The 72,089-nt window shown below is 44.5% G+C and overlaps 1 protein-coding gene across 3 annotated transcripts; it reads right to left on the reverse strand.

Annotated features, from left to right (window-relative positions):
* Positions 1 to 19,150: 19,150 nt before the first annotated feature.
* Positions 19,151 to 55,364, reverse strand: LYL1 (LYL1 basic helix-loop-helix family member). Of its 3 annotated transcripts, XM_069767183.1 has the most exons (6): positions 55,159 to 55,343; positions 41,987 to 42,339; positions 41,573 to 41,626; positions 32,769 to 32,860; positions 22,445 to 22,509; positions 21,749 to 21,844 (listed from the first exon to the last, which is right to left on the reverse strand). In XM_069767183.1, the coding sequence occupies exons 1-6, from the start codon at positions 55,174 to 55,176 to the stop codon at positions 21,773 to 21,775; spliced, it is 654 nt and encodes a 217-aa protein (XP_069623284.1). In that variant the 5' UTR covers positions 55,177 to 55,343; the 3' UTR covers positions 21,749 to 21,772. The 3 variants fall into 3 exon arrangements, with proteins under 3 accessions (XP_069623282.1, XP_069623283.1, XP_069623284.1); XM_069767181.1 differs by lacking the exon at positions 22,445 to 22,509 and having other exon boundaries at positions 19,151 to 21,844; XM_069767182.1 differs by lacking the exons at positions 22,445 to 22,509; positions 41,573 to 41,626 and having other exon boundaries at positions 19,151 to 21,844; positions 55,159 to 55,364.
* Positions 55,365 to 72,089: the final 16,725 nt, after the last annotated feature.

A 72,089-nucleotide genomic window follows, 5' to 3' on the forward strand; every position in this document is an offset into this window, starting at 1 on the left:
CAAAGTACAAATCCTCTTGTTCCTTCCTTTCTGCACAGCTATCTTGTTTGTTTGTCCACACTTTTTATTTAATTTGTGCATCAGTCCACTCCTTATTGCTGCCTGCCATACCTGGCTGAGATTACTGCAGGGAGATAGTAATTGAAGGACAGTTCCTTTTTTTTTTTTTTTTTGTGGGAGATTAAGATTGGCATTTCTGCTAGAGTGCCATCCCTGTCTGTGTCATCTCTCACTCAGTGGGCCATAGAAAGCCTATTTATTTTTTTGCTTGATTTGGGTTCCAAAATCTACCTGAAAAAATCACAACATCAATCAGTGGGAGAAAAATATTGGCCTCAGGGCTTGTGTGCCACTCCTGACTCCTGTGTGTGCCATCTCTCACTCAGTGGGCCATAGAAAGCCTATTAATTTTTTTGCTTGATTTGGGTTCTAAATTCTACCTGAAAAAATCAATAAATCAATCAGTGGGAGATTAATATTGGCCTTTGGGCTTGTGTGCCAGTCCTAAGCGTGCCATCTCTCTCTCTCAGATAGTGGGCCATAGAAAGCCTATTTATTATTTTTTTTATTGGGTTTATAAATTTTCCCTGGAAAAAAAAAAAAAAGTGGGAGATTAATATTGGCCTCTGGGCTTGTGTGCCAGTCCTGAGCGTGCCATCTCTCTCACAAATAGTGGGCCATAGAAAGCCTATTTATTTTTTTGGTTGATTTGGGTTCTAAATTCTACCTGAAAAAATCACTAAATCAATCAGTGGGAGATAAATATTGGCCTCTGGGCTTGTGTGCCACTCCTGACTCTTGTGTGCGTCATCTCTCACTCAGTGGGCCCTAGAAAGCCTATTTTTTGTTTTATTTGTTTTCTAAATTCTCCCTGAAAAAATCATTTTATTTTATTTGGTTTCTAAATTATTCCTGAAAAAATCATTTTTTTTGTATTTTTTTTTCTAAAGTCTCCCTGAAAAAAAAAAAAAAAATCAGTGGGAGATTAATATTGCCCTTTCTGCTTGTGTGCCAGTCTTGACTCCTGGGTGTGCCATCTCTCTCTCTCTCTCCAATTGTGGGCCATAGAAAGCCTATTTATTTTTTTGCTTGATTTGGGTTCCAAAATCTACCTGAAAAAATCACTAAATCAATCAGGGGGAGATAAATATTGGCCTCTGGGCTTGTGTGCCACTCCTGACTCCTGTGTGCATCCTCTCTCACTCAGTGGGCCATAGAAAGCCTATTTTTTTTTATTTGCTTTCTAAATTCTCACTGAAACAATCATTTCATTTTATTTGGTTTATAAATTCTTCCTTAAAAAATCATTTTTTTTTATTATTTTTTTTTTCTAAAGTCTCCCTTTTAAAAAAAAAAACAAATCAGTGGGAGATTAATATTTACATTTGCGCTTCAGTGACAGTCCTGCGTGTGTGGCATCTCTCTCATTTGTTGCCACCAACAACCAGGGCCGTATTTGCCACTAGGCACTCGAGGGCACGTGCCTAGGGCGGGGAGATGCGGGGGGGGCGGCACCTGAGCAGGTTTTTTTTTTTTTTTTTTTATTATTATAAAGTCCGGTTTGGCCCTAAGACCCCGCCCCCATCAACCCCCCCCCCCCGCCCCCCGGCGCCGCTGATGCATCCTTGCTGGCTGGCCCAGCCCCCCCCCCCCTTCAAGACAAGACAGTATTGACTCACTGTCTGTCATCATACTCACCTCACCTGCTCCAGCGGTGCCGGCGCGGCTGGTCTGCTCTCAGCGACTGCAACTCGCCCTGAGTGAGCCGCTGTCACATGGTACCGCCTCACCTGATTAAGGTGATGAATATGCATGCATATTCATCACCTTAATCAGGCGGTACCACCTGACCGCGGCGCTCACACAGGGCGAGGGACAGTGCTGCGCAGGGAGTGGGACAGAGCACAGAGGTGGAGCGAGGATTCCGTTCCTCTGCGCGGTCCGCGGCGTGTGAGGTAAAACTTACTGCTGAGACAGCCAGGAGGACGGGGGGAGCCGGGGACTCGGGAGGATGAAGGTGGAGGACCGTGGTGGACGAGGCGAGCCACAAGAGATGGGAGCGTCGCGTCGGGGAGCCGATGATGGAGCCTCAGCCACCCACGCATACAGCCAGGCCCAGGGGGGAAGATGACGAGCCAAGCATACGGCGGTGCCCGGGGGGGGGGGATGGGATGGGAAATGAGCCAGTGCACGCATAGGGGGGGGGGGGGGAGATGAGCCACCCATCACATGCATGCATAGGGGGGGGGGGGAGATGACTCATGAGCCACCCATCACATGCATGCATACGGGGGGGGGGGGGGGAGATGAGCCACCCATCACATGCATGCATAGGGGGGGGGGGAGATGACTCATGAGCCACCCATCATCACATGCATGCATACGGGGGGGGGGGGGGAGATGAGCCACCCATCACATGCATGCATACGGGGGGGGGGGGGAGATGAGCCACCCATCACATGCATGCATAGGGGGGGGGGGAGATGAGCCACCCATCACATGCATGCATAGGGGGGGGGGGGAGATGAGCCACCCATCACATGCATGCATACGGGGGGGGGGGGGGAGATGAGCCACCCATCACATGCATGCATAGGGGGGGGGGGGAGATGAGCCACCCATCACATGCATGCATACGGGGGGGGGGGGGAGATGAGCCACCCATCACATGCATGCATACGGGGGGGGGGGGGGAGATGAGCCACCCATCACATGCATGCATACGGAGGGGGGGGGGGGGGGAGATGAGCCAGTGCTGAGCCACCCACCCCATGCATACATACAGGGAGGGGGAGATGAGCCACGCATACGGGGGGGGGGGGGAAGATGAGCCACCTATGCATACAGGGAGGGGGAGATGAGCCATGCATACATGATGGGAGGTGGGGGTTGGCCATTATACAGTATGCATGGAGCATCATATGTGGTCATTATACAGTATGGAGCATCATGTGTCGCCATCATACAGTATGGAGCATCATGTGCGGTCATTATACACTATGGAGCATCATGTGGCCATTATACAGTATGCATGGAGCATCATATGTGGCCATTATACAGTATTGAGCATCATATGTGGTCACTCATTATACAGTATTGAGCATCATGTGTGGCCATTATACAGTAAGGAACATCATGTGTGGTCTTTATACAGTATGGAGCATCATGTGTGCCCATTATACAGTATGCATGGAGCATCATGTGGCCATTATACAGTATTGAGCATCATGTGTGGCCATTATACAGTATTGAGCATCATGTGACTATTATACAGTATTGAGCATCATGTGTGGCCGCCCATTATACAGTATGGAGCGTCATGTAGAGCCATTATACAGTATGGAGCATCATGTGTGGCCATTATACAGTATGGAGCATCATGTGTGGCCATTATACAGTATGGAGCATCATGTGTGGCCATTATACAGTATGGAGCATCATGTGTGGCCATTATACAGTATGGAGCATCATGTGTGGCCATTATACAGTATGGAGCATCATGTGTGGCCATTATACAGTATGGAGCATCATGTGTGGCTATTATACAGTATCAGTAATAGAATGATAAAGTCCATATATTAATCCTACAATGTCTGCTGGACATGGTATGGGGAGAGTTTATAGTTCAGTTAGTACACAGACACCGATACTTGTTAACCAGTTAATGCTCTCTTGTCCACCACACTGCAGTGTCAAAAGAGGAAGACGGCGAGACAGGCAGCAACATCGCATCAGAGAGCTCTTGACCTCGAAACAGAAGATCCTCAGATCCTGGTATTGTGACATAATATTAAGAAGAATATTTATTCACTGATATTATTCTATTAACTCCACAGCATTTTTCATGCATCAACACTGTCCCCATTGGGGCTCACAATCTAAACATCCTATTAGTTGGTCTTTTGAGTGTGGTAGAAAACCCACACTAACACGGGGAGAACATCGAAACTCTGCAGATGTCATCCTTGTTGGGATTTGAACCCCAGACCCCAGTGCTACAAAGCTGGGGATGGGAGATGAGCAAGAGCCACCCCTGCATACAGGGAGGCCTGGGAGGGGGACATCACATGAGCCATGCATGGGGGATGATGGGAGATGAGCCAGAGCCACTCCTGTATACAGGGAGGGGGACATCATGAGCCAGAGCCACCCCTGCATACAGGGAGGGGGACATCATGAGCCACGCATATGGAGGGGGAGATGAGCCATGCATACAGGAGAGGGGGAGAGATGAGCCATGCATGATGGGGGTGGGTAGCCGATGAGCCATGCATGGGGGGGAGATGAGCCATGCATACAGGATGGGAGGGGGGTGGGCCATTAAACATTATGCGTGAAGCATCATATGTTGCCATTATACAGTATGGATTCGGAGCATCATGTAGAGCCATTATACAGTATGGAGCATCATGTGTGGCCATTATACAATATGGAGCATCATGTGGGGCCATTATACAGTATGGAGCATCATGTGTGGCCATTATACAGTATGGAGCATCATGTGTGGCCATTATACAATATGGAGCATCATGTGTGGCCATTATACAGTATGGAGCATTGTGTGGCCATATTTTTTTTTTTGTTATAATTATTGTATATGAAACAGTGTGATCAGCAGTGCTAAATGGGTGTGGTTGGGACTTGAATATGGGTGTGACTAGTTGTGAAATGGGTGTGGTCAGAGGCGTGGCCTAAAATTTGCCCCGGCGCACTACGTGTGCCGCAATCTTTATACCTCTTTCCCTTCAAGAGTTGGGAGGTATGGTACCGCATTTACCAGATCACGGCAAGTGCCGCAAATCCCATAGGGAATGAATGAGGCCAAACGCAGTGTTGCCGTAAATGATACATTACGCTGCAGATGCAAAAAAACTGCCCGATCTGCTGCAAACAACAGCGATTCTTGCCAAAGTCACTGCCGATAGTGTCATAGTCACCAAGGGGGGAGGCAGCACTAAAAGTGCCTAGGGCAGCAGAAACTCTAAATACGGCCCTGCCAACAACAGAGTGTGTAACATTGTGCCTGATTTTCGTTGTGGTCTCACCCACCTGTAAAGGGGTAGCTAAATCATACTGAAGTTATAGCTTACCGTGTAAGTTGTGTGACAGCAACAAATACCGTTAGTTTGGTAAAGTTTTTAAAACAATGAGGAAGTCTGGTGGAAGAGGTCGTGGCCGAGGGCGTTCATTGTCAGCTGGTAATGAGGGTAGTGGTAGTGGTGGAGCATCAGGTGGTCGTGGGAAAAAAAATATTGCACCTAAGTCTGGAGCTGTGGAGCCAGGTTCGTCGTCTGGCTACACAAGGCCTCGAACGCTCCCTTTTCTGGGAGTAGGAAAACCGCTTTTAAAGCCGGAGCAGCAAGAGCAAGTTTTGGCTTATCTTGCTGACTCAGCCTCTAGCTCTTTTGCCTCCTCTCGTGAAACTGGTAAAAGTAAAAGCAGCGCGTCGTTAGTGGATGTTCACGGTCAGGGACAAGTCGCTTCCTTGTCCTCTTCAGCAAAAACAACAAGAGAGAAGAATGCAGCAGGCGACACAACGGGTTACTCCATGGAGCTCTTTACACATACCGTCCCTGGCTTAGAAAGTGAAGCAGTTAACAGTCCATGCCCATTACAAGTTGAATCTGACATGGAGTGCACTGATGCACAGCCACAGCCAGACTACTATGCTGGTCCTTTGACTCAGACCACAACATTGCCCTCGCAGGGTGCTGATCAAGAATCAGACCCTGATGAGACTATGTTGCCCCATCACGAACGCTATACCACCGACCGACACGGTGACACAGACGAAGTTGCACACGAGCTACAAGAAGAGGTAATAGATGACCCAGTTCTTGACCCCGATTGGCAGCCATTGGGGGAACAGGGTGCAGGCGGCAGCAGTTCTGAAGCGGAGGAGGAGGGGCCGCAGCAGGCATCAACATCGCAACAGGTTCCATCTGCCGGGCCCGTATCTTGCCCAAAACGCGTGGCAAAGTCAAAATCTGTTGGAGGACAGCGTGGCCATCCGGTTAAAGCTCAGTCTGCAATGCCTGAAAAGGTATCCGATGCTAGAAAGAGTGCAGTCTGGCATTTTTTTAAACAACATCCAATTGATCAGCGCAAAGTCATCTGTCAAAAATGTTCAACTACCTTAAGCAGAGGGCAGAATCTGAAAAGTCTCAATACAAGTTGCATGCATAGACATTTAACCACCATGCATTTGCAAGCTTGGACTAACTACCAAGCGTCCCTTAAGGTTGTAGCACCCTCGGCCAATGAAGCTAGTCATCAACACAACATCCCTTCCGGCAGTGTAGGGCCACCATTTTCTGCACCACCTGCAGTATCTGTGCAGGTTTCTTTGCCAGGCCAAAGCAGTCAGGGTCAGGGAATCACCAGTTTCGTAGTAGGAAACACTGCATCTAGGGCACCGGCGGCAACAATACCATCTCCCACCGTCTCTCAGTCTGCCATGTCCACCGGCACCCCCGCTAGTTCCACGATCTCCAGCTCTTCAGTCCAGCTCACCCTACATGAGACTATGGTTAGAAAAAGGAAGTACTTAGCCTCGCATCCGCGTACACAGGGTTTGAACGCCCACATAGCTAGACTAATCTCGTTAGAGATGATGCCCTACCGGTTAGTTGAAAGCGAAGCTTTCAAAGCCCTGATGGACTACGCTGTACCACGCTACGAGCTACCCAGTCGACACTTTTTTTCCAGAAAAGCCATCCCAGCCCTCCACCAGCATGTTAAAGAGCGCATCGTCCATGCACTCAGGCAATCTGTGAGCACAAAGGTGCACCTGACAACAGATGCATGGACCAGTAGGCATGGCCAGGGACATTACGTGTCCATCACGGCACACTGGGTAAATGTGGTGGATGCAGGGTCCACAGGGGACAGCAAGTTTGGGACAGTTCTGCCTAGCCCACGGTCTAGGAAACAGTTGGCTGTAGCCGTTCGCACCCCATCCTCCTCCTCCTCGTCCTCCTGCAGAAGCGAGACCTCGTCCACAGACCGCAGTCGCACAACCACTCCATCCGCAGCTGCCACTGTTGCACACCAGGTTCTCCCATTATGGGGCAGCTACTGGCAAACGTCAGCAGGCTGTATTGGCTATGAAGTGTTTGGGCGACAACAGACACACCGCTGAAGTTCTGTCCGAGTTCTTGCAGAAAGAAACGCAGTCGTGGCTGGGCACTGTAGATCTTGAGGCAGGCAAGGTAGTGAGTGATAACGGAAGGAATTTCATGGCTGCCATCTCCCTTTCCCAACTGAAACACATTCCTTGCCTGGCTCACACCTTAAACCTGGTGGTGCAGTGCTTCCTGAAAAGTTATCCGGGGTTATCCGACCTGCTCCTCAAAGTGCGTGGACTTTGCTCACATATCCGCCGTTCGCCCGTACACTCCAGCCGTATGCAGACCTATCAGCGTTCTTTGAACCTTCCCCAGCATTGCCTAATCATAGACGTTGCAACAAGGTGGAACTCAACACTGCACATGCTTCAGAGACTGTGTGAACAGAGGCGGGCTGTTATGTTTTTGTTGTTGGATACACATACACGGGCAGGCAGTAGGATGGCAGACATGGAGTTGTCAGGTGTGCAGTGGTCGAAGATTCAAGACATGTGTCAAGTCCTTCAGTGTTTTGAGGAATGCACACGGCTGGTTAGTGCAGACAACGCCATAATAAGCATGAGCATCCCCCTAATGCGTCTGCTGATGCAAAGTTTGACGCACATAAAGGATCAGGCGTCTGCAGCTGAGGAAGAGGAAAGCCTTGATGACAGTCAGCCATTGTCTGGCCAGGGCAGTGTACAGGACGAGGTAGCGGGCGAACAGGAGGAGGAGGACGAGGAGGATGATGGGGATGATTATATTTTTAATGAGGAAGCTTTTCCGGGGCCAGTGGAAATTGTTGGCGCGGCAAGGCCGGGTTCTGGTTTTTGGAGGGACACAAGTGACGTGGATTTGCCTGAAACTGCCCCTCAACCAAGCACAACCGCAGATTTGAGAACTGGAACTTTGGCCCACATGGCGGATTATGCCTTACGTATCCTCAAAAGGGACACACGCATAACAAAAATGATGAACGATGACGATTACTGGTTGGCCTGCCTCCTTGATCCTCGCTATAAAGGCAAATTGCAAAATATAATGCCACATGAGAACTTGGAACTAATATTAGCAACCAAACAATCAACTCTTGTTGACCGTTTGCTTCTGGCATTCCCTGCACACAGCGCCCGTGATCGTTCTAACACGAGCTGCAGGGGCCAGCAGACCAGAGGTGTTAGAGGGGCAGAAATCAGAAGTGGCGTTGGCCAGAGGGGTTTTCTGACCAGGTTGTGGAGTGATTTTGCTATGACCGCAGACAGGACAGGTACTGCAGCATCAATTCAAAGTGACAGGAGACAACATTTGTCCAGTATGGTTACTAACTATTTTTCATCCCTTATTGACGTTCTCCCTCAACCGTCATTCCCATTTGATTACTGGGCATCAAAATTAGACACCTGGCCAGAATTGGCAGAATATGCATTGCAGGAGCTTGCTTGCCCGGCAGCTAGTGTCCTATCAGAAAGAGTATTCAGTGCTGCAGGTTCAATACTAACAGAAAAAAGGACTTGTCTGGCTACCCAAAATGTAGATGATCTAACCTTCATTAAAATGAACCACAACTGGATTTCGAAATCTTTTGCCCCACCTTGCCCGGCTGACACATAGCTTTCTTATGTAAAGGTCTTGCCTGTGGACTATTCTGAACGACTTTTCCAATCTCGTAATTTGCAGCACCTGATTGTCCAGCATCCGACATGTTAACACCTCCCTAAATGGCCAAAGTCCCCACACGGGGCCGTGGTATCGCCACTTGGCGCCAGCACCCGTGAGAGTACTGTTTGTCTGAGGAGGTGGGTGTGCCCGCTTTTGGTCGACGGCACTGCCACTAGGTCCCTCATAGTACAATAAAGTGTCTGGCGGTGGTGGTGCGCACCCAACATCAGACACACCGTTGTAATATGAGGGGCCCTGGGCCTGTACCGCCGGCCACAAGACAGTCCCCCCCCCCCAGCTCAAACAGTGCTCTACCACTTGCAAAATTTTGTCTCACAGCTCCACCAATGTTTAGTTTATGCGCTGACATCCTTCAATGCCTGGCACTGTCAATACCATTGTATTGACATTTTTCTTATGTTAGGCCTTCGAAGCCTGTCTGCGGTCACTCCTTCCACTAGGCCTCCACTGACCTGTCTACTGCTGCCCGTGTTCCCCTGGAACCAATTTTAAATTGCCTACAGCCCAATTTTTGTTATGTTAGGCCTTCGAAGCCTGTCTGCGGCCCGTTCTTTCCACTACTACTACACTGACCAGGCCACTGCTGCCCGTGTTCCCCTGGAACCAATTTTAAATTGCCTACAGCCAGCCCAATTTATTATGTTAGGCCTTCGAAGCCTGTCTGCGGTCCCTCCTTCCACTAGGCCTCCACTGACCTGTCTACTGCTGCCCGTGTTCCCCTGGAACCAATTTTAAATTGCCTACAGCCAGCCCAATTTATTATGTTAGGGCTTCGAAGCCTGTCTGCGGTCCCTCCTTCCACTAGGCCTCCACTGACCTGTCTACTGCTGCCCGTGTTCCCTTGGAACCAATTTTAAATTGCCTACAGCCCAATGTTTGTTATGTTAGGCCTTCGAAGCCTGTCTGCGGCCCGTTCTTTCCACTACTACTACACAGACCAGGCCACTGCTGCCCGTGTTCCCCTGGAACAAATTTTAAATTGCCTACAGCCAGCCCAATTTATTATGTTAGGCCTTCGAAGCCTGTCTGCGGTCCCTCCTTCCACTAGGCCTCCACTGACCTGTCTACTGCTGCCCGTGTACCCCTTGATCCAACATCAGAAAATATAAAAATAAGTATTTTGCTTATAAAAAAGAAAATACTGGAGAGATATCAAATGCAGACATTTTAACATTAAAAACAAACACATACAACAAAAATCTGGTACAGTACTAAAAATGGCCACCAGCTACAATAACTTTCTCCTGCAAGTAGTTAACTGACAGTTTTTTTCAATTTAAAACACAGATATGGCATCCACCGAGTGTTGTCCTGTCGCGTCTTCTTTATATTATTGCCAAGAAGATGCAAAACAATGAAAATAATAAAATCATTATTTACCAAAAAAATAGAGTAAGTCAAAACCACATTGCAAACAAACATTCATTACAAATAAAGAAGCAGGGCGCGTCCGAGGGTGAGTATATACCTAATAAGAATATAATCACCCTCGGACGCGCCCTGCTTCTTTCCGACAGCCTTCCTTCCTAAGAATCAGCCCTTCCGTGGTGTAGAGAGAGGGTGTGTTACACTCCAAGGTGTTCCCCAGGTTGCCTTTCCTGAGCTTCGATCTTCATGCTCTCGTTTAGTAGTTGTCGGAAAGTAGGCTGCATTAGGCCTACAAATTGGGTATGGGGTGGAGAGAGATGGTGTGTTACACTCCAAGGTGTTCCCCAGGTTTCCTTGCCATTGCTTTGGTCTTCCGACTCTTGTTTAGTAGTTGTAGAAAACTACACTGCATTAGGCCTACAAAATGGGTATCGGGTGGAGAGAGATGGTGTGTTACACTCCAAGGTGTTCCCCAGGTTTCCTTGCCATTGCTTCGGTCTTCCGACTCTCGTTTAGTAGTTGTACAAAACTACACTGCATTAGGCCTACAAAATGGGTATCGGGTGGAGAGAGATGGTGTGTTCCACTCCAAGGTGTTCCCCAGGTTTCCTTGCCATTGCTTCGGTCTTCCGACTCTCGTTTAGTAGTTGTAGAAAACTACACTGCATTAGGCCTACAAAATGGGTATCGGGTGGAGAGAGATGGTGTGTTACACTCCAAGGTGTTCCCCAGGTTTCCTTGCCATTGCTTCGGTCTTCAGACTCTTGTTTAGTAGTTGTAGAAAACTACACTGCATTAGGCCTACAAAATGGGTATCGGGTGGAGAGAGATGGTGTGTTACACTCCAAGGTGTTCCCCAGGTTTCCTTGCCATTGCTTCGGTCTTCAGACTCTCGTTTAGTAGTTGTAGAAAACTACACTGCATTAGGCCTACAAAATGGGTATCGGGTGGAGAGAGATGGTGTGTTACACTCCAAGGTGTTCCCCAGGTTTCCTTGCCATTGCTTCGGTCTTCCGACTCTCATTTAGTAGTTGTAGAAAACTACACTGCATTAGGCCTACAAAATGGGTATCGGGTGGAGAGAGATGGTGTGTTACACTCCAAGGTGTTCTCCAGGTTGCCTTTCCAGAGCTTCGATCTTAATGCTCTCGTTTAGTAGTTCTTGGAAACTACACTGCATTAGGCCTCCAAATTGGCTATGGGGTGGAGAGAGATGGTGTGTTACACTCCAAGGTGTTCCCCAGGTTTCCTTGCCATTGCTTCGGTCTTCAGACTCTCGTTTAGTAGTTGTAGAAAACTACACTGCATTAGGCCTACAAAATGGATATCGGGTGGAGAGAGATGGTGTGTTACACTCCAAGGTGTTCCCCAGGTTTCCTTGTCATTGCTTCGGTCTTCCGACTCTCGTTCAGTAGTTGTAGAAAACTACACTGCATTAGGCCTACAAAATGGGTATCGGGTGGAGAGAGATGGTGTGTTACACTCCAAGGTGTTCTCCAGGTTGCCTTTCCAGAGCTTCGATCTTAATGCTCTCGTTTAGTAGTTGTTGGAAACTACACTGCATTAGGCCTCCAAATTGGCTATGGGGTGGAGAGAGATGGTGTGTTACACTCCAAGGTGTTCTCCAGGTTTCCTCGCCATTGCTTCGATCTTTCGACTCTCGTTTAGTAGTTGTAGAAAACTACACTGCATTAGGCCTACAAAATGGGTATCGGGTGGAGAGAGATGGTGTGTTACACTCCAAGGTGTTCCCCAGGTTTCCTTGCCATTGCTTCGGTCTTCCGACTCTCGTTTAGTAGTTGTAGAAAACTACACTGCATTAGGCCTACAAAATGGGTATGGGGTGGAGAGAGATGGTGTGTTCCACTCCAAGGTGTTCTCCAGGTTGCCTTTCCTGAGCTTCTATCTTCAGGCTCTCGTTAAATTGTGGTTAAATGGAACAACTGCATTTGGCGTACTAGTTGGTTTGGGGCCTACTAACAGTGTCTGCCGCTCCTTGCTGTTCTCCTGGTTTCCTGTCCTGAAATTCCGTTTTCAGGCGCTCGTTAAGTAGTTGTTAATGTTAGACTGCATTTGGCCTACTAGTTGGGTTGGGGCCTACTATCGGTGTCTGCCACTCCTTGCTGTTCTCCTCCACTGAACAAAGCTGTGCCGCCTGTTTACTACGGTTGCCAATTTTGAACTGCATTTCGACTACTTACTGATTTGGGCCTACTCTCTGTGTCAGCCTCTCATTCCAGTTGTCCTCCACTGCAATGCCCCCTGGTTATTCCTGTGTTACCAATTTTGAACTGCATTTAGCCAACTTTATTCTTTGGGCCTATATCTGTGTTTCCTCCTCATCCTGCCCATTGCCCAGCCAGTGATAGATGAGTCTGCTGGTACATTGACCCATAACGCAACATTCCCCGTGCACGCTACACAACAACATTGTGACCCTGCTGAAAGTCAGGTTGCTCTTCCCGCATACCATACCACCTTACACGGGGACAAAGAGGAAGGTGCAGATGAAAGTGCAGGTTCCTTCATCAGGTGGGGGGAGGAATACTAGTTGGCGACGTCACTGGCACAGGGCCTCTCATAGTACGCAAAAGTGTTGCTGCCGGTGGGAGGCGCCCCCGCCGTGCAAACACACCGCTGTACTTTGAGGGGCCCTGTGCCAGTGCCAATGCCAACGAGTGGGCCCCCCTGCTTGCACAGGTTCACAGCACTTGCAAAGTTGAAATACTTACCTCTCCCTGCTCCACTGCCGTGACGTGGTCCAGATTTCCTGGGCCCACTAATTACTTGAACCAGCCCTACCCACCACAACTTTAGCCAAATGACCCCCAATTTCAAATGCCTTCCAATTATTATAAGGTAAATTACGCTTGACAAGCTTCATTAAGAAGAATGGATGGTTTTGACATTAAAATGGGCACTCTAGGTGTTTTCCTGGCCCCCACTCACTGCCGACTATGCTGCCCCATTGACTTGCATTGGGTTTCGTGTTTCGGTCGATCCCGACTTTACGTCATAATCGGCCGATTTCACTCGACCCGACTTTTGAGATAGTCGGGTTTCGCGAAACCCGGCTCAACTCTAAAAAGGTCAAGGTCGCTCAACTCTACTCATTACTACAGGTCCTTCTCAAAAAATTAGCGTATAGTGTTAAATTTCATTATTTACCATAATGTAATGATTACAATTAAACTTTCATATATTATAGATTCATGATCCACCAACTGAAATTTGTCAGGTCTTTTATTGTTTTAATACTGATGATTTTGGCATACAACTCCTGATAACCCAAAAAACCTGTCTCAATAAATTAGCATATTTCACCCATCCAATCAAATAAAAGTGTTTTTTAATAACAAACAAAAAAACCATCAAATAATAATGTTCAGTTATGCACTCAATACTTGGTCGGGAATCCTTTGGCAGAAATGACTGCTTCAATGCGGCGTGGCATGGAGGCAATCAGCCTGTGACACTGCTGAGATGTTATGGAGGCCCAGGATGCTTCAATATCGGCCTTAAGCTCATCCAGAGTGTTGGGTCTTGCGTCTCTCAACTTTCTCTTCACAATATCCCACAGATTCTCTATGGGGTTCAGGTCAGGAGAGTTGGCAGGCCAATTGAGCACAGTAATACCATGGTCAGTAAACCATTTACCAGTGGTTTTGGCACTGTGAGCAGGTGCCAGGTCGTGCTGAAAAATGAAATCTTCATCTCCATAAAGCATTTCAGCCGATGGAAGCATGAAGTGCTCCAAAATCTCCTGATAGCTAGCTGCATTGACCCTGCCCTTGATGAAACACAGTGGACCAACACCAGCAGCTGACATGGCACCCCACACCATCACTGACTGTGGGTACTTGACACTGGACTTCAGGCATTTTGGCATTTCCTTCTCCCCAGTCTTCCTCCAGACTCTGGCACCTTGATTTCCGAATGACATGCAAAATTTGCTTTCATCAGAAAAAAGTACTTGGGACCACTTAGCAACAGTCCAGTGCTGCTTCTCTGTAGCCCAGGTCAGGCGCCTCTGCCGCTGTTTATGGTTCAAAAGTGGCTTTACCTGGGGAATGCGGCACCTGTAGCCCATTTCCTGCACACGCCTGTGCACGGTGGCTCTGGATGTTTCCACACCAGACTCAGTCCACTGCTTCCTCAGGTTCCCCAAGGTCTGGAATCGGTTCTTCTCCATAATCTTCCTCAGGGTCCGGTCTCCTCTTCTCGTTGTACAGCGTTTTCTGCCACATTGTTTCCTTCCAACAGACTTACCATTGAGGTGCCTTGATACAGCACTCTGGGAACAGCCTATTTGTTGAGAAATTTCTTTCTGGGTCTTACCCTCTTGCTTGAGGGTGTCAATGATGGCCTTCTTGACATCTGTCAGGTCGCTAGTCTTAAGGTACCTTCACACATAACGATATTGTTAACGATATCATTGCTATTTGTGAGGTAGCAACGATATCGTTAATGAAATCGTTCTGTGTGACAGCGACCAACGATCAGGCCCCTGCTGGGAGATCGTTGGTCGCTGAATAAAGTCCAGAACTTTATTTCGTCGCTGGACTCCCTGGAGGCATCGCTGGATCGGCGTGTGTGACACCGATCCAGCGATATCTTCACTGGTAACCAGGGTAAACATCGGGTAACTAAGCGCAGGGCCGCGCTTAGTAACCCGATGTTTACCCTGGTTACCATGCTAAAAGTAAAAAAAAACAAACAGTACATACTTACCTAACGCTGTCTGTCCTCCAGCGCTGTGCTCTGCACTCCTCCTGTACTGGCTGTGAGCCGGAAAGCAGAGCGGTGACGTCACCGCTCTGCTTTCCGGCTCCCAGACACTACAGGAGGAGAGCAGAGAAGCAGAGCGCAGCGCTGGAGGACAGACGGCTGTAGGTAAGTATGTACTGTTTGTTTTTTTTTTACTTTTAGCATGGTAACCAGGTAGCGGCCCTGCGCTTAGTTACCCGATGTTTACCCTGGTTACCGGCATCGTTGGTCGCTGGAGAGCGGTCTGTGTGACAGCTCTCCAGCGACCAAACAGCGACGCTGCAGCGATTCGGATCGTTGTCGGTATCGCTGCAGCGTCGCTAAATGTGAAGGGGCCTTAACCCATGATGGGGGTTTTGAGTAATGAACCAGGCAGGGAGTTTATAAAAGCCTCAGGTATCTTTTGCATGTGTTTAGAGTTAATTAGTTGATTCAGAAGATTAGGGTAATAGGTCGTTTAGAGAACCTTTTCTTGATCTGCTAATTTATTGAGACAGGTTTTTTGGGTTATCAGGAGCTGTATGCCAAAATCATCAGTATTAAAACAATAAAAGACCTGACAAATTTCAGTTGGTGGATAATGAATCTATAATATATGAAAGTTTAATTGTAATCATTACATTATGGTAAATAATGAAATTTAACACTATATGCTAATTTTTTGAGAAGGACCTGTATATACTCTGCATGCGCTGGAACCAGATGTCTGTAGGGACCAGAAGTGGGAACTTTCATGTCAAATGTGAATTTCTTTCCAATAAATGTATTGAAGATTGGTCCAAATTGCTTGATCTCCCAATCTTGAATTCCTCTAGAATTAAGATATCCTTACTCTCCAAACCTCTTGTTACACAAGTGTCCATGCACTTCAAGGGGGAGACGCCAAAAAGACATTACACTATATCTGACACTGCTTATTTTCCTGAGATTTATAGAAGGAGGTAATTACATCTGCTGGATCCAGTAAACATCATCTATAGAGTGAAATGTGTTAGAGGGACTTTATACCTTATGGATGCCACAAAGAGCAGAATTAGAATGTATGGGGGACATTAAACTGTATGGCGTAAAAATGAGGAACGTTATACTGCATAGGTGCCACAGTGTGGACAGTAGACTGTGTGTAAGCCATTGAGTAGGACATTATACATTGTTGAGGCCACAGAAGTCAAAATTATAATGCATAGGGGTCACAGAGGGAAGACATTATACTGTATAGGGGACAAAATGAGGGGCAGTATACTGTAAGGGAGCCACAGAGGAAGATATACTGTATGGGGACCACAGAGAGGGCCAATATACTGTATGTGGTCAAAATGAGGAACATTAGACTGTATTGGTGCCACAATGGGGGCATTAGACTGTGTGTAAACCATTGAGCAGGACATTATACATTTTGGAGGCCACAGAAGTAAAAATTATAATGAACAGGAGTCAGAGACGGGGACATTATAATGTATAGGGTGCAAAATGAGGGGCAATATACTGTAAGGGAGCCACAGTGGAGGATATACTGTATACGGACCACAGAGAGGAAAATTATAATATATGGGGGCCACAGAGGGGGACATTATACTATATGGGTCAAAATGAGGAGCATTATACTGTCTAGCCACAATGGATGACATTATATTGTATGGGGGACAATTATACTGCCTGTTGGTCACAATTATTACAATATGGGGGTCAGGATGGAGGACATAATTTCATAGGGCCGAATGGGGACAAGATTACTGTATTTGGGTCAGAATACGGGACATTATTACCATATTGTGGCCAGAATTGGAGACATTATAGTGTATGGGGGACATGATACTGAATGGGGAACCTTATGACTATATCTGAGCCAGAATGGGGGACAATATTACTATATGGTGGACAATATATTTTATGTGGGATATTATTACTATATTGAGGATATTATAACTATTTTAGAATGTGAGATATTATTACTGTATGGGGCAGAATGGGGGATATTACTATATGGTGGATAAGCATAGTAGACAGTATTACTGTATTTAGGTCAGGTCTCATGTTGATTGTACTACTGTGAGCAGCCTGTTTGGTCACTTTCAACCCAACTAGGACATTGTGGGTCTGCAATTGCTCGGGGAGCTGCCAGCAGCGGATTTTGATGTTTTCCCCAAGTGCATAGCATTCCTCAATTATTAATAATCTCATTGATAGCAGCTAAGTGTGTGTATTTCTGCGTGCAGAGCTCATACCAGATACTTTGTACATGCTGTTTCCATTTTGACATTATTTCCATATAAGTAACACATCTCCATGACTTTTCCTCCTCGATGTTGCAGTTTCAGTGTTGAGCGGTGTATACAGTTGTGCTCAAAAGTTTACATACCACAGCAGAATTTTTACTTTCTTGGCCTTTCTTCAGAGAATATGAATGATAACACCAAAACTTTTCCTCTCCTCATGGTTAGTGGTTGGGTGAAGCCATTTATTGTCAGACTACTGTGTTTTCTCTTTTTAAATCATAATGCCAACCTAAAACATCCAAGTGATCCTAATAAAAAGTTCACATACCCTGGTGATTTTGGCCTGATAACATGCACAGACATTGACACAAATGGGTGTGAATGGCTACTAACGGTAACATCCTCACCTGTGACCTGTTTGCTTGTAATCACTGTGTGTGCATAAAAGCTGAGTGAGTTTCTAGGATCCAGACAGACTTTTGCATCTTTCATCCAGCCACTGACGTTTCTGGATTGTGAGTCATGGGGAAAGCAAAAGAATTGTCAACGGATCTAAGGGAAAAGGTAGTTGAACTGTATAAAACAGGAAAGGGATACAAAAAGATATCCAAGGAATTCATAATGCCAGTCAGCAGCGTTCAAACTGGAAAAAAAATTAACAAATGGAAACTCAGGGGCTCTGTAAAAAAAAAACCACGGTCAGGTAGACCAACAAAAATGTTGTCCACAATTGCCAGGAAAATTGTTCGGGATGCAAAGAAAAACCCACAAATAACATCAGCTGAAATACAGGACTGTCTGAAAACTAGCGGTGTGGCTGTTTCAAGATACACAATAAGGAGGCACTTGAAGAAAAATGGGCTGCATGGTCAAGTTTCTAGAAGAAAGCTATTACTGTGCGAATGCCACAAAGTATCTCTCCTACAATACGCAAAACAGCACAGAGACAAGCCTCAAAACTTCTGGAACAAGGTAATTTGGAGTGATGAGACCAAAATTGAACTTTTTGGCCACAACCATAAACGTTACATTTGGAGAGAGGTCAACAAGGCCTATGATAAAAGGAACACCATTCCTACTGTCAAACATGGAGGTGGATCGCTGATGTTTTGGGGATGTGTGAGCTACAAAGACACAGGAAACTTGGTCAAAGTTGAAGGAAAGATGAATGCAGCACGTTATCAGCAAATACTGGAGGCAAGTTTGCAGTCATCAGTCCGGAAGCTGCACATGGGACGCACTTGGACATTCCAACATGACAACGATCCAAAACACAAGGCCAAGTCAACCTGTCATTAGCTACAGCAGAACAAAGTGAAGGTTCAGGAGTGGCCATCTCAGTCTCCTGACCTCAATATCATTGAGCCACTCTGGGGAGATCTCAAGCACACAGTTCATACTAGACAGGAATTTACAGGAACTGGAAGCTTTTTGTCAAGAAGAGTGGGCAGCTTTACCGTCTGAGAAAATAAAGAACCTCATCCACAACTACCACAAAAGACTTCAAGCTGTCATTGATAATAGAGGGGGCAATACACGGTATTAAGAAATGGGGTATGTGAACTTTTGATCAGGGTCATTTGGATATTTTGGGTTGTCATAATGATTTAAAAAGAGAAAACACAGCAGTCTGACAATAAATGGCTTCACCCAGCCACTAACCATGAGTGGAGAAAAAGTTTTGATGTCATCATTCATATTCTCTGAAAAAAAGGCCAAGAAAGCAAAAATTCTGCTGCCGGGGTATGTAAACTTTTGAGCCTATCTGTATTTGTGTGTATGGTTTATTCATTGCTGGGTTCGGGTACATACTTATGTATTCTATTTTTCCATTACTGACATATATTTATGTGCTCAGTTTATTCATTGCTGAATTTTTTTGGATCCCTGCGACGGTAGAAAGGTTAAAATCGACCCTTGGGACACCACCATACACATCAGCTGATCATCCTCCGCAATCTGATTGTTTGGCTGACTGCAGTCTAATGTGTGTAAGGAAAATAAGATGGTAAATTTGATGAAGAATAATTTGAACTTTCTATTTCTTGTTTTGTCACACAGCATCATGGGAAACAGTGATTGTTGGCTGCACTATATACAGTATATACATAACATCATTGCATGAAAGCGTCCACATTGTCCTCTCTGGAGCGCAGCATTCCAGTCATTGTTTTGCACAAGGTCGCTCGGTGGAACAGAGTCCATTCTTTTGTTCCGGTCATTAAATAGCTCAGGTCCCAGGCTGCTCCGTCAGCTGCTGAATTGGTGTTTCTAGAAAAAAACAAAACTGCAGAACTATTGAGAGCAGCACGGCAAGAGCTGTAATCCTGTGATTTGTAGTGCGGCCGCGACTCCATGAAGATGTTATACAGGGCAGCTATTTGTAGGCTAAGAAGGCAGAGCTGCTTCCTTCTCACACATTGTCCCTCTGTTTCTCATATGCTGCTGCAATGATTTGTTTCGCCCCTAAGGGTACTTGTATATTCTGTTCAGATTTTGCATCAGTATTCGACTGCGTTCACACCGAACGGTCATCCTGCTGCTCTTAACCTCAGCAGCCCGATGCAACACCTGCCTTTTTACTGTTTCCCTGCGGAATCATTTTGGGTCCCGTGATTCTTTTTTTTTTAAAGATAATCAATCACCAGGTTTTTACCAGCTAAAATCTGAGAGCAGAATAATGTAGAAACAGAGACCCTGATTCCAGCGATCTGTCGCTTACTGAGCTTCTTGCGGTAATATTTTTATAAAATCACAGTTTTATCAGCAGGAGATTATCATTAGAGGGCCAGTAAACCTGTTGCTAAGCAGAGCTTCACATTCAAGATGTCTGTAAAACTACATGTCCACCACTGACTAGCAGCTTTCTGCCTCTGCATAGTGTACACAAAAGCTGCCAATCAGTGGTGTGGGCGGGGTTATACAGGGCTCAGCATTTAGAGAACTGCTAGATCTACAGCAGGAAAACTGTGATTTTATCAAAACTGTATGAAGCCGCGCAGGAAGTGAAACATAGCTGGAATCAGGGTATCTGCCTTCATATCATGCCCCTCGCAGATGGGGTAGAAAAAAACCTGGTGACAGATTCCCCTTAATCTTGCAGGGAAACAGCTGTTACCATCAATGGTCTCCTGAGTGAAGCAGCTGTTTCTCTGTAATATTAAAGGGATTTTCCCATGAGCAAAATTGATTTTAATCAATAGATCTTGGAATAATAATAATTTCCATAATTGGATGTGTTTAAAAAAAATGTTCCTGTGCTGAGATAATCTTATAAATGTGCCCCTGCTGTGTACTGTGTAATGGCTGTGTCTGCCCATACAGGAACGTGGTCTGATCTACTGAGCAGGGGGGAAACAAAAAAGTGTGCAGATATTACAGCACGGGATCACAAATAATTCTTTCTTTGAGGTAAAACATTTTTAGAAAAAGCAAGCAGAGAAATGCTCACAGCTGATCCCATACTGTCCTCACTGTATATTCTCTTTTGCTCCCCCCCACTGCCCAGGAGAAGTGGTACGATCAGACCATGTTCCTGTACGGGCAGACACAGCCATTACACAGTACACAGCAGAGGCACATTTATAAGATTATCTCAGCACAGGAGCATTTTATTTAAACACATCCAATTGTGAAACTTATTATTATTCCCAGATATATTGATTAAAATGTATTTTAAAATAAATTTTGTTCTTTGGAAAAACCCTTTAAGTCATTGTACAGTGAGGCACAGAACTGTTGCAGTTAAGAGCTGCAGCTTGATCGCTCCTTATAAGCCAGAAAAAAAAAGAAGAAGTGTGGAACGAGAAAAGAAAAAGTATAATGGAAAAATTTCACTCTGTGATATTTGATATTGGGGCTGCTGGAGAAGGTCAATAACATTGCCCCCAGCTCCATAGGGAATGGATGGGTGCCCTGTTGTGACCCCCACCGATCAGCAACGTATCATCTATCGTGTCTAAACCAAAGAAACATAGATATTTTCTTCCTTTACTTGGACAGTGAGTGAAATACTCTTGTCGGTGATGCTCAATGACCAGTCAGGTTCTGGAGGTAACGTCATCTGGAGACATTGGGCTAAGTTTGGCATAAATGAAAGTAAACCAACCTATGAGCACTAAATATAAAAATGAAAGGCAGCCTTGTAACGTGACATCCAGTGAGTCCATTCAAAGAAAGAGAAGTTCTGAAGGAAGATCAGGCCTCCTTCCCTCCACGATCCTCACCGGCTTTCCCTCACTTCTGATGGGATCATAGTCATTTTTGTGCTCGTTGAGGAGGAGACACTTTCTCTGTCGCCCTCCTCCTCCTCATCAGACTCTATGCTATCCCCGCAGCTCCCACACATTGGAGACACTGATCCCTCAAATTGTCTGTTTTTCTCCCCGTCTTCCCGAACAGGCAGGTTAGCAGTAGGGCTGTGACTCTCTTTGATCTTTGGGACCAAAGCATGGACAGTCTGTGTGTATCTTCTCTTTGGAGGAGACGTTTTAGGAGGCGAGGTGTGTTGGTCACCAAGCAGACCAACCAGAAAGGTAATGTATCGCATAGCCAGGCGGAGAATTTCATTTTTGCTCAGCTTTTTGTCGGGTGGATGGGTGGGAATCAGTTTCCGTAGTTCAGCAAAGGCGCCATTTACATTCTGCTGTCTCCAACGTTCCCGGCTGTTAGTGAAGACCCGACGGGCGACTTTTTGTGGTTGTCGAACTATGGGATGGAAACATAGGGTTAACAAAAGGAAATCAAATTCTCAATTATACAGACTGAGACGCTCAGACTGATAATAGTGTACTTAGACAAGTCTATAGATGCGCCAAATAGATTAAACGGCATTAGCCACTTTTGACTTATCAGTATGTAAATGCCCCAATATTATCAAACTCTAATTCTCAAACTTGGCAAGAGCCGTCACACCAAATATTGATTAACTATTAACATTTCTATTTTCTAAAAAAAATAACTACTTTGCAGCATTTTTTTTCCACACCTGCCTAAAAGCGTTAAAATTTCAAAGCATTACGAGACACGTTATTTCGTTTGAATCAATAGATCTCGGAATAATAATAAGTTTCACAATTGGATGTGTTTAAAAAAAATGTTCCCGTGCTGAGATAATCTTATAAATGTGCCTCTGCTGTGTCCTGTGTAATGGCTGTGTCTGACCGTACAGGAACATGGTCTGATCATACCACTTCTCCTGGGCAGGGGAGGAAGGAAAAAATGTATACAGACATTACAGCATGAGATCTCAAATAATTATTTCTTTCAGGTAAAACATTTTTTTAAACAGGCAGGGAAATGTTTTACCTCACAAAAAGAATCAGCTGCGATCACGTTCTGTCCTGTCTGTTTACTCTCTTTTGTGTCCTCCCCTGCTGAGAAGATGTGGTATGATTAGACCAGGTTCCTGCATGGTCAGACACAGCCATTACACAGGACACAGCAGAGGCACATTTATAAGATTATCTCAGCACAGGAACATTTTTGTTAAACACATCCAATTGTGCAAATTATTATTATTCCAAGATCTATTGATTAACATCAACTTTAAAATTAACTTTGTTTGTGGGAAAATCCCTTTAACCCCTTTACCCCCAAGGGTGGTTTGCACGTTATGGACCGGGCCAATTTTTACAATTCTGACCACTGTCCCTTTATGAGGTTATAACTCTGGAACGCTTCAACGGATCCCGGTGATTCTGACATTGTTTTCTCGTGACATAATGTACTTCATGATAGTGGTAAAATTTCTTTGATATTACTTGCGATTATTTGTGAAAAAAACGGAAATATGGCGCAAATTTTGAAAATTTTGCAATTTTCCAACTTTGAATTTTTATGCAATTAAATCACAGAGATATGTCACACAAAATACTTAATAAGTAACATTTCCCACATGTCTACTTTACATCAGCACAATTTTGGAACCAAAATTTTTTTTTGTTAGGGAGTTATAAGGGTTAAAAGTTGACCAGCAATTTCTCATTTTTACAACACCATTTTATTTTAGGGGCCACATCTCATTTGAAGTCATTTTGAGGGGTCTATATGATAGAAAATACCCAAGTGTGACACCATTCTAAAAACTGCACCCCTCAAGGTTCTCAAAACCACATTCAAGAAGTTTATTAACCCTTCAGGTGTTTCACAGGAATTTTTGGAATGTTTAAATAAAAATTAACATTTTACTTTTTTTCACAAAAAATTTACTTCAGCTCCAATTTGTTTTATTTTGCCAAGAGTTACAGGAGAAAATGGACCCCAAACCTTGTTGTACAATTTGTCCTGAGTACGGTGATACCACATAAGTGGAGGTAAACCACTGTTTGGGCGCATGACAGAGCTTGGAAGCGAAGGAGCGCCATTTGACTTTTTAATGCAAAATTGACTGGAATTGAGATGGGACGCCATGTTGCGTTTGGAGAGCCACTGATGTGCCTAAACATTGAAACCCCCCACAAGTGACACCATTTTGGAAACTAGACCCCTAAGGAACTTATCTAGAGGTGTGGTGAGCACTTTGACCCACCAAGTGCTTCACAGAAGTTTATAATGCAGAACCGTAAAAATAAAAAATATTTTTTGTAAAAAAAATGATCTTTTCGCCCCCAATTTTTTATTTTCCCAATGGTAAGAGAAGAATTTGGAACCAAAAAGTTGTTGCACAATTTGTCCTGAGTACTCTGATACCTCATATGTGGGGGTAAACCACTGTTTGGGCGCATGGGAGACCTTGGAAGGGAAGGAGTGCCGTTTGACCTTTCAATGCAAAATTGACAGGAATTGAGATGGGACGCCATGTTGCGTTTGAAGAGCCACTGATGTGCCTAAACATTGAAACCCCCCACAAGTGACACCATTTTGGAAAGTAGACCCCCTAAGGAACTTATCTAGAGGTATGGTGAGCACTTTGACCCACCAAGTGCTTCACAGAAGTTTATAATGCAGAACCGTAAAAATAAAAAATCATTTTTGTGAAAAAAAAATGATCTTTTCGCCCCCAATTTTTTATTTTCCCAATGGTAAGAGAAGAAATTGGAACCAAAAAGTTGTTGTACAATTTGTCCTCAGTACGCTGATACCCCATATTTGGGGGTAAACCACTGTTTGGGCGCATGGGAGAGCTCGGAAGGGAAGGAGCGCCGTTTGACTTTTCAATGCAAAATTCACAGGAATTGAGATGAGACGCCATGTTGCGTTTGGAGAGCCACTGATGTGCCTAAACATTGAAACCCCCCACAAGTGACACCATTTTGGAAAGTAGACCCCCTAAGGAACTTATCTAGATGTCTTGTGAGCACTTTGACCCACCAAGAGCTTCACAGAAGTTTATAATGCAGAGCCGTAAAAATAAAACAAATTTTTTTTCCCACAAATATTATTTTTTAGCCCTCAGTTTTGTATTTTCCCAAGGGGAACAGGAGAAATTGGACCCCAAAATATGTTGTGCAATTTGTCCTGAGTGCGCTGATACCCCATATGTGGGGGGGAACCACCGTTTGGGCGCATGGGAAGGCTCGGAAGGGAAGGAGCGCCATTTGAAATACAGACTTAGATGGAATGGTCTGCAGGCGTCACATTGCGTTTGCAGAGCCCCTAATGTACCTAAACAATAGAAACCCCCCACAAGTGACCCCATATTGGAAACTAGACCCCCCAAGGAACTTATCTAGATGTGTTGTGAGAACTTTGAGCCCCCAAGTGTTTCACTACAGTTTCTAACGCAGAGCCGTGAAAATAAAAAGAAAAATTCCCCCCAAAATTATTTTTTAGCCCCCAGTTTTGTATTTTCTCGAGGGTAACAGGAGAAATTGGACCCCAAAATTTGTTGTCCAATTTGTCCTGAGTGCGCTGATGCCCCATATGTGGAGGGGAACCACCGTTTGGGCGCATGGGAGGGCTCGGAAGGGAAGGAGCGCCATTTGGAATGCAGACTTAGATGGAATGGTCTGCAGGCGTCACATTGCGTTTGCAGAGCCCCTGATGTACCTAAACAGTAGAAACTCCCAACAAGTGACCCCATATTGGAAACTAGACCCCCCCACTAGACCCCCCCATGAACTTATCTAGATGTGTTGTGAGAACTTTGAGCCCACACGTATTTCACTACAGTTTATAACGCAGAGCCGTGAAAATTAAAAAAAATCTTTTTTTTCCCACAAAACTTATCTTTTAGCCCCCAGTTTTGTATTTTCCCAAGGGTAACAGGAGAACTTGGACCCTAAAAGTTGTTGTCCTATTTGTCCTGAGTACGCTGATACCCCATATATTGGGGTAAACTCCTGTTTGGGCACACGGGAGAGCTCGGAAGGGAAGGAGCACTGTTTTACTTTTTCAACGCAGAATTGGCTGGAATTGAGATCGGACGCCATGTTGCGTTTGGAGAGCCCCTGATGTGTCTAAACAGTGGAAACCCCCCAATTATAACTGAAACCCTAATCCAAACACACCCCTAACTCTAATTCCAACGGTAACCCTAACCACACCTCTAACCCTGACACACCCCTAACCCTAATCCCAACCCTATTCCCAACCGCAAATGTAATCCAAACCCTAACCCTAACTTTAGCCCCAACCCTAACTGTAGCCTTAACCCTAACTGTAGCCTTAACCCTAACTGTAGCCTTAACCCTAACTGTAGCCTTAACCCTAGCCCTAACCATAACCCTAGCCCTAGCCCTAACCCTAGCCCTAACCCTAGCCCTAACCCTAACCCTAGCCCTAACCCTAGCCCTAACCCTAACCCTAGCCCTAACCCTAACCCTAGCCCTAACCCTAGCCCTAACCCTAACCCTAGCCCTAACCTCAGCCCTAACCCTAGCCCTAACCCTAGCCCTAACCCTAACCCTAACCCTAGCCCTAGCCCTAACCCTAATGGGAAAATGGAAATAAATAAATTTTTTAAATTTTTTTTTACTTTTCCCTAACTAAGGGGGTAATGAAGGGGGGTTTGATTTACTTTTATAGCAGATTTTTTAGCGGATTTTTATGATTGGCAGCCGTCACTCACTGAAAGACGCTTTCTATTGCAAAAAATATTTTTTGCGTTACCACATTTTGAGAGCTATAATTTTTCCATATTTGAGTCCACAGAGTCATGTGAGGTCTTGTTTTTTGCGGGACGAGTTGACGTTTTTATTGGTAACACTTTCGGGCACGTGACATTTTTTGATCGCCTTTTATTCCGATTTTTGTGAGGCAGAATTACCAAAAACCAGCTATTCATGAATTTCTTTTGGGGGAGGCGTTTATACCGTTCCGCGTTTGGTAAAATTGATAAAGCCATTTTATTCTTCGGGTCAGTACGATTACAGTGACACCTCATTTATATCATTTTTTTATGTTTTGGCGCTTTTATACGATAAAAACTATTTTATAGAAAAAATAATTATTTTTGCATCGCTTTATTCTGAGGACTATAACTTTTTTATTTTTTTGCTGATGTTGCTGTATGGCGGCTCATTTTTTGCGGGACAAGATGACGCTTTCAGCGGTACCCTGGTTATTTATATCTGTCTTTTTGATCGCGTGTTATTCCACTTTTTGTTCGGCGGTATGATAATAAAGCGTTGTTTTTTGCCTCGTTTTTTTTTTTTTTCTTACGGTGTTTACTGAAGGGGTTAACTAGTGATATAGCTTTATAGGTGGGGTCGTTACGGACGCGGCGATACTAAATATGTGTACTTTTATTGTTTTGTTTTTTTTATTTAGATAAAGAAATGTATTTATGGGAATAATATTTTTTTTTTTTTTTTCATTATTTAGGATTTTTTTTTTTTTTTTACACACTTGTAAAAAATTTTTTTTTTTACTTTTTTACTTTGTCCCAGGGGGGGACAATACAGATCGGTGATCTGCCAGTTTGCACAGCACTCTGACAGATCACCGATCTGTCTCAGAGCGCTGCAGCGTTACCAAGTGCCTGCTCTGAGCAGGCACTTGGTAAGCCACCTCCCTCCCTGCAGGACCCGGATCCGCGGCCATATTGGATTGGGGACTTGATGCAGGGAGGGAGGTAGGAGACCACCGGAGCAACGCGATCACATCGCGTTGCTGCGGGGGTCTCAGGGAAGCCCGCAGGGAGCCCCCTCTCTGCGCGATGCTTCCCTGCACCGCCGGCACATCGCGATCATGTTTGTGCCGGGGGTTAATGTGTCGGGGGCGGTCCGTGACCGCTCCAGGCACATAGTGCTGGATGTCAGCTGCGATAAGCAGCTGAAACCCGGTCGCGATCGGCCGCGCTCCCCCCGTGAGCGCGGCCGATCGGCTATGACGTACTATTCCGTCCTTGGGAAGTAAAGCCCACCCCACATGGACGGAATAGTACGTCTAATGGCAGAAAGGGGTTAACCATTGAATTCAGGTTTCCTATTCAGCCCCATTGCCTCCTAGTGTATAACCTCTGGCCCCTCATGCCCCCTGCCTTTACTAACCTATGACATAACAGAAAAACTGGTGGTGCTTACTGATGCAAAGTTCTGTAATAGGAGACTCTGGGGTAACAAGTCCGTCCATGACATTTCTTCCTCCTAAATCTTTCCTCATCACCCGTGAGTGATGTTATCGAGAAGTGGAAGGAACCACAGCAGGTCAGCCAGAGAGTGGAGACCTCGTAATGTTACAGAGTGGGAGGCCGATTACTGAAGAGCAGAGGGTAGAAAAGTCACCAACACTCTGCTGCCTCCATAACTGCAGGGCTTGTTTTTCGGGCCCTTGACCACCTTAGTCCCAGTGATGAGAAATCTTTATCTTAAGCACAAGACATTGTGAACAATTATAGCTCCCAGCTTTGTGGGAACAGTTCGTCCCCATGATTGTGCGGACAAAGTCCGCATAGACATGGTTGGGTGAGTTTGGTGGAAGAACATGACCGACCGCACAGACATGGTTGGGTGAGTTTGGTGGAAGAACATGACCGACCACACAGGGTCTGGACCTCAGCCCGAGCCAACACCTTTAGGATAAACTATAACGGAGATTGTGAGCACATCAACTGCTCTACTGGATGAATGGACAAAAATTCCCGTGGACACCACAAAAACCTTGTAGAAATCCTTCCCAAAAGAGTGGTAGCTGTTATAGCTGCAACTCCATAGTAATGCCTGTGGATGTAGAATGAGAAGTCATGAAAGCTCCTGGATATGTAAGGTGGAGGAGCCACATTTGATCCACATCTATATATATAATTGTCTAAGTGTACTGTACTGTATATTTGTCCATATGGTACACAGTATATTGTGAGAAGGTCACTGGTAAAATGCTGAAGGGGAGATATGTGTCACTCAGGATGTTAGCCTCGGTGATATGAACCTAAAAAATGCTCCAGCATACTAAGTGCTGAGAGGGGTTAATTGGCCATTTTAAGGGCTGGGTTTTAGTGAACAGCTGAAGAGTGGGTGGGAGGCTGTTCACCTTATCTCCACCCCAAGGTGTGTTCCAGAAGCTAAATGTGAAGCCTTTGGACTTATTCAGTGTTCGGTGGTTCTAGAAATGAGATGTGCTCATGTTAAAGTGAGCTGAACCTTGTTTTTTTTATCCCTGAGTGGCTGGATCCCCACAGCCACACAGACTGTACTGTATGCTATTTTGTTTTCCCGTTATGCCAGAACGGCCATGTTTGTTATCTAATTTTGCACTGGTTTATGCAGTACGATTTTTACCAATAAACCAGTTGATTCTTAAACGGAAAGCGTTCCTGTGACTACCTCTGTGAGCAGCTCAGGGAGACAGTCCTCCACAATGTGTACAGCGATGGAGTGGATTTGGGATACATGTGTTCAAAATGCTAAAAATATACTGAAATCTAACATTTTGCCTGTTTTTAATTAGGTCCTATTTGCATATTATTACTTTTAAACAGAAATTGTGGGACAGATCCGCAGATTACTCCGTTTTCCCCAATCTTTCAGTTCTTGTGTTTTAATACGTAATCACCAGTGTCGTTCCCTATCGTTCTTCTCTCATCAACCTCTTCTCTTTCATGTGTTTGACTTTAGAAGGTTTATAGCGGAAGACAAGATTGATAGATAACAGAATCTGCAAACCCACCAGACCACATCTTCCTCGAGCCAACCGCCAGCGCACACATAGTTCCTATACACTGACATCCGTGGCTTTGGAGGGGAGTATGAGCAGCATGTTATAAAATGTTGTGAAATCTTCAATTGTATTGTAGGACATACATGATGCTCCTGTAAAATGTATTATCAGGCTACACAATAAAAAATGTAAAACTGGGAGTCAGACCCCAACACATATCTGTGTTTGCAGACCGCGTACCCCCATAAAGTAACAATTTTACACACTCCTGAGCATCCACCATACATTCGCTCCTGAGAATGCGCTAAACATCCACGGCCCGCTTCATACATCTGCTCCTGAGTTTCCTCCATATATCCACTCTTAAGCATGCTCCATATATCCGCTCCTGAGTATGCTCCATACATTAGCTCATGAGTATGCTCCATATATCCGCTCCTGAGCCTGCTCCATACATCAGCTCATGAGTATGCTCCATACATCCAATCCTGAGCCTGCTCCATACATCCGCTCCTGAGTATGCTCCATACATCCGCTCCTGAGTATGCTCCAAACATCCAATCCTGAGCCTGCTCCATACATCTGCTCCTGAGCCTGCTCATACATCTGCTCCTGAGCCTGCTCCATACATCTTCTCCTGAGTATGCTCCATACATCCAATCCTGAATATGCTCCATACATCCAATCCTGAGCCTGCTCCATACATCCGCTCCTGAGTATGCTCCATATATCCAATCCTGAGCCTGCTCCATACATCCGCTCCTGAATATGCTCCATACATCCAATCCTGAGCCTGCTCCATACATCTGCTCCTGAGCCTGCTCCATACATCCGCTCCTGAGCCTGCTCCATACATCCGCTCCTGAGTATGCTCCATACATCCGCTCCTGAGTATGCTCCATACATCCGCTTCTGAGCCTGCTCCATACAGCCGCTCCTGAGTATCCTCCATACATCTAATCCTGAGCCTGCTCCATACATCCGCTCCTGAGTATGCTCTAAACATCTGCTCCTGAGTATGCTCCATACATCCGCTCCTGAGTATGCTCCATATATCCACTCCTGAGTATGCTCCAAACATCCGCTCCTGAGCCTGCTCCATACATCCGGTCCTGAGTATGCTCCAAACATCCGCTCCTGAGCCTGCTCCATACATCCACTCCTGAGTATGCTCCAAACATCCGCTCCTGAGCCTGTTCCATACATCCACTCCTGAGTATGCTCCAAACATCCGCTCCTGAGCCTGCTCCATACATCCGGTCCTGAGTATGCTCCATACATCTGCTCCTGAGTATGCTCCAAACATCCGGTCCTGAGCCTGCTCCATACATCCGCTCCTGAGTATGCTCCAAACATCCGCTCCTGAGCCCGCTCCATCCACTCCTGAGTATGCTCCATACATTCGCTCCCGAGTATGCTCTATACATCCGCTCCTGAGTATGCTCCAAACATCCGCTTCTGAGCCTGCTCCATACATCCGGTCCTGAGTATGCTCCATACATCTGCTCCTGAGTATGCTCCAAACATCCGGTCCTGAGCCTGCTCCATACATCCGCTCCTGAGTATGCTCCAAACATCCGCTCCGTAGCCCGCTCCATCCACTCCTGAGTATGCTCCATACATTCGCTCCCGAGTATGCTCTATACATCCGCTCCTGAGTATGCTCCAAACATCCGCTTCTGAGCCTGCTCCATACAGCCGCTCCAGAGTATCCTCCATACATCTAATCCTGAGCCTGCTTCATACATCCGCTCCTGAGTATGCTCCATACATCCAATCCTGAGCCTGCTCCATACATCTTCTCCTGAGCCTGCTCCATACATCCGCTCCTGAGCCTGCTCCATACATCCGCTCCTGAGTATGCTCCATACATCCGCTCCTGAGTATGCTCCATACATCCGCTTCTGAGCCTGCTCCATACAGCCGCTCCTGAGTATCCTCCATACATCTAATCCTGAGCCTGCTCCATACATCCGCTCCTGAGTATGCTCCATACATCCGCTCCTGAGCCTGCTCCATACACCCGCTCCTGAGTATGCTCCATACATCCGCTCCTGAGCCTGCTCCATTCATCCGCTCCTGAGTATGCTCCAAACATCCGCTCCTGAGCCTGCTCCATACATCCGCTCCTGAGCCCGCTTCATCTGCTCCTGAGTATGCTCCATACATTTGCTCCCGAGTATGCTCCATTCATCCGCTCCTGAGCCTGCTCCATCTGCTCCTCAGTATGCTCCATACATTTGCTCCTGAGCCTGCTCCATATATCCGCTCCTGAGCCTGCTCCATACATCCGCTCCTGAGTATGCTCCATACATCTGCTCCTGAGTATGCTCCATACATCCGCTCCTGAGCCTGCTCCATACATCCGCTCCTGAGTATGCTCTAAACATCTGCTCCTGAGTATGCTCCATACATCCGCTCCTGAGTATGCTCCATACAACCACTCCTGAGCATGCTCCAAACATCCGCTCCTGAGCCTGCTCCATACATCCGGTCCTGAGTATGCTCCAAACATCCGCTCCCGAGCCTGCTCCATACATCCAATCCTGAGTATGCCCCATACATCCGCTCCTGAGTATGCTCCATACATCCGCTCCTGAGCCTTCTGCATACATCCAATCCTGAGCCTGCTCCATACATCCGCACCTGAGTATGCTCCATACATCCAATCCTGAGCCTGCTCCATACATCCGCTCCTGAGCCTGCTCCATACATCCGCACCTGAGTATGCTCCATACATCCGCTCCTGAGCCTTCTCCATACATCCGCTCCTGAGTATGCTCCATACATCCGCTCCTGAGTATGCTCCAAACATCCGCTCCTGAGTATGCTCCATACATCCGCTCCTGAGTATGCTCCAAACATCCGCTCCTGAGCCTGCTCCATACATCCGCTCCTGAGTATGCTCCATACATCCGCTCCTGAGCCTTCTCCATACATCCGCTCCTGAGTATGCTCCATATATCCGCTCCTGAGTATGCTCCATACATCCGTTCCTGAGTATGCTCCATATATCCGCTCCTGAGTATGCTCCATACATCCGCTCCTGAGTATGCTCCAAACATCCGCTCCTGAGCCTGCTCCATACATCCGCACCTGAGTATGCTCCATACATCCAATCTTGAGCCTGATCCATACATCCGCTCCTGAGTATGCTCCATACATCTGCTCCTGAGTATGCTCCAAACATCCGCTCCTGAGCCTGCTCCATACATCCGCTCCTGAGTATGCTCCATACAGCCGCTCCTAAGTATGCTCCATACATCCGCTCCTGAGTATGCTCCAAACATCCGCTCCTGAGTATGCTCCATACATTCCCTGGGATCCCACCATATATTCATGGTGCAGGGTGGTTCAGTGGTTAGCGTGCCATCTGTTTGACAATACCACAATTTTTGGGGGGTCAGATATATATGCAGAAGTCTATGAAATCAGAGACATGCGATGCTACAGTAGGGCTCCATAGACTGCAATCATTCTGTCAGTCAAGCACCAAGATAATATTGTAGTTGGTTCCACTCTATAACTCTTACAATAGTCTGGCAGGAGAACATTGCTATACACGTAGAAATCACTTGATATCATTCTGTACCTATGAAGGGGGCCTCCAAGATGTCAGAATGGCTTCTCCTCTTATATCTCCCTGCAAAGATTGGGATCAGGTTAGAAGCACGAAGGTAGGGACTGGAAAAGAATCAAAGTAACAAAAATGAGATTATCATTTAATAGAGTCTTTCATCAATTAAGAAATCTTCACACATCACAGACATATTGCTTATGTTTTCAGGTAGCGTGAACAGTATGTTTTTTTTCCTGCTGTTTTTTTGTATACAGAAAATCTTCTATGTTTATCAGTTCAAACCATAAGGATATGATTTCATGAAAACTTGCAATCACTGCCAGCGTTTCTGCATAAAAAAAATTGAAGAAAAGGAAAACACAGCAAAAATCACAGCAGACTGTTATGGCATATTTAGCCGAAAAATTGCATTAAAAAAACCTAGTGTTTTCGCACTTTAGAGGGTGGAGTGCTCAGTTTACATCCCATGGTGATTTACCCTCAATCCTAATATATTTCATAACCTGTTCACCACAAAACAACGTCAAGGGTCATTCCCATTTTCATAGATGAATATTTCCGATTAATACTTTTGCAATTTACTGTTTATTAAAATTTGCAGCCGTTCTTGAGATATTTTTTAAACATATATTTAAAATATGTTTACAAACAAATATTTTTTTACATTTTTTAAACCGAATTCATCATCTTTCCCCCACCTCACATATCCCCCTTACATGATCTATCTATTATGGTAAACGGCATCACGGTCTCTCCGGCACCTGAAATCCGCTGCCTCGGGGTAACTCTCGACTCTGCCGTGTCCTTCAAACCTCACGTCCAAGCTCTCGCCACCTCCTGTCGCCTCCAACTCAAAAATATTGCCAAAATCCGTTCCTTCCTCAGCCCACAATCTACCAAAACTCTTGTGCATGCCCTCATCATCTCCCGCCTCGACTACTGCAACACCCTCCTCTGTGGCCTCCCCGCTACTCTCTTGCACCACTCCAGTCTGTCCTCAACTCTGCTGCTCGGCTAATCCACCTCTCTCCTCGCTACTCCCCTGCTTCTCCCCTCTGCAAATCCCTCCACTAGCTCCCAATTCCCCAGCGAATCCAGTTCAAACTACTAACACAGATCTACAAAGCCATCCACAACCTGTCCCCTCCCTATATCTCTGAACTAAACTCCCAATATCTTCCCTCACATAATCTCCGATCCTCCCAAGACCTTCTACTCTCCTCCATACTTATTCGTTCCTCACACAACCGCCTCCAAGATTTCTCCTGAATATCCCCTATCGTCTGGAATTCCACGCCTCAATACATCCGATTATCCACCACCCTAGGATCCTTCAGACGGAACCTGAAAACCCATCTCTTCAGGAAAGCCTACAGCCTACAATAACCAAGCCGCCGCCTCACCGCCGCCAGAGCCGCCGCCTCACCTTCACCAGAGCCGCCGCCTCACCGCCGCCAGAGCTGCCGCCAGAGCCGCCGCCTCACCCCTACCTTCTGTCTCTTCCCCACTATCCCATAGAATGTAACTCCACAAGGACAGGGTCCTCTCCCCTCTGTACCAGTCTGTCACTGTAAACCTGTTTACTGTAAACGATATCTATAACCCTGTATGTATCCCCTTTCTCATGTACCGCACCATGGAATTAATGGTGCTATATAAATAATTAATAATAATAAACAGTTTTTATTGAATATTTTCATTTATAACATACAAAAAGTATCTATGCAAGGACAAGGAAAAGCAAAAAAATAGCAAAACAGTCAAGTAAAACAGCAAGACAATCAGGTAAAGCATAACTGCCTTACATGAGGCGGACTTACTCCATATCCATTAATTGATTGTCCAGAGCTTTGCCATAATGCTGTCTTGAGTATTATATTCCTTATCATCATAAACATCCGAGAAACAAATTAGAGTGAAAAGAAGAAAAGAGTGTAGAGTAGGTAATAGAAAGTACGGAAAAAAGAGAAAGGAGGAAATAGGGAGGTCTGATTAATAGGATGGAAGAAAATGGGGGGTAGGGGTGGAAGAGAAGGGAACTGAATTGTAAAGTATGAGGAGAGTTGAATCTCTCCCGTTTGTGTTAACTGCCTCTTTGTTATATCCTACTTCGCTAATTTGTCTCCAAGAGTGTTAGGAATTCCGATGATTCGCGAAACATAATCCATTCCGGCCATGTTTTGTAAAAAACATATCCTCATATTGTGTCGTAAAAGTGGATAGCCTCTCCATCCTGCATAGGAAATCCATTTCAACTATCCAATCCCTGATATTGGGGGCTGTCTTAGAACGCCACTTCCTAGGAATGATAATATGAGTGGCCGTTACGCAATGTTTTAGGAGTCCTACCTTGATGCTCCTGAACGAGCCAGCGATCATTGACAGTAGGCCCAGCTGTGGGTTACTTTGAATGATGTCACCAGAACCTTTGAATACATTTCAAAGACCTTATTCCAAAGTCTTTTAATTGGTGAACAATCCCACCAGATGTGGAGCATGGTACCCTCAGATGCCTCGAATCTCCAGCAGAGGTCAGATACCAGTGGATATATCTTATGAAGGTGGGCTGGACATCTGTACCACCTAGTTAAAAGTTTAAAATTTGTTTCCTGAGCCCTACAAGCCAAAGGGAGCCTGTGTGCACAAAAGAAAGCTTTTTTCCATTGCTCAAAAGAAAACTCTAGCCCAATCTCCCGTTCCCAATCCAAGGCAAACCATGACTTATTCTCAGCTCTCTCTGACATAAGAATTGAGAGAATTGTTGAAGCACTTCAGCAGCGCGAAACGGCCGTCGTTTGACCTGTACACTCTGCTGTATATGCTTCCCCGAGCCATGAAGATTTTACTGCAATAAAGTTTTACCTGCACTGAAGATCGGTGAGTGCTGCCGTCTCCTTCCTTACTCGCAGTAAGAATTGAGTATACTTGTGAGACTGAGTGTGCAGGAGTCGTCTCTTGCATCATCAATGATTCCAGTGTCGTCAGATCTGTCTGGTTTAAAGGAAACGGCTGGAGGGACGACTCGAAGGAACGTAGTTGCAAATATGCAAACCATGAGAAGTGGAGATCTGGAAATTCCTCCCTCAGTTCCGCCAGTGATTGCCGTCTCTTTAACGTCCTAGAGATGTGCATCACTCTGAGTTTAGGATTGTTGGACCACACCAAAAACGACCCTACTCCAACACCCGGGAGAAACTCGGGATTGTCAAACACTGGGGTCATGGGACCGGGGCTGTTTGAGAAACTCCATGCCAAAATAGCGGAGTCCCATATTTTAAGTAGATCACGTGTCAGAAAAGGTAGGTAGTTGGTCCAGTTACGATGTATCTTAGGGGTCCAAAGTAGCTAAGTCAATGCCAGTGATAAAAGTGACCTTTCTATCGAGACCCATTGTTTTCCTTCCTGATCATGAAACCAGTCCAAGGCCCGTATCACTATGGCTGCCCGATGGTAGTTTCTCAAGTTTGGCCCGTTCTTGAGATATTAACACTTTTCTTTTGTTTACAGCTCAGTGCCTAGTAGGCCGAGCGCCTCTGCTGTCTAGTTTATAAGTAGTTTGGTCTGGAAGCTGGCCGGGATTAGGAGATAACAGTGCACTCGTGCCATCCTGACCAGCTTCAGAGCACCGCTTACAAGCTCAATAGAAAAGAGGTTGTACTTGTAAGCACTGCACATGTTCTACTGGCTTGCAGAGGTGGTCGGTCTCCAGGGCACTGAGCTGTAAAGAAAACTAAACTGTTAATAACTCAAGAACAACTGAACATTTTAATAAATGGATACAGAACCTGTGATGTCAGATAACGCTATTTGCTACATACAGAATCTTGTTATTCGTCAGGCATGTAATAATATTTCCTGCTCGGTGTATTACACAGTCCAGATTAAGCAGGAAGATGCATCTTCTTCTAAAAGGTTAATCTGACAAATAAGGACATGGTGGTTTCTATAAGACAAATCGTCTAGAAATGGAAATAGCTGATAGTAAAGCATTTATCTACTATGGGCGGTATTGTTGCTTCTAAAGTCTCTTAGTACATACACAGCAGAAACACTGAAGAGAAGCTTTGACAGTTTTTGTTATGAAAATTTTTGTAATAAGTGTATCATTTATCACAGGGTCAAGATGAGTGGTAGGCACCTGCCTAGAGTGACAACACCTGCCTAGCCGAGGGGGGCACACTTTAAAAAAAAAATGCTGAATGTCTACGGTCGCCTGGCATCTTCCTGCAGTTGCAGACGTTGAGCACAGTGATGGCCGGGGTGCAAGCATAGGGAAGCAGTATTAGTCACGGTTAGCCTCGGTTGTCGCTCCCTCACCGCACTTAATTCTATTCTCATTTGTCAGACATAAATACAATTGTTGCATGCACTACCCGAGAGAGGAGCTGTCATCTCCCCTGCTCCACTGGGATCTCCAACAAGATGCAGGCCACTTCCGTCCTACGCCTTGTAGGAGAAGGCACATGCAGGAGATGGGTGGCACTTCACAGAAAAGGAGACGGTGGACTGGATCCTGGATTATGTGAGTATGTAGCTTTTTTTTATAATTCTTATATTACTGTTCAAAGGGATATAAAATGTCGAGCTGTGCAGATGGGAAGATAAAATGAGGGGATGGGCTGTGCTGATGGGGGGAATAAAATGAGCAGTCCGGCTGTGCTGATGGGGAAAGGTGGAATTAAATGAGGGGCTGTGCAGATGGGGGAATAAACTGAGTGGCTGAGCAGATGGGGGAAATAAACAGGGGGGATGCGCAAAGATGGAATAAAATGAGGGCCTGTGCATATAGGGGAATAAAAAGAGGGTCTGTGCACAGGAGGGGGAATAAATTGAGGAACTGTGCAGAGGAGGAATACAATGAGGGGTTCTACATAGGAAGAGGAATAAAATGAGGGGTTGTGCAGATGGGGAAAAAGTGAGGAGTTGTGCAGAGGGAGGGAAAAAATGAGGGGCTGTGTAAATGAGTGAAATAAATGGGCTGTGCAGATGGGGGAATAAATTGAAGCACTTTGCCGATGTAGGGAATAAGCTAAGGGACTGTGCAGGGGGGTAAAGAAGGGGCTGTGCAGATAGGGGTAAATAAACGGGCTATGCAGATGAAGTAAATAAACAGAGGGGCTGTGCAGATGGTAGAATAAATTAACTGGCTTTGCAGAGGGGGAATAAAATGAGGGGCTGTGCAGATGGGGGAATAAGCTGAGGGGCTATGCAAAGGGGGGTAAAATGAGTGGTTTGTTCAGATGGAGGGAATAAAATGAGGGGCTGTGCAGAGTGGTGAATAAAATGAGGGGCTGTGCAGATGGGGAATAAGCTGAGGGGCTGTGCAGAGGGGGTAAAATGAGGGGTCTGTTCATATGGAGGGAATAAAATGAGGGGCTGTGCAGGTGGGAGAAAAAACTGAGGGGCTGTGCAGATGGGGACAATAAACTGTCCAGATGAAGGGAATAAGGTGAGGCGCTGTGCAGAGGGGGGTAAAATGAGGGGCTGTGCAGATGGAGGAAGAAACTGACAGACTGTGCAAATAGGGGGAATAAGCTGAGGGGCTGTGCAGGGGAGAGGAATTAACTGAGGGGCTGTGCAGATGGGGGAATAAACTGAAGGGCTGTGCAGAGGGGGGAATAAGCTGAGGGGGGCATAAAGTGAGGGGATTGGGAAGGGGGCATGAAATGAGAGACAGTGCGGGTGGACCATGAAATGAGGGGCTGTGTGGGGGCCATAAAATGAGCGGATGTGCATTTGGGCCATGAAATGAGGGGCTTTGAACGGAGGGCAGCAAAGTATATAAGGAGCTGTGGTGACCATACTGTATATGGGGATGTGGAGGTCATTATGCTGGGGGCTGTGGTGACCATATTGGATAGAAGGCTGAGATGAATATCATGTTTGGGGTGTTGTTTGTGGGCAATAATACTGTATGGGGTTTTGTGAGGACCATCATAGTATACATGGGGCTGTTTTGGATGGTGAAGCGGCTATAGCTGATAATGGCAATATACAATAGAAGGCTTATTTATGGTCGTAAAATGGACAGATATTTTTATGCAGAGGGCATTTTAATAACACTCTTATTTTTAAGGACACTTTGTCAGGATGTACTGCAAAAGACCGGAGAAGAGGGAGGTGTGCAGAGAACAGCTGTGGATGTGAAAAGTCATCATGGCATCTAGACAAAATGGCGATGAAAAGAAAGAGACGACTGCAGAGAAGATGTAGTCTACACCATGTTCCAAATTATTATGCAAATGATATTTTTCTCGGATTTTCCTAAATGGTCGGTGCAGATGACAGTCAGTCTAATAAAAGTCATCACCCGTTAGATTATACATCGAATTTTATTGAAGAAACCTCCCAATGATAACAGTATAATCTCCAAAATGAATAAAAACTCACAATGCACTGTTCCAAATTATTAGGCACAGTAGAATTTATAAACATTTGATATGTTTTAAAGAACTGAAAATGCTCATTTGTGGAATTTGCAGCATTAGGAGGTCACATTCACTGAACAAAAAAAGCTATTTAACTCCAAAACATCCTAACAGGCCAAGTTACATGTTAACATAGGACCCTTCTTTGATGTCACCTTCTCAATTCTTGCATCCATTGAACTTGTGAGTTTTTGGAGAGTTTCTGCTTGTATTTCTTTGCCTCCCAGAGCTGCTGTTTTGATGTGAACGGCCTCCCACCCTCATAGATCTTTTGCTTGATGATACTCCAAAGGTTCTCTATAGGGTTGAGGTCAGGGGAAGATGGTGGCCACACCATGAATTTATCTCCTTTTATGCCCATAGCAGCCAATGACTCAGAGGTATTCTTTGCAGCATGAGATGGGGCATTGTCAGCATGAAGATGATTTTGCTCCTGAAGGCACGTTTCTGCTTTTTAGACCATGGAAGAAAGTTGTCAGTCAGAAACTCTACATACTTTGCAGAGGTCATTTTCACACCTTCAGGAACCTTAAAGGGCCCAACCAGCTGTTTCCCCATGATTACGGCCCACAACATGACTCCTCCACCTCCTTGCTGACGTCACAGCCTTGTTGGGACATGGTGGCCATCCACCAACCATCCACTACTCCATCCATCTGGACCATCCAGGGTTGCTGGACACTCATCAGTAAACAAAACTATTTGGAAATTAGTCTTCATATATGTCTGGGCCCACTGCAACCATTTCTGCTTGTGAACACTGTTTGGGGGTGGCTGAATAGTAGGTTTATGCACCACAGCAAGCCTTTGAGGGATCCTACACCTTGAGGTTTGAGGGACTTCAGAGGCACCAGCAGCTTCAAATATCTGTTTGCTGCTTTGCAATGGCTTTTTAGCAGCTGCTCTCTTAACCCTATGAACTTGCCTGGCAGAAACCTTCTTCATTATGCCTTTATCAGCACAAACATGTCTGTGCTCAGAATCAGCCACAAATCTCTTCACAGTATGATGATCACGCTTAAGTTTTCGGGAAATATCAAATGTTTTCTACCTTGTCCAAGGCATTGCACTATTTAATGCTTTTCAGCAGCAGAAAGATCCTTAATAATGTGGAACATCATGTTTAAGTAGTTTTCCTTTAATTAGAATCACCTGGAAAACTAATTATCACATGTGTTTAAGATTGATTTCAGTGATCCATTGAGCCCTGAGACACAATACCATCCATGAGTTTATTTGAAAACAAAACAATTAAATCTTTATGACACTGATGGTGGGTTTGTTGATATTCATGTGCTGATGCTTGATCTAGTGATGCACTCATTTAATAATAATAATCTTCTTTATTTTTATATAGCGCTAACATATTCCGCAGCGCTTTACACCTTTGCACACATTATCATCACTGTCCCTGATGGGGCTCACAATCTAGAATCCCTATCAGTATGTCTTTGGAATGTGGGAGGAAACCGGAGTGCCCGGAGGAAACCCACGCAAACACGGAGAGAACATTTGCAGATGTTGTCCTGGGTGGGATTAGAACCCAGGACCCCAGAGCTGCAAGGTTGCAGTGCTAACCACTGCGCCACCGTGCTGCCCTATTGGATTTTTCTGGTGACATATTCATGTATTGATGGTGGTTCTAATGACATATTTATGTACTGATGGTACATGGTGATTTTTATAGTATTGATGGCTCTAGTGCTCTAATTATGTGCTGATGATGATTTTTGCTTCGTATTCATGTACTGATGATGGCTCTGATGATGAGTCTATCAACAGAATCATCATCAGTAGATGAATACAGCACTAGAGCAACTATCACTACATAAATATGTTACCAGAACCAGAAGACATTACCAGAACCACTGTCAGTTTTGTGCAAGCTGTTTTTGTCGCATGACGGACATAAAAACATCAAAGGTATCCCATTATTTATAATGGGGGTATGTTTATTTTCCATTAAGATATTTGCCGAATGCAAGACACGTTAATTGAAACAAGACGGCCCGATTATAGTTACGCTTTATTAGTTTCCATAACTAAACTTGGGTTCTACATTACAATATTGGACATCAGGGATGAATATTGCTATTTTTCCCCTGTATTGTGTAAATGGTCCACAAAAAATGATTGGTTCTGTATTTAACTGTAATGTATTAGCTTCAGACAACCTGCTGACTTTGCACCTGTCTCCTTGCTAATAAGTAATAAAAGAAACGTATTCATCGGATTCAGATGTCCTCGTCTTTCACTTGATAAAAGTTGAAGGTTTTACCTGTTTTTTTCTAGCCTCCTCCGCTGCTGTTACACAATACGCATAAATAATTTTTTTTCATTACTTCATACATTAACGCAACCAGCTCGTCTACATACGTTACTACTCACAGGCTTTCCCACACAGTGATATCTCCAAGCTCAGAGGTAGAACGTCTCACACAGCTGTCAAAATAGAGAGACAGTGGAGAGCCTTTTATTACTAAATTTCTACTTTTTCTAACTAAAATATTATTAGTTTCCTAGTAGGTGAAAACAAATAAGTAATTTATGGAAATAGTAGGGGTACAATTAGGAATGCCAAGCAACTTCTAAATCATTTGCAGGATCTAAGTTCTTCAAGCACCCCCATATACATTAGTCTGCCAGCTGTACCCGTCGATAGTGGCGGTTTAGTCTGACGTAAATCTTATATGTATGGCCAGCTTAACAACTAGACCATTAAACTTGAAGCATCTAGCAACAGAAGAGAGGAAAATATTACCCAAAATGGTGGCTGGTCATATGGAATCCTTTGAGACTTACCTAGGAAGATAAGGGTGAGGATGGAACTGATGCGGAAACAATGGTCCACGTATCCCTGGTAGTGCCAGCATCAGGGAGGGTACAGGCCGTAACGTAGTCAGCTCTGGTCGTAGCGCCACTCTACTGTGTCCCAAGCTGATAACTGGTACATGAGCGGGCAGTTCGTCTCTCCCCACAGGTGGCCGCTTTTCATCTGTGAGGGGTTCAGAGGGTGATGTTGGAGAACCGGCTGGTGGAGCGTCAACTGTGTTTGGCTGCCTGTCCATAGAGCTTTTATCGTCCTCCATTGTTGCATATGTGCCGTCACTCGGTGTCCCTTTGTCATCAGAAGGACACATGAGAACATAGAATACCTAAGGGTAACAAAATGTAGGTGTGAGAGAGTGGATAATCCAAGAGCATGGGGAGCTAGGAGGAAGAAGGGGGATGGGAACATGGGTGAGATAGAAAACTGGATGCTCCGAAAGAGGGAAAATGATGAGTAAGATATAAAACATGGTCAGGTGAAGGAGAAGGGATTGTGGTCTGTACTCTAGACGGACATTTGACCTTCCTACGTAGAACAGATTTCTGGGCTATGAGCTGGAGAGTAGTGATAAGCGAGCACTAAAATGCTCGGGTGCTCGTTGCTCGGGTGGAGCAATTTGTAATACTCGGGTAGTAGGCCAGAACAACGAGCCCAATTTAAGTCTATGGGAAACCCGAGCATTTTTACTGTGATCCCCCCCTGGGGTCCTTTTAAGGTCTAAAAACGTCTGAAAATGATGGAAACACTGCTCAGATGACATGGGAACATCATGAGGATCGCCCCTGGAAGCATTTCTGACTCCCAGGTCACAGCTTTGAGCAATGCTGTCGGAGTCTTACACCAATTTTACAGGCACACTCAAAAACATACAAAAACGAAACCAAAATGGATTTTCTTGGGAAATATGTTAAGGTACATCCTTTCCAGGGTAATGACTTACATATAAGGCAAAATAATTACCCAAAAACAAAAATGTTCCTCCACCACTTTGGCTATGTTCACACGTAGCGTTTTTGATGCATTTTTCAACTTTAGCATTGCTTTCAACCAATACAAATGCATTCACTGGGAAATGGCATTGTAACATTTAACAACCCTAGCTGGCCATGTGGTGTGTGACACATCATCAGACACATCTTGTTTTATTTATGAAGGAGGGACTCTTAAAATCACAAAGCCTATTTTTATAGTGGGGTCAGGCGGCATTAATATTCTTAAAGGGCCATTATTATACAGTGGTTCTCCTATGCTGTTATTGCCTATGCAGTGAGTGGCTGGGCTGCCAAAAATTACGACGTACCACAATACCTCTTTCATGAGATGTACAGGAGGGCCTCCTGAAAAAATGTGCCCATTATAAGAAAGTGGATCTCCCATAGTGTTTTCCTATGCATTGAATGCAAGGCCTACCCTGCACCAAACATGCACCCCAATAACCCTTTGAGCCCATGTACTGGAGGGCCACGTGAAACCAAAGTTACCATTTTTTCATTTGGTACTACCATACTGTTTGCTTATGCATTGAATGCAAGGCCTGCCCTACACCAAAGTAACACACACCCCAATAATCCTTGGAAGAGACATAGAGGTGGGCCTCCTGGATACAATGTTCCCATTAGTAGGAAGTGGGTCTCCCATAGTGTTTGCCTATGCAGTGAATGCAAGGCCCGCAAAAAATTAGGAGGCACTCCAATGCCCCGTTAAAGAGATGTGGAGGAGGGCCTCAAAAAAAAAATTCCCATTATAATCGTGCGGGTCTCCTATACTTGTAATGCCCATACACTAAGTGTAAGGGCTGACAAACATTTCCCCCTGGGGGTATACTTATTTTTTTTATTATTATTATTATTTACGGGCATCATAAATACCCTTGCCAAAAATTAGAGTGACTGTTGCATTATGGATTACGTTCAACCTCGTGTTCTAGTGGTGGTGTCTGAAGAAACATGGAGGATGACCTCCTAAGAATCTATTCCCAATTTAAAGGAGTGGGTCTCCTATATTTGTAATGCCCATACACTAAGTGTAAGGGCTGACAAACATTTGCCCCTGGGGAGTACAAATCCTTTTTTTTTATTTTTATTTACGGGCATCCTAAACACCTTTGCCAAAAATTAGAGTGACTGTTGCATCACGGAATACGTTCACCCTCATGTTCTAGTGGTGGTGTTTGAAGAGATGTGGAGGATATCCTCTTAAGAATCTATTCACAATTTAAAGGAGAGGGTCTGCTATATTTGGAATGCCCAAAAACTAAGTGTATAGGCTGACAAACATTTCTCCCTGGGGGGTACAGATTTTTTTTTATTTCATTATTTACGTGCATCATAAACACCCTTGCAAAAAAAATAGAGTGGCTCTAGCATCACGAAACACGTTCACCCTGGTGTTCTAGTGGTGGTGGATGATGAGGATGAGGAGGAGCATAACACCAAATAGCCAAAATCAGGAAGTTTATACCCATGTGTTGGTGTGAAGAGGTGCATGGGAATACACCTCCCAAAAAAAGACACTGTATTGGAGGTTATGTTTCCCTGTTATCATTTGGTGGTGTAGAGAAATCTGGCCCAATCCAGCCTTTGTTCATTTTTATAAGAGTCAGCCTGTCAGCATTTTCAGTTGACAGACGGATGCGCTTATCAGTTATAATTCCACCAGCGGCACTAAAAACCCGCTCTGAAAAAAAGCTAGCGGCAGGTCAGGCCAGGACCTCAAAGGCATAGAGAGCCAGTTCATGCCACATGTCCAGCTTAGATACCCAATAATTAAAAGGCGCAGAGGAATCATGGAGGAGGTTGGTATGGTCAGCATGGTTCTCTCTCAGCATCTTCCAAAACATTGCACTCCTTATAACAGTGCCCCTTGTCTCTGTGCCAGGGCAATGGGAGGGTCTGAGAAAACTCTCGCAGAACTTTGCAAGTGTTCCCCTGCCTCTGCTGGATTGGAGTTGTGTCTCTCTCGCCTGTACTCCTTGGCTGTCCAAAGAACTATGACATCTTCCGCCAGCGTTCTCAGATGGGAATTTTATTAGTAACAAGGGCCCTCTGGTACTGCACCATTTTAGTAGACCTGTCTGCCTCTGGAAGAAGAGATTGAAAGTTCTCCTTGTAACGTGGGTCTAGAAGTGTCACTAACCAGCAATGAGTGTCACCGAAAATTTTCATAATGCGAAGATCACGGGCAAGGCAGCACAACATTAAGTCAGCCATACATGCCAGACTCCTAATAGGCAAGACTTCCGTGTCCTCACCAACAGGACGACTGACCATGCTGTCCTCCTCCTCCCTGTCCTCAGGCCATCCACGCTGAACAGATGGTATGACAGTTGTGCTTGTAGTACCGTCTATAGCGCATGAAAGTAGCTCCTGTTCTTCCTCCTACTCCTCTTCCTCATTGTCTACCAATCTACATTGGGACGACATGAGGCTGGGCTGTGTGTAATCACCCTGTATGGTTCCTTGCTCCATGTCCTCGTGCTCTGCCTGCAATGCATCCTCTTTCATTGTGAACAGAGAGCTTTTCAGAATGCAGAGAGCGGGATGGTGACGCTAATTATGGCATCATTGGAGTCCTTAAAGTTTTGTAGGATGGTACATATGTCTGACATCCATCTCCACTCCTGAGGTCTTATGTGTGGAGTCTGAACTGAATAATGAAGGCCTTGTTGATGCTGGTAGTCAACAAATACCCTCTTCTGCTCACAAATCCTTTCCAACATATGCAGTGTAGAGTTCCAAAGTGTGGGACATCACACCCAATCGGTGAGCCGAAAGCTGCAAACGCTGGTTAAGCACGGCAAGGGTGGTTGAAGCTGTAGCTAACTTTCTAAAATGGGCACACAGGCGGTGTACTTTCACAAGCAGATACGGCAGCTCCGGGTAGCTATTGAGAAACTGTTGAATGACGAGGTTAAGCACATGGGCCAGGCATGGTACATGTGTGAGCTCACCTCGCCTCAGAGCCGCCACCAGGTTCCGGCCATTGTCATACACGACCATGCATGGCTATAGGTTCAGCGGTGTCAGCCAAAAATCTGACTGTTCTTTCAGAGCTGTCCACAACTCTTCAGTATTGTGTGGTTTGTCACCTAAGCAGATTAGCTTCAGCACAGCATGTTGCTGCTTGGCTGAGGCAGTGCTGCAGTGCTCCCAGCTTCTGACTGATGTGCTCATTTCAGAGATGGTGGCTGAAGATGAGGAGGAGGTGCAGGAGCTGTAGACTGTGGGGGCAACTTTGATTGATGTAGGACCCGCAATCCTCGGCGTTGGGAGGATGTGTTCCATCCCAAGCTTATTCTGCCATAATAGAGCAACGTTTCGACCGAGTAGGTCTTTTTCATGCTTCAAAAAGACCTACTCGGTCGAAACGTTGCTCTATTATGGCAGAATAAACTTGTCTTTTTGAACTACTACACCTGGATGGAGTGATGTTGCTTTACTATTTTGGTTACCTGACTGTCCTGGAAGGTTCCCTGGACTTGGAACGGGCACCCCAACAAGTGAGTGCTGTCAGCTCCCTTTTTCTGCTTTGTATTCCATCCCAAGGTCTGACTGGGTCCAGGCTTCCACTATGTTAACCCAGTGTGCCGTCAGTGAGATGTACCGTCCTTGCCTACAAGCACTTGTCCACCTGCCCGTGATTAGGTGGACTTTCCCAGTAACAGCATTGTTGAGGACACGGGTAAAATTGTGGAACATGTGCTGGTGTAATGCCGGTACGGCACACCGGGAGAAATATTGGCGGCTGGGGACCGAGTGCCTTGGGATGGCCACTGACATCAGGTTGCGGAAAGCTTCCATCTCCATGAGCCTAAAAGGCAACATTTTGACCGCAAGCAGATGAAAAATGTGTGAATTTAGTACTGTGGCCTGTGGGGCGTTGGCTGCGTATTTCCGCTTGCGTTCCAATGACTGGGGTATGGACAACTGAAGGCTGCGCTGGAACAAGGACGTGGACGTGCTTGATGATGGTGCTAGTTGACTGTGGGCAGCGACAGGTACAGGGCACAAGGCATCTTCACATGCACTGTGGACAGGGGATTGGCTTGCACGCAAAACAGTGAAAGAAGCAGTGATATCACACACAGACACTGTTCCTAGAGCCTAAGGTTCGGCCCACAAAGTCGGGTGCTTTGCTGTTATGTGCCTGATCATGCTGGTCGTGGTCAGGCTAGTAGTTTTGCTACTCCTGCTGATGCGGGCATGGCAGGTGGTGCAAATGGTCTGTTTGGGGTTATCGGCAGAGTCTTTAAAAAACAACCAGACTTGGGAAGACCTAAAAGTTGGAATGGCAATTTCCGTCACGTTGGTGTTACGGTGAACGGATGCACGCCTTCTGTCTGCGGCCACCACACTGCTTCTTCCTGCCTGTTGGGGTGCTATGCCTCCTTCCCCATGTGTGTTGCTGTCCTCGCTCTGCATGTCCTCCTGCCATGTTGGGTCAGTTACTATATCATCCAGCACATCATCTTCCACATCCGCACCCTGGTCCTCCTCCTGACTTTCTGCCAATTGTGACTCATCATCGTCCACCTCTTGTGACACTTTCCCACCGTCGCCTTAGTGTGAACGTGGCTGCGCAAATATTTGGGCATCGTTACATGCAACCTCATCTTGCCCGCTTCAAGTGGACCTGCTGAGAGTCACAAATATATAAATGGAAAACTCTTCGGAGTGTCCAAGTGTGGGATCAGTGGTCTCCGGGCACTCGGCATGGTGGGAGGAGGGAGGATCAGGGTGAATAATATGCAGTCCAGACTCACGGCTACTCAGACTTGACCGTGTGGAAGACGTGGTGGTGGTAGTGGTGCACATCGGGCCCTGCATGAGGTGGTGCACATCAGGCCCTGCATGTGGTGGTGCACATCGAGCCTCACATGTGGTGGTGCACATCAGGCTCTGCATGTGGTGCTGCACATCAGGCCCCGCATGTGGTGGTGCACATCGGGCCCCGCATAAGGTGATGCACATCAGGCTCTGCATGTGGTGCTGCACATCAGGCCCCGCATGTGGTGGTGCACATCGGGCCCCGCATAAGGTGATGCACATCAGGCTCTGCATGTGGTGCTGCACATCAGGCCCCGCATGTGGTGCTGCACATCAGGCCCCGCATGTGGTGGTGCACATCGGGCCCCGCATGAGGTGATGCACATCAGGCTCTGCATGTGGTGCTGCACATCAGGCCCCGCATGTGGTGGTTCACATCGAGCCTCACATGTGGTGGTGCACATCAGGCCCCGCATGTGGTGGTGCACATCGGGCCCCGCATGAGGTGATGCACATCAGGCTCTGCATGTGGTGCTGCACATCAGGCCCCGCATGTGGTGGTTCACATCGAGCCTCACATGTGGTGGTGCTCATCAGGCCCCGCATGTGGTGGTGCACATCAGGCCCCGCATGTGGTGGTGCACATCGGGCCCCGCATGAGGTGATGCACATCAGGCTCTGCATGTGGTGCTGCACATCAGGCCCCGCATGTGGTGGTTCACATCGGGCCTCACATGTGGTGGTGCACATTGGGCCTCACATATGGTGGTGCACATTGGGCCTCACATATGGTGGTGCACATCGGGCCCCAGTACAGGAGTTAAATCTGTCTCTGGAAGCAGAATGACAGAGATACATCACTCTCCGCAGCCCGTCTGGTTACATTTTTTATTTTTAAATGTATTACTGAAAAAAATTAGAACAGAAAACTGGATTTCTCCTGAAGGAAACTTCTGCATTTTTAATTTGTACCAATTTTGACAGTAATTCCTGCCATCCTGTGGAGCTGCCTCCTTTTCATTACAACATTGTGGGTCAGTGCGGAGTTTATTTATTTATTTTTAAAGTTTCAAATGTTGATTGAGGGGAAATGGAGGAGTGGACGGACGGCGTCACATAGCGAACTTGGAAAGATGATCTAGTTTTGGCCGACTACCAAATTCTGCTCAGACCAAGGAGGAGATGTGAGAACTCACACACTCATGTTTCTCACTTTATTGAACATTTATCAAGTGATGCAAAGAAATCCAGTAAGAAATAGTGAACAAACAACAACAACTTTAAATGTGTTAGCCATTTTGATGTAATCCTGGATGTTTAAGTATAATTTCATTATCTTCCATTTTTCGCAATTCAGATCTACATAAAAGTAGCGTTACTTTCCAGGCTTCCTGTTTAATCTTCAGGAGCATGCTGCTCCTTTGCCTCCAAGCTTCCTGTATGCTCTCCTGAAGATGGACAGTTCGGACCACAAGCGAAACCCGTGCTCCCTCTGATGCTGCAGCGGCATCAGAGGAACGTAGGGAAACTAAAGCTGGCCCAGTCCATCCAGCGATAAATCAGGGCTTACAGGACTCTAAAGAAAGCAGCCTGTAGACAACGAGCATTATGAAATAAGATAAGAGGGAACCTGTCACCCCCAAAATCGATGGTGAGGTAAGCTCACTGTCATCAGGGGCTTATCTACAGCATTCTGTAATGCTGTAGATAAGCCCCCGATGTAACCTGAAAGAGGAGAAAAAGAGGTTAGATTATACTCACCCAGGGGCGGTCCCGCTCTGATGGGTGTCTCAGGTCCGCTCCGGCGCCTCCCATCTTCATTCCATGACGTCCTCTTCTAGTCTTCATGCCGCGGCTCCGGCGCAGGCGTACTTTGTCTGACCTGTTGAGGGCAGAGCAAAGTACTGCAGTGCGCAGGCGCCGGAAAGGTCAGAGAGGCCCGGCGCCTGCACACTGTAGTACTTTGCTCTGCCCTCAACAGGGCAGACAAAGTACGCCGGAGCCGCAGCGTGAAGACCGGAAGAGGACGTCATGGAATGAAGATGGGAGGCGCCGGAGCGGACCTGAGACACCCATTTGACCGGACCGCAGTGGGACCGCCCCTGGGTGAGTATAATCTAACCTCTTTTTCTCCTCTTTCAGGTTACATCGGGGGCTTATCTACAGCATTACAGAATGCTGTAGATAAGACCCTGATGACGGTGAGCTTACCTCACCATCGATTTTGGGGGTGACAGGTTCCCTTTAAAATTCCCTCCAGTCTTAAGAACAGAGAGGATTTTTAACAAGATGAAAATTACTTGTTTTCACCAGTATTGTGATTTTTAACCATTATTGATGTTGAGGTCTTATTCAGACATCCGTGAGTCACTTACATATTCTGTCTATGTCTTTTTGCCGATAGAACACGTATCCATTATAGTCTATATGGCTGTTGTTATTTTTAAAAAACAAGTGGTTCTCAAAAATGACAGGTGTGGAGACACAGCATTGGATCTTAATTAACCAGATGTCTATTTTTTAGCAAGCCAAGACTATTATCTATACGTTGACTTTTGAAATTAAGTGGTCAAGAAAACAGACTTTTGCTTGAGTGAGCCTGTAATATTGACTTGTAAGATGGCATTTGATGTAACATATTGTGCTCTTATCTTTGATGACTAGTGATGTTTACTGATATGCTAATTATGCATTGCCTAGGCCAAATAGTTTGCCGACTTTGAAAACAGAGGATGAAAAACTATACAAATAGATTAAATAATCAAGTAATGCTACTTGATATCATCTGCATTCTTACCTTTTATGTAAATACTGAATGAAGGACACTTGTTAATTATAAAAAGAGGTTACATGCCTCTATATAGAGAGCGAGAGAGAGAGACAGAGGTTCAGCCAAGACATCCAGACATCCAAGAGACAGGACAGCAGCCACAACATCATGGCTCCATCATGAGGGAAACAGATTTATTATTCTGCACCAAAAGAGAACATAAACCGCACCTCCAAAAATCATATGTTAATCTAAAGCCGCTAGGAAAAAATGTACTGTATATAACTGAACATGAGGTTCTTAGTTTAACCTTCTGATCAGAGTGTATGAAGCCCACTGCCATGTCACGGAAGACCTCGTAGTGGGTCCTATCACCCTAATGGAGCGTCGCCATGTGCTGACTACTGCCACAGCGGCAATGCACCAATAGGGAGGAAGGCCTGGTGCCCCACAGCACCCAAGCTGCAAGACTGAGATTTATTATTCTATAGGATGCCAGCTTAGGGGACTTCGGTCCGAGCTGGAAGAATACATGATATATTTGTGAAACCCAGGTTGGGACGATCCAGTCACCTGGAACCCATGAATACATTTGTGAAAGACAGGTTGGGACCATCTGGTCACCTGGAATCTATGGATTTGTTTGGAGAAACCAGGTTGGGATCATCCATTTACCTGACACCTATGGATATGTTTGGAAAAACCAGGTTGGGACCATCAGGTCACCTGGCATCTATGGATACATTTGGAGAAACCAGGTTGGGACCATCTGTTCACCTGGAACCTATGGATACATTTGTGAAACCCAGGTTGGGACCATCCAGTCACCTGGAACCTATGGATTCATTTGGAGAAATCAGGTTGTGATCATCCATTTACCTGACACCTATGGATATGTTTGGAAAAACCAGGTTGGGACCATCAGAACACCTCTAGTTTTTGTGGCCTGCTAAGCTCTAATATACAGCTCAGATAGTGGGTGAACATCCGTCATGATCCATTTACAATAGTAATTCTAATGCTAAAAAAAAATCCCAGACCCGTTGGTAATACATTTTTTAATGGAAAAAATTGTGCAGAATACTTTTTCTTTTATTTTTGCTCCGTCCAAAAAACACGTAGCAGCTGGGACAAAGGACATTTCTTGACACTTCGGTACCCGCTTATTTCGGTTTTATGCACCCCAGAAGGCAAATAAGGAGGAATAGATTTGGACATGTGATTGTATTGATTAAAGTTTATTAAGCTTTCTCCTACAATGGATGTTACCGAGGAAAAGTAATATTACATGACGCGCGTTCAGAGAGATGAGCGGCCATCTATGTATTACAGGAGCACATGGGCAGCGCTTGTCCTCATGGGTCAGCCTCTTCGCATTAGTGGCCACGTGGGGCTGGTGACCACCACTTCCACCTATTGTCTCCTTCCTTCACCTTCCTTCATCTCCTCCAAGAAGCCGGAGCCTGTGCCCTGTATTTGTATTACCGCCTTATATAACATCGGTCAGGGTTAATATATAAGAAATCCCAGATAAACAGATTCCCGGTTCTGGATTATTGGACAGTTAAGTGCCGGTACTTCTCACCTCTTTGTTTTACCCCTGATTATATTGCTTTGTGCATTCTGTAGCTGTTATATAGGCTAGAGCTCGGTGTACAGATGTGACATGTCACTGCCGGAGAGGTATACATGTCCGTACAGGGCTGCTGACGGGTGTGAAGTGGTTAATTCTCGGCACATCTTACTTCCTCTCTTACTGTTCTCCTTTCCACCAAGAATAGATTTGGGGAGGGTGACGAACGCCGCAATCTGTCTGATATTTTGATTTCACTAAACTTTAAGTATATCCATCACACACGCACATAAATGTAGCATGTAGACTGCAGCCATGTGCGGAGGGTCACACAGCAAAAAAGGAAAACTGTACCCCGAGAATGGACAGATGGTAATATACAGAGCAGAGGTTACAGGCTCAGGGATTAACGGCACGAATATAAGGAGAGAGAGATAATAGAGAGATAGATAGATAGATAGATAGATAGATAGATAGATAGATAGATAGATAGATAGATAGATAGATAATAGAGAGATAGATAGATAGATAGATAGATAGATAGATAGATAGATAGATAATAGATAGATAGATAATAGATAGATAGATAGATAGATAGATAACAGATAGATAATAGATAGATAATAGATAATAGATAATAGATAGATGATAGATAATAGATAGATAACAGATAGATAATGAATAGATAATAGATAGATAATAGATAATACATAAATAGATAGATAGATAGATACTAGATAAATAGATAGATAATAGATAGATAATAGATAGATAATTAATAATAGATAGATAATAGATAGATGATAGAATACATTAACATACATAGATGATAGAAAAAGCAGTTAACTGAGATAAATATATACCTGAGAGATACAGTGGGGCAAAAAAGTATTTAGTCAGTCAGCAATAGTGCAAGTTCCACCACTTAAAAAGATGAGAGGCGTCTGTAATTTACATCATAGGTAGACCTCAACTATGGGAGACAAACTGAGGAAAAAAAATCCAGAAAATCACATTGTCTGTTTTTTTAACATTTTATTTGCATATTAAAGTGGAAAATAAGTATTTGGTCAGAAACAAAATTTCATCTCAATACTTTGTAATATATCCTTTGTTGGCAATGACAGAGGTCAAACGTTTTCTGTAAGTCTTCACAAGGTTGCCACACACTGTTGTTGGTATGTTGGCCCATTCCTCCATGCAGATCTCCTCTAGAGCAGTGATGTTTTTGGCTTTTCGCTTGACAACACGGACTTTCAACTCCCTCCAAAGGTTTTCTATAGGGTTGAGATCTGGAGACTGGCTAGGCCACTCCAGGATCTTGAAATGCTTCTTACGAAGTCACTCCTTCGTTGCCCTGGCGGTGTGCTTTGGATCATTGTCATGTTGAAAGACCCAGCCACGTTTCATATTCAATGCCCTTGCTGATGGAAGGAGGTTTGCACTCAAAATCTCACGATACATGGCCCCATTCATTCTTTCATGTACCCGGATCAGTCGTCCTGGCCCCTTTGCAGAGAAACAGTCCCAAAGTATGATGTTTCCACCACCATGCTTTACAGTAGGTATGGTGTTTGATGGATGCAACTCAGTATTCTTTTTCCTCCAAACACGACAAGTTGTGTTTCTACCAAACAGTTCCAGTTTGGTTTCATCAGACCATAGGACATTCTCCCAAAACTCCTCTGGATCATCCAAATGCTCTCTAGCAAACTTCAGACGGGCCCGGACATGTACTGGCTTAAGCAGTGGGACACGTCTGGCACTGCAGGATCTGAGTCCATGGTGGCGTAGTGTGTTACTTATGGTAGGCCTTGTTACATTGGTCCCAGCTCTCTGCAGTTCATTCACTAGGTCCCCCCGCGTGGTTCTGGGATTTTTGCTCACCGTTCTTGTGATCATTCTGACCCCACGGGGTGGGATTTTGCGTGGAGCCCCAGATCGAGGGAGATTATCAGTGGTCTTGTATGTCTTCCATTTTCTAATTATTGCTCCCACTGTTGATTTCTTCACTCCAAGCTGGTTGGCTATTGCAGATTCAGTCTTCCCAGCCTGGTGCAGGGCTACAATTTTGTTTCTGGTGTCCTTTGACAGCTCTTTGGTCTTCACCATAGTGGAGTTTGGAGTCAGACTGTTTGAGGGTGTGCACAGGTGTCTTTTTATACTGATAACAAGTTTAAACAGGTGCCATTACTACAGGTAATGAGTGGAGGAAAGAGGAGACTCTTAAAGAAGAAGTTACAGGTCTGTGAGAGCCAGAAATCTTGATTGTTTGTTTCTGACCAAATACTTATTTTCCACCATAAAATGCAAAAAAAATGATAAAAAAACAGACAATGTGATTTTCTGGATTTTTTTTTCTCAGTTTGTCTCCCATAGTTGAGGTCTACCTATGATGTAAATTACAGACGCCTCACATCTTTTTAAGTGGTGGAACTTGCACTATTGCTGACTGACTAAATACTTTTTTGCCCCACTGTAGATAGTTGTAATAGCATGTAAAACAGGAAAATATTCTGTAGAATAATATTATAAAGATAATAAATAGAGCGATAGATAGAAATAAAGTTACATAGATGATAGAAAAAGGGATGTATTGATATAAAGAAATATGTGAGAGATAGAAAATAGATTTATAGGACATAAACACATAGGTAGATAATTGTAATAGAAGATTAAGCTACAAAAAATTCTGTAAATAGATGGATAGATAAATGGAGAGACAGATAGATAGATATTAGATAGATAATAGATAGATAGGTAATAGATAGATAACTAGATAGATGAAATATAGATAGATAATAGATAGATAGATAATAGATAGATAACTAGATAGATGAAAGATAGATAGATAGATAATAAATAGACAGATAGATGAAAGATAGATAGATAGATAGATAATAAATAGATAGATAGATAGATAGATAGATAGATAATAAATAGACAGATTTATAGATTAGATAATTGTACTGGAAGATAAAGCTACAGAACATATTCAGACACTATAACACGTGGACAGATTATTCTCGGACTTACCCGTGTCACGGCACACATAAACCAGGCAGAAATTACATCAACCTCCTTTCTCTTAGAGGTGGGAGTTAAAAGTCATCTCCAGGTACTTGGGTGGGTTGGGTGCCTTCGATAGCACATTTATGGGGTCCAGCTGAATATTTGCTCATGGTCGATGTAAGTGTACAATCCACTTTGCAACTGGTAAGGTGGAGTTACTCTACAGTAATGGGAGGGAAGACCAGGGAGACCAGTACATAGGGAGGGGGGCTTCCTTCTCTCCTTGGTCAGAGGAAGTCTGGGTCTATAGATAAGAGACAGGGTCCGGTCTGTCCAGACTGATAAGAACGATCCTTCAAATCCCTCCCTCCATTCCATAACAACTGAGGAAAATTTTCTATATGTGTTGTATTTGTGCTTTCACTTTTTTTTTGCAAAGGTTGTTATTGCGCTGTCACCGTATGGGATTCTATGCCAAGATCATAAACATCGTTTTATATTCATATTCAATATATTATTATTATTTATTATTGTAGCGCCATTTATTCCATGGCGCTTTACATGTGAGGAGTGAGGAGGGGTGTACATAATAATTCAATATCTCTATGACACGGACTGAAGATGAACGGAGACCTTCCATGGAAAGGGCAAGACACAGTTACGTCAGCCCTCTGCATTGGAAACTATTGTGTCATGAAGGAGTTCTCCGTATTGTACAATCCATGATAATAAATATATCACAACGTGCCACCATGATGAGACCTCCAGTGATCAACAGTAATCAGAAGGGAAAGCAGATAGCAGGTCTTCAAATTCTCTAAATATTAGACTCTTCCTGTTCAAACCAGTGCATCCCACCTGTAATGACCTCTTTACTTCTTGCAATCTATCCTTACTGGGCTTCACCGAAACATGGCTGACACCCTGTGACAACAGCTAGCTGAGCTGTGGCCTTCACTCCACCCTGGCAATAGACATGGTGGAGGAGTAAGTCTTGTCCTTTTTTAAAATTGCACCTTCAACAACATCCCACCTCTAACCTCCCTTCTCTGTCCGTATGAAGTCTCCCTCTGACCTCCAAGTGGCTGACATACACCACCAACCTCTCACCACGTCCTGCCACTGCCTTTACTGACCACTTCTCCACCTGGCTTCTACAATATCTCTCTGCTGACATTCCCTCCACCATGGTCAATTTCAACATCTTCTTTGATAACCATCAGTCCTCAGCCTCCAAACACTTGGCCCTTGCTGTTATGATTTGGTGGCCTTGGAGCAGCATGAGATGTACTCTGGAGAACGTGGTCCCTGTACTGACCGCAAACCCTGAACCTAGCAGCGCAACTAAAAGTAGCCGTGGGGGGTACCTAACACTCCCTAGACCCCTCGGCACAGCCAAGATGTAACTACCCATAAAGACCGAAACAGGAAACCTATCTTGCCTCAGAGAAAATCCCCAAAGGATAGATAGCCCCCCACAAATATTGACTGTGAGAGGAGAGGGAAATAACATACGCAGATATGAAATCAGATTTTAGCATAGGAGGCCATACTAGCTAAAAAGGAAGGATAGAACAGAGTACTATGCGGTCAGTATAAAAACACTAGAAAATATCCACCGCAGAAAATACGGATCACCACATTTGACTAAAGACATGGGGGGTATATCTGCATCTCCAGAGAAATAGCTAGGCTGCAAAAAATCCTTAACAGACCAAGCTGGACAAGACAAAAACATGAAAATGCACAGAACTATAAGGTCCACTGCAGGTGGACAGCAAAAACAAAGCCAGGACTTATCTTTGTAGAAAAACACAGCAAACTGGAGAGACCAGCAGGGAAGTGAATCCTTCAAGAACAATGGACAACTGGCACTGACTAAAGGATCCTGCAAAGCTATATACCCCAGTCAGTCCTGCAATTAGTAGATACACATGTCCACTCCTGCAATCCAGGCACAACTGCATTACCCTCTACAACCACCGGAGGGAGCCCAAAAGCTGAATTCACAACAGTACCCCCCCCCTTGAGGAGGGGTCACCGAACCCTCACCAGAGCCCCCAGGCCGATCAGGATGAGCCCGAAGAAAGGCACAAACCAAATCAACGGCATGGACATCAGAGGCAGAAACCCAAGAATTATCCTCCTGGCCATCACCCTTCCACTTGACAAGGTACTGAAGCTTCCGCCACGAAAAACGAGAATCCAAAATCTTCTCAACAACATATTCCAACTCCCCATCGACCAATACAGGGGCGGAGGATCAACAGAGGGAACAACGGACTCCACATATTTCCGCAACAAAGATTTATGGAAGACATTATGAATAGCAAACGAGGCCGGAAGCGCCAGGCGAAAGGACACCGGATTAATAATCTCAGAAATCCTATAAGGACCAATAAATCGAGGCTTAAACTTAGGGGAAGAAACCTTCATAGGAACATGACGGGAAAATAACCAAACCAGATCCCCAATCCGAAGCCGGGAACCAACACACCGACGACGATTAGCAAAACGTTGAGCCTACTCCTGAGACAGCACCAAATTGTCCACCACATAAGCCCAAATCTGCTGCAACCTGTTGACCACAGAATCCACACCAGGAAGGTCAGAAGGCTCAACCTGCCCAGAAGAAAAACGAGGATGAAAACCAAAATTACAAAAAAAAGGCGAAACCAAAGTAGCCGAACTGGCCCGATTATTAAGGGCAAACTCGGCCAATGGCAAAAAAGCCACCCAATCATCCTGATCAGCAGACACAAAGCATCTCAAATAGGTCTCCAAGGTCTGATTAGTTCGCTCAGTCTGGCCATTTGTCTGAGGATGAAATGCAGAGGAAAAAGACAAATAATGCCCAGCTTGGCACAAAAGGCCCGCCAAAACCTAGAAACAAACTGGGAACCTCTGTCGGACACAATATTCTCCGGAATACCATGCAAACGCACCACATGCTGAAAAAACAACGGAACCAAATCAGAAGAAGAAGGCAATTTAGGCAAAGGCACCAAATGAACCATCTTAGAAAATCGGTCACAGACAACCCAGATAACCGACATTCTTTGGGAAACAGGAAGATCGGAAATAAAATCCATAGAAATATGTGTCCAGAGCCTCTCTGGGACCGGTAATGGCAAAAGCAACCGACTAACGCGGGAACAGCAAGGCTTAGCCCGCGCACAAATCCCACAGGACTGCACAAAAGAACGCACATCCCGTGACAAAGAAGGCCACCAAAAGGACCTACTAACCAAATCTCTGGTACCAAAAATCCCAGGATGGCCAGCCAACACAGAACAATAAACCTCAGAAATCACTTTAGTAGTCCATCTATCAGGAACAAACAGTTTCCCCACAGGACAGCGGTCAGGCTTATCAGCCTGAAATTCCTGAAGAACCCGTCGCAAATCAGGGGAGATGGCAGAAAGAATCACCCCTTCCTTCAAAATGCCGACCGGCTCAAGAACCCCAGGGGAATCAGGAAAAAAACTCCTAGAGAGGGCATCCGCCTTAACATTCTTAGTATCAGGAATGTACGAGACCACAAAATCAAAACGGGAGAAAAACAGGGACCATCGAGCCTGTCTAGGATTCAGCCGTTTGGCAGACTCGAGGTAAATCAGATTCTTATGATCGGTCAGGACCACAATACGGTGCTTGGCCTCCTCAAGCCAATGTCACCACTCCTCAAATACCCACTTCATAGCCAACAACTCCTGAATGCCGACAACATAATTGCGTTCCGCGGGCGAAAGCTTCCGAGAAAAGAAGGCACACGGTTTCATCAAGGAACCATCAGAATTCCTCTGAGAAAAAACGGCCCCTGCCCCAATCTCAGACGCATCAACCTCAACCTGAAATGGAAGAGAAACATCCGGCTGACGCAACACAGGGGCAGAAGTAAATCGGCGTTTAAGCTCCTGAAAGGCAGAAACAGCCACGGAGGACCAATTCGTCACATCAGCGTCTTTCTTGGTCAAATCGGTTAGAGGTTTAACCACACTGGAGAAGTTGGCAATGAAACGACGATAAAAATTAGCAAAGCCCAAGAATTTCTGAAGGCTCTTCACAGATGTGGGCTGAATCCAATCATGAATGGCCTGAACCTTAACCGGATCCATTTCTATAGATGAGGGAGAAAAAATGAAACCCAAAAAAGAAACCTTCTGCACTCCAAAGAGGCACTTTGACCCCTTCACAAACAAAGCATTATTACGGAGGATCTGAAATACCATCCTGACCTGTTTCACATGAGACTCCCAATCATTGGAAAAAATCAAAATATCATCCAAATATACAACCATAAATTTATCAAGATAACTCCGAAAGATATCATGCATGAAGGATTGGAACACAGATGGGGCATTAGAGAGTCCGAATGGCATCACAAGGTATTCAAAATGGCCTTCGGGCGTATTAAATGCAGTTTTCCATTCGTCACCCTGCTTGATACGAATAAGATTATATGCCCCTCGAAGGTCAATCTTAGTAAACCAGCTAGACTCCTTAATCCTAGCAAACAAATCAGTAAGCAAAGGCAAGGGGTATTGAAATTTAACCGTGATCTTATTCAAGAGGCGACAATCAATACAGGGTCTCAAGGATCCATCCTTCTTGGCAACAAAAAAGAACCCCGCTCCCAACGGTGAAGAAGATGGCCGAATATGCCCTTTCTCCAAAGACTCCTTAATATAGCTCTGCATGGCGGCATGTTCAGGCACAGACAGGTTGAAAAGTCGACCCTTAGGGAACTTACAACCTGGAATCAAGTCAATAGCACAATCGCAGTCCCTATGCGGTGGAAGGGAACTGGACTTGGGCTCATCGAATACATCCTGAAAGTCTGACAAAAACTCAGGAACTTCAGAAGAGGGGGAAGAGGAAATTGACATCAAAGGAACCTGATCATGAACCCCCTGACAACCCCAACTAATAACACAGACATGGATTTCCAGTCTAACACCGGATTATGTACCTGTAACCTTGGAAAACCCAGCACAATACCATCATGCAAATTATGCAACACCAGAAAACGACAATCTTCCTGATGGGCTGGCGCCATGCGCATGGTCAGCTGTGTCCAAAACTGAGGTTTATTTTTAGCCAACGGTGTAGCATCAATGCCCCTCAAAGGAATAGGGTTCTGCAAAGGCTGCAAGGGAAAACCACAACGTCTGGCAAATTCTAAGTCCATTAAGTTCAGAGCGGCGCCTGAATCCACAAATGCCAAGACAGAAAATGATGATAATGAGCAGATCAAGGTCACAGATAACAGAAATTTAGGTTGTACAGTACTGATGGTAACAGAACTAGCGATTCTTTTTGTACGCTTAGGGCAATCAGAAATAACATCAGAAATAACATGAGCAGAATCGCCGCAGTAAAAACACAACCTATTCTGACGCCTGAATGTTTGACGTTCAGCTCTAGACAAAATCCTATCACACTGCATAGGCTCAGGGCTCCGCTCAGAGAACAACGCCACAGTGTGCACAATTCTGCGCTCGCGCAAGCGCCGATCAATCTAAATGGCCAGAGACATAGAATCACTCAGACCAGCAGGCGTGGGGAACTCCACTATAACGTCTTTAACGGATTCAGAAAGACCCTTTCTGAAAATTGCTGCCAAGGCATCCTCATTCCATTTAGTCAGTACAGACCATTTTCTAAATTTCTGGCAATACGATTCTGCCGCTTCTTGACCTTGACACAGCGCTAACAAAATATTCTCAGCCTGATCCACAGAATTAGGCTCATCATACAACAACCCCAATGCCTGAAAGAACGAATCAACATCAAGCAAAGCAGGATTGCCAGTTTCAAGGGAAAATGCCCAATCCTGTGGGTCACCACGCAGCAGAGATATGATGATTTTAACCTGCTGAATAGGATCACCAGAAGACCGGGGTCTTAATGCAAAAAACAGTTTACAGTTATTTTTGAAACTCAAAAATTTGGATCTGTCACCAAAGAATAAATCAGGAGTGGGAATCTTAGGTTCTAAGGCAGGAGTTTGAACAATCAAATCTGAAATACCCTGTACCCTAGCAGCAAGCTGATCCACCCGAGAAACTAACTCCTGAACATTCATGTTAATACAAGACTCTGTAGCCACCCAGAGGTAAAGAGGGAGGAACAGACCAAACAGGCTAAGGAAAAAAAATGGCTCAAAATCTTTCCACCCTTCTTCTGAGATGCAATTAACTCATTGTTGGCCAGTTGTACTGTTATGATTTGGTGGCCTTGGAGCAGCATGAGACGTACTCTGGAGAAGGTGGTCCCTGTATTGACCGCAAACCCTGAACCTAGCAGCACAACTAAAAGTAGCCGTGGGGGGTACTTAACACTCCCTAGACCCCTCGGCACAGCCAAGATGTAACTACCCCTAAAGACAGAAACAGGAAACCTATCTTGCCTCAGAGAAAATCCCCAAAGGATAGATAGCCCCCCACAAATATTGCCTGTGAGAGGAGAGGGAAATAACATACGCAGATATGAAATCAGATTTTAGCATAGGAGGCCATACTAGCTAAAAAGGAAGGATAGAACAGAGTACTATGCGGTCAGTATAAAAGCACTAGAAAATATCCACCACAGAAAATACGGATCACCACATCTGACTAAAGACATGGGGGGTATATCTGCATCTCCAGAGAAATAGCTAGGCTGCAAAAAATCCTTCACAGACCAAGCTGGACAAGACAAAAACATGAAAATGCACAGAACTATAAGGTCCACTGCAGGTGGACAGCAAAAACAAAGCCAGGACTTATCTTTGTAGAAAAACACAGCAAACTGGAGAGACCAGCAGGGAAGTGAATCCTTCAAGAACAATGGACAACTGGCACTGACTAAAGAATCCTGCAAAGCTATATATATAGAGCCCAAATGCTGAATTCACAACACCTTGGGTCATCCTTCGGTCTTACACAATCACACAAATGGACATACAGTAGTCCCCATGTTCACCAACCTCTGTTCCCTATCCAACCTCACCACTCCCCCTATCTGATCACCACCTAGTCACATTCTCACCCCTGACCTCCTCACCTGCCCCCCATGTCCAGCAGCTCTATTCAAACAAGCTATTTTCACTTTCATGTTGGCCCTCACCTCTACTAAACAGAACAACCCTTATATGTTCTCTATCCCGTAACTGCAAACAATTTGTCAACACTTTTAATTCCCTCCTCCATCGACCGTTGCCCCTTCTGACCTCCATCATTTCTGCTGAAGACTTTGCTGCACATTTCAAAAATATGGGAACGCAGCTAGGGCGTATAATAGAATAGGCCGTGTCTATATCCTCTGGATTAGAAATGGAAATAGCTGTGGAGGATATCCACTTAATAAAACGTAACTTTTAATATATATAAATAAAATTAAAAAAACTCGGATCCTAACAAACACATATATAGACATTAAACAATGTGCTCAAGTGAATCAGTGCTCAAGATAAAAAATTGGAGCGGTCTTACCAATTAGACGGACATAGAAATACTCCCTCACGCTTCTGTAAGGGGAGTGGTATCAAGAATAAGCCTTAGACTGGAGGGTAGGAGAAAGATGTATCACTGCTATCTTCCCTGTAAACCCCCCTAAGAGCTCCTGCCCTGACAAGGACAGGCCCCAAGTAAGTCCTGCTATGGACACCCACCAACCAAAGAAAAAGCAGAATAAATGCAATGTCTCTATATCTCTCTATATAGATATATAGAGACATTGCATTTATTCTGCTTTTTCTTTGGTTGGTGGGTGTCCATAGCAGGACTTACTTGGGGCCTGTCCTTGTCAGGGCAGGAGCTCTTAGGGGGGTTTACAGGGAAGATAGCAGTGATACATCTTTCTCCTACCCTCCAGTCTAAGGCTTATTCTTGATACCACTCCCCTTACAGAAGCGTGAGGGAGTATTTCTAAGTCCGTCTAATTGGTAAGACCGCTCCAATTTTTTATCTTGAGCACTGATTCACTTGAGCACATTGTTTAATGTCTATATATGTGTTTGTTAGGATCCGAGTTTTTTTAATTTTATTTATATATATTAAAAGTTACGTTTTATTAAGTGGATATCCTCCACAGCTATTTACATTTCAAAAATAAGATCAACCACATCAGACAAAGTTGTAATGTTCCACCACCACAACCCCTCCATATAACAGACCAAGCCCTTGTTCCTAGTAATCACTGAAGGAAAGCTTACTCACCTTCCCTCCAAACTGCACCCCACCACTTGTACACTTGAATCGATCCCATTCCACCCCCTCCACAACCACACCACCATGCTTAGACCAGCCTGAAGCCATCTCTTCAACCTATCATTAACCTCTGATGCCTCCCTTCCACTTTCAAACATTCCAAAATCACCTATCTATCCTGAAGAAACCATCCCTAGACCCAACCTTGTACGTACAGTTATCATCCCATATTGCTGCTCCCTTTTGTTTTGAAACTCCTTGAACACCACATCCACATTGAATTTTACTCCCACCTCTTATCTAACTCACCTTTTGACAACTCAGCATGTATTTCTACGCAGCCGTCACGCTCGGGTCAGAACAGCCATTGGCCAGTCTAAGCATTGCATTGCGATACCGTCCAAGTTAGAAGGCCATCTGACTCTTTCCTAAAGGGGTTTTATCCACTTTTGGACAACTTATGAGGAGGTCCCATTTACAGGTCAAGTGTTACCCCCGAGTGATTTTTCATTTTTGTGATTTCATATTTCCCTCCCCTTCTTCCAAAAACCATAACTTTTTTTATTTTCCCGCTGACAAAGCCATATGTGGGCTTGTTTCTGTTTATGGGACTAGTTTTATGTTTGAATTACGCCATCCACATTATTGTATGGTTTACTGGAAAATAGGGGGAAAAATTCAAAATTGGGAAAAACCCCACAATTCCATTATTTTTGGGGAGGGTTTCGCTTTTTCGGCCGACCAGCTGTTTGGATTGTCCTCCATTGCTTACACTGCTCTGTACATTTTGTCATTGCCTCTGTGTAGTATAATTTCTGCATAGATTAATCAAAATTCTGCTAAAAAACAAAAACCACATAATTAAAATCTCGTGTGATCAATGTGATAATCTGCCTCTGCCCTTCTCTCTCTTTTGTCACTGAAGCTGGAATAGCCAAATGGGGTCATTAGACTTTCGCACGTAACGACCCCTCTCCTTGAACCTCTCACTGATCCCCCGCTGGTAGGACGTGATGCCACCGAGGCAAGACCAATACTGCCGAGTGCACGAAGCAAATAGGTTGAATATATTGACGCTCAGTAACCCTTTAGACGCCACACTGGTGCCATTCAGACACGTAAAACACATTTGTATCATGGACGCATGGAGCTGAGTGCGTGTACGAATCACTGACACCTAGAAACAGATTTTTAGATTTTTTTTATAGTGGTCCGCTATATCCAAAACCCCACTCTCCTGCCCTTTCCTAAGGCCAAGAGGACATTTTTAGAGTGAAAAGAACCCTGTCTTTTAATAATAACAAGCATTTTAGTGTTTTTTTCATCCTATAAAATTGGCAAACATAGAACTATCAAAGCTCAAGTCAAACAGTTATGCTTAAAAGGAGATTGAGGATAGGGTTCTTTGCTGTAAGAGCAGTATAACTATGAACTCTTAACCCCGGCCTGTCGCGAGGGTTGTTTTGTTGTTTTTAAAACTTGTCTCATCAATAAATAATAAAACAAACATTTACTGGGAATATATCTATGTTTTCTTCGTTATTGCTAAATCATGTGATTAATAAAACTTTTACCATAAAGAATCCTTTCCTACATTAATGACAGGATAGCGCTTTCCCATGTTAATGAGGTATCTTCCAAAGCTGATGTGTTCTACGTGTTTTACGTTTTCATACGATCATCCATATTTTTAGCCTTTGTGTAGAATGGAGAAGACACCTTTTTGGAAAAAGGTCTTAGAGAGTGTTGGAAATAAGCCAAATTCTTAGCCAGTGGTGATTCCTTGATGTGTTGTCTGCAGCCGGAGGGGGGAGGACGGTTACTGCGCTGATACGGGAAGCAACGTGACAACAGAGACACAGAGAGGAAATTAGCCATTGAAAGTTATATTACACCATGAGCTATTATAATATAATCTGAGGATGCAGTTATTATTTATGGCCTCCAGCAGTACGTGATCCAGACGTGGCGGCCAGGCATTATAATAATTGTGCTTAATGTATATAAATTGTCCATTTCTATTATGGATGCGCTCAGTTATAAACGGTCCCATATTTGTAATCTCCGTCAACTGACTGCAGCTACACAGCACTGCAGGAGAATTAAACCACTGTTACCAGGTCCCCTCTTTCCACAGATTCCTGCTGATTAGAGATGAGCAGTGGAAGTTCCGATTCTGGTATCCAACCCAAACTGTATTCCAAAATTCAGTTTGGGTATCTAAACTATACCCGATCTTGAACCAGAACCCAAAACCCAGGGCTATGGAGTTGGTAAGCCAAACCTCCGACTCCGACTCCTCAATTTCCATGACACCGACTCCGACTCTGACTCCACCAAAATGGACTCCAACTCCGACTCCAGAGCTCTGCCCAAACCCCATTTAAAACAATGGGGATCTCAACTTTTCAGCTGGAAAATTCTTTCTCTCTTTCTCCTTCCCCTGGAATGTCGATCATTGCACCGGACTTCCAGGATAAGTCAGAGTTCGTCGTTTAGCACCGGGCACAAACTGTCCGGTATGAACCAAGGGTTCGCTCATCTCTTGTTAGGGCTGGCGGAACGCACCGAGTAAATAGAGAGATGTTATTTGGTGCGTTCGAAGCCCGGGGTCCACCGTGCAGGAGAGAACCTGCTGCTGTCAAATGGCGGCCCCATATGGCGGTAGAAGCGAGCTCTGTTACATCACAGAGTCGCCTAAAGAAAGCACTGTGTCCTGTTTAACTTCACAGGAGTACACAGCGACTGCCGAGCAGATAGCAGTTTGTGGTTACGCAATCATACGATCTCCTCACCGGAGGAGCCGGTATTCTAGGGGCTTATTTCAGCTGTGGCCCTGAATCCATACACACAATCTCCTCACCGGAGGTGCCGGTATTCTAGGGGCTTATTTCAGCCGGGTCCCTGAACACATACACTTGTAACCACACTGGCACAAAGCACATAACTTAGATTTGATACTAGCGCATGGCCGAGCGGCTATGCGAACCTTTTATAGCTGCAGTAAGTACAGGACCTTCCTAGAAGGACCAATGAGAGGCTGCCACAGAGCCTGGGCAACTTCAGGACCGTCCTGGAGAACCAATGAGCTTTGCTGCAGTATCTAAGCATGTGACCCTCGATCTCCAATGAGAGATCTTACCCCGGGCATGCTTAGAAGGGAAAAAGCAGGACTTAGTCCCAAAAGCGTCTGCTCGCCGCTGCCCAGCACTGGCTTCAATAGCAGAAGCTGGAAAAGCAGCAGTAATCCTTTGCACAGAGTGAGTCTGAGCAAAATGATTCTGAGGACCCTGCTAAGCCAAACACGAGCCCTATGAACCTCCACCAACCTGCCACCATTCCCAGATCTTCTTCATCATGTCTGCATTGTGTCAGTCTTACTTATCAAAAATGAAGTCAAGGATGATGTTGACTGATAGGTTAAGGTTCATAGGGCTCTGATCTGGCAGCTACAGATTCGTGGCTGGACCAGGACCTGCGGATCATAGTGCTAGACTGTAAAACAGAGTTTTATTACTGTCTAGCTCTGGACTCAAAGAATCATAGAATGTTAGAATCATAAAATCATAGAATGCTAGAATCATAGAATGTTAGAATTTTAGAATGCTAGAATCATAGACTGGTAGAATCATAGAATCACAGAATGTTAGAATCATAGAATGTTAGAATCATAGAATGTTAGAATAATAAAATGTTGGAATCATAGAATGTTAGAATCATAGAATGTTAGAATCATAGAATCATATAATGTTAGAATCATAGAATGTTGGAATCATAGAATGCTAGAATCATAGAATGTTAGAATCATAGAATGTTAGAATCATAGAATGTTAGAATCATAGAATGGTAGAATCATAGAATGGTAGAATCATAGAATCATACAATGTTAGAATCATAGGATGTTGGAATCATAGAATGCTAGAATCATAGAATGGTAGAATCATAGAATGTTAGAATCATAGAATGTTAGAATCATAGAATCATACAATCATACAATGTTAGAATCATAGAATGTTGGAATCATAGAATGCTAGAATCATAGAATGGTAGAATCATAGAATGTTAGAATCATAGAATGTTAGAACAATAGAATGCTAGAATCATAGAATATTAGAATAATAGAATCATAGAATGTTAGAATCATAGAATCATAGAATGTTAGAATCATAGAATGTTAGAATCGTAGAATGCTAGAATCATAGAATGTTAGAATAATAGAATCATAGAATGTTAGAATCTCAGAATCATAGAATGTCAGAATCATAGAATGGTAGAATCTCAGAATCATAGAATGTTGGAATCATAGAATGCTAGAATCATAGAATGGTAGAATCATAGAATGTTAGAATCATAGAATGTTAGAATCATAGAATGTTGGAATCATAGAATGGTAGAGTCATAGACTGGTAGAATCATAGAATGGTAGAATCATAGACTCTTAGAATGTTAGAATCATAGAATCATAGAATGATAGAATCATAGAATGGTAGAATCATAGAATCATAGAATGTTAGAATCATAGAATGTTAGAATCATAGAATCATAGAATGCTAGAATCATAGAATATTAGAATAATAGAATCATAGAATGTTAGAATCATAGAATGTTAGAATCATAGAATGTTAGAATCGTAGAATGCTAGAATCATAGAATGTTAGAATAATAGAATCATAGAATGTTAGAATCATAGAATGTTAGAATCGTAGAATGCTAGAATCATAGAATGTTAGAATAATAGAATCATAGAATGTTAGAATCATAGAATGGTAGAATCTCAGAATCATAGAATTTTAGAATCATAGAATGTTAGAATCATAGAATGTCTGAATCATAGAATCATAGAATGTTAGAATCATAGAATGTTAGAATCATAGAATGTTAGAATCATAGAATCATAGAATGTTAGAATCATAGAATGGTAGAATCATAGAATGGTAGAATCATAGAATGTTAGAATCATAGAATGTTAGAATCATAGAATGTTGGAATCATAGAATGGTAGAGTCATAGACTGGTAGAATCATAGAATGGTAGAATCATAGACTCATAGAATGTTAGAATCATAGAATCATAGAATGATAGAATCATAGAATGGTAGAATCATAAAATCATAGAATGTTAGAATCATAGAATGTTAGAATCATAGAATCATAGAATGCTAGAATCATAGAATATTAGAATAATAGAATCATAGAATGTTAGAATCATAGAATGTTAGAATCATAGAATGTTAGAATCGTAGAATGCTAGAATCATAGAATGTTAGAATAATAGAATCATAGAATGTTAGAATCATAGAATGTTAGAATCGTAGAATGCTAGAATCATAGAATGTTAGAATAATAGAATCATAGAATGTTAGAATCATAGAATGGTAGAATCTCAGAATCATAGAATTTTAGAATCATAGAATGTTAGAATCATAGAATGTCTGAATCATAGAATCATAGAATGTTAGAATCATAGAATGTTAGAATCATAGAATGTTAGAATCATAGAATGTCTGAATCATAGAATCATAGAATGTTAGAATCATAGAATGGTAGAATCATAGAATCATAGAATGTTAGAATCATTGAATCATAGAATGTTAGAATCATAGAATGTCAGAATCATAGAATCATAGAATTTCAGAATCATAAAATCATAGAATGTCAGAATCATAGTATCATTGAATCATAGAATGTCAGAATCATAGAATCATAGAATGTCAGAATCATAGAATCATAGAATGGTAGAATCATAGTATCATAGAATGGTAGAATCATAGAATGTTAGAATCATAGAATGTCAGATTCATAGAATGGTAGAATCATAGAATCATAGAATGGTAGAATCATAGAATGTCAGATTCATAGAATGGTAGAATCATAGAATCATAGAACGTCAGAATAATAGAATCATAGAATGTCAGAATCATAGAATGGTAGAATCATAGAATCATAGAATGTCAGAATCATAGTATCATAGAATGTCAGAATCATAGAATCATAGAATGGTAGAATCATAGTATCATAGAATGTCAGAATCATAGTACCATAGAATGTCAGAATCATAGAATGGTAGAATCATAGAATGTCAGAATCATAGTATCATAGAATGTCAGAATCATAGAATCATAGAATGGTAGAATCATAGTATTATAGAATGTCAGAATCATAGTACCATAGAATGTCAGAATCATAGAATGGTAGAATCATAGTATCACAGAATGTCAGAATCATAGTTTCATAGAATGTCAGAATCATAGAATGGTAGAATCATAGAATGTTAGAATCATAGAATCATAGAACGTCAGAATCATAGAATCATAGAATCATAAAATCATAGAATGTCACAATCATAGAATCATAGATTCATAGAATCTTACAGTTTGTAGTGACCTCCTGGGCCATCGTGTCCAACCCCCTGCTCAATGCAGGATTCACTAAACCATCTCAGACAGATAGATGTCTGTCCGGCCTCCGTCTGAAACCTTTTGTTGCCCCTTATTTAACCCTTATAATACCTAGATTCCATTGAGCAATCTCTTAGTTTTCCTGCACTGACCTCAGTTGCTCTTAGAAAACCTACATGCCACAATTTTGCTTCCTGCGCTCATCACTTCATTCTTACACCATTACATGTACTTCTCCTAATGGAGGTACTCTGGTTTCTAGTAAGTTTCAAAGATGAAAGGGAATCCATCAGCAGGTTTTTATTATGTAATCTGAGAGCAGCATGACGTAATGGTAAAGACCCTGATACAATTAGAGTTTTATCAGCAGGAGATTATCACTACAGGACTAGTTGTCTCATGCCTTCTCGGCAACTGCTCTGTATAACCACACCCACACCATTTATTAGCAGCTTTCTGTCATTATACAGTGTACACAGGAAGTTGCCAATCAGTGGAGTGGGCGGAGTTATACAGGGTTCGGCATTTGAGCTCTGTTAGATCTGTAGCAGAAAATAAGTGTGATTTTGTCACATTTGCTGCATCCAGTAAACTAAGTGATCATTGGAATCAGGTTGTCAGCCCCTACATCTTGTTGGTCTCTGATTTTATATCAAAACCTGCTGACAGATCCACATAGGCTGGTTTCACATCTGCGGATGGATGTGCTGAGGAGGGCTGTGTACGTCCTCCGTGAAGCTCCGCCCATCACCGCACCTCCTCCGGTCAGCTCCGCCTACGTCGGCATGCGGCGTGCGTACCTTATCTTTATCATTAGGTACGCAGGCCATACCAATGTATGCGGATGCCTCTGCATGCGACCTGAGCCGAACGCAACAAGTTGCAAATTGGTGCAGTCGCCGCACCGTCAAAACGACGGAAAGCTTGCAATTTATTACCATCTTTTCAGTTGGCCATAAAAAGGTATCAACCACTGAGGACTCTCAATTCTAAATTTTTTTATTAACCTGTAATTGTTGTTTTCTTTTCCCAGTCTGGGAGTACTGGATTTAACGGGGGAAGTGTAACACCCCAGGGTCCTGGTTGTTACAGTGGCATTGCTTTCCTCACGAGGAGCGTGATGTCAAGCTTGGAAGTGATGAAGGATTCCTTTTATCAGGTAACCACAATGCACAAAACATGTTCGCACTCCAGGCCAGAAGGGGGAGCTCTGAACCCAGCTTTCAGGGGATCTTCCCTACAAATAAATTCTGGCTGGAGAGCAAGTGAGTGAGTAGTCTGTCAGGAGGACAGAGAAGAGAACAGTCAGACAATGAGTAGAGTGAGCAGAGTGAGTGAGTAGGAAGAGAGAGAAGGCCAGACAGCAGACTGGAGCAGTCAGAGGCCAGAAGGAGAGTTGGAAAAAGCCAGAGAGGAGCTTGTCACAGAACTTCAGCTGAGGTGGAGCTGGTACGATAGGAGAATAGCTGAGCAGACGTGGGGGTCTGCAGCTCCTGGCGGGAAGAGGAAAGAAGAGAGACATGTGAGAGGCCGTGCAGCCAGAGGTGCTGCAGCTCCTGGACAGGGAAACAGAGAAGGAAGAGCAGTGTATAGTGAGCGTGCAGGAGAGCGAAGCGCAAAAGAGTAACACCAGGGGAGGACAGCAGCGTATGGGCTACCTCCCTGTGGAGTGCAGATTCCCGGTAGCCGGACAACTGAGGATGTGTCAGACTCTAGGAGGCACAGCAGAAACCAGCAGGACAGCTGGATTATTACACTTAACCTGTCCGCCCTAATACCCAGGAGACCCACTGACACATAGAGCCCAGTTCGTGATAGAGACCCTGTGAAAAGGCTCGAGTCACCTGTCATACGTAGAGTTGAGCGACCTTGACCTTTTTAGAGTCGAGCCGGGTTTCGCGAAACCCGACTATCTCAAAAGTCGGGTCGAGTGAAATCGGCCGATTATGGCGAAAAGTCGGGATCGACCGAAACACGAAACCCAATGCAAGTCAATGGGGCAGCATAGTCGGCAGTGAGTGGGGGCCAGGAAAACACCTAGAGTGCCCATTTTAATGTCAAAACCATCCATTCTTCTTAATGAAGCTTGTCAAGCGTAATTTACCTTATAATAATTGGAAGGCATTTGAAATTGGGGGTCATTTGGCTAAAGTTGTGTGGGGTAGGGCTGGTTCAAGTAATTAGTGGGCCCAGGAAATCTGGACCACGTCACGGCAGTGGAGCAGGGAGAGGTAAGTATTTCAACTTTGCAAGTGCTGTGATCCTGAGCAAGCAGGGGGGGCCCACTTGTTGGCATTGGCACTGGCACAGGGCCCCTCAAAGTACAGCGGTGTGTTTGCACGGCGGGGGCGCCTCCCACCGGCAGC

The sequence above is a fragment of the Ranitomeya imitator genome, chromosome 4 (genome assembly GCF_032444005.1).
Source record: "Ranitomeya imitator isolate aRanImi1 chromosome 4, aRanImi1.pri, whole genome shotgun sequence".
NCBI classification, from domain to species: domain Eukaryota; kingdom Metazoa; phylum Chordata; class Amphibia; order Anura; family Dendrobatidae; genus Ranitomeya; species Ranitomeya imitator.

Excerpts from the sequence above, each read along its gene's own strand:
- LYL1 (XM_069767181.1), bottom strand. Across the intron at positions 41,627-41,986 it reads CCTCACCCTTATCTTCCTAG|CTGTGTGAGACGTTCTACCT; the intron begins GTAAGTCTCAAA and ends CTATTTTGACAG. Across the intron at positions 21,845-32,768 it reads CTTGGAGGCCCCCTTCATAG|TTCGACAACCACAAAAAGTC; the intron begins GTACAGAATGAT and ends TCCATCCCATAG.